This window comes from Physeter macrocephalus, chromosome 2 (assembly GCF_002837175.3).
Source record: "Physeter macrocephalus isolate SW-GA chromosome 2, ASM283717v5, whole genome shotgun sequence".
NCBI classification, from domain to species: domain Eukaryota; kingdom Metazoa; phylum Chordata; class Mammalia; order Artiodactyla; family Physeteridae; genus Physeter; species Physeter macrocephalus.
This window is the reverse complement of record NC_041215.1, coordinates 5,042,962-5,115,050: the sequence shown is the minus strand read 5'-3', so window position 1 is coordinate 5,115,050 and position 72,089 is coordinate 5,042,962. Positions and strand designations below refer to the sequence as shown.

Here is a 72,089-nt window from a genome sequence, read left to right as displayed (position 1 = left end):
ATCTCTTTGAGGAAATGAACTGAACCAAGAACAGGGTGGGGGAAAGGGAAGAGACCAGGTCAAGTGGCTTTACCATGGACCATTTCTAAATCCATACAGCATTTTACAGCAGAGGATCTGGGGCTCCAAAATGTAGAGTGACTTCCCCAAAGTAATAGACAGTGACATACTCTCTTAAACTTCAAGAAATTGGATTATAAATATGTGCAGAAAAGTGCACGAATATCAGTATACATATGGATAGATTTTCACGCAGTGAACACACCCACGTAGTATCCGCTGTGGTTAAGAAATGGTGCACTGCAGAAGCACATCACGTCCTTGCCCAGTCCCAATCCCTTTCCCTTCTTTCCTGATTTCAGACAGCATCAATTAGTTTTGCCCATTGTGTTTGACTTCTTTTACTCTTTATGTCTATGAGATACAAGTTATTGCATAAGTTTATACATCATTTGAATATACTACCATTTATTCATTCATTCCACTGTAGATGGAAATTCGGTTGTTTCCAGTTTAGGGTAATCATCAATCAATAGTGCTGCTGGGAACAACTATATATATATATAGTTGAATATATGTTATAGGATATGTACCTTAGTGTGGAATTGCTTAGGGTATTCATATGTTAGCTTTAGCACCTACTGACAGAGAGGAATCTGAAGTGGTTGTACCAGTTTTCACTCCCACCAGCAAAGTATGAGAATTCGAGTTGCTCCACATGTTCACCACCCTTTGGTGTTGTCAGTCTTTTTCATTTCAGCCATTCTAATGGATGCGTACATTAGGACTCTCCAGAAAAAAACCAATAGGGTGTGTGTGTGTGTGTGTGTGTGTGTGTGTGTGTGTGTGTGTGTAGACAAGTCCACAATCTTCAGGATAGGTCAGCAGGCTGGAGACACAGGAAAGAGTTGATGCTGCAGTTCAAGTCTGAAGGCCTTCTGCTAACAGAATCCACCCTTTTTCAAGAGACATCATTCTTTTTCTGTTTTTTCTATTAAGGCCTTTAACTGAGACCATAATGAGGTCCGTCCACATTATGGAGAGTAATCTGTTTTACTCCAAATCTACTGGTTTAAATGTTAATCTTATCTAAAGAATACCTTCACAGACACACCTAGCATGTTTGACCAAATATCTGGGTACTGTGGCCTAGGCAAGTTGATACATAAAATTAACCATCACAATGTGGTATTACTTTCTTATAATGTGCATTTTCCTGATGATGTGTGAAGCTGAGCTCATTGGCCATTTGGATATTATCTTTTGCATTTTAATCTCTTGCCTATTTCTCTTTGTTTTTTTGGCTGCACTGGGTCTTCGTTGCTGTGCGTGGGCTTTTCTCTAGTTGCGGTGCACGGGCTTCTTATTGCGGTGGCTTCTTTTGTTGCAGAGCATGGACTCTAGGCACACAGGCTTCAGTAGTTGTGGCATGCGGGCTCAGTAGTTGTGGCACTTGGGCTTAGTTGTTCCACGGCATGTGGGATCTTCCCGGACCAGGGCTCGAACCCGTGTCCCCTGAATTGGCAGGTGGATTCTTAACCACTGCACCACCAGGGAAGTCCCTCTTGTCTATTTCTATATGGGGTTCTCATAATGTTCGCATTCATTAAGAGGAGTTCCTTACATATTCTATATATTTGCTATTTGCTAGTTGTATGTATTGCAAATTTTCTTCACCTTTTTATTCTCTTTATAAACTCAATAAATAAAAAAGTTTAACTGTAACATAGTCCAATATATCAATGTTTTTCTTTAGTATTATACTTCTTGTGTTTGGTTAAATAAACCTTTGACTATTCCAAGATATACTCCTCTGTTATCTTCTAGGAGCTTTACTGTTTTATCTGCACATTTAAATACTCAATCCACCTGGAATTGATTTTTATGAATAGTATGATGTAGAGGGACAAGATTAATTATTTGTCCGTATGTATATCCAGTTGATTCAGGCTAAAACTTCCAATATAATATTGAATACAAATGATGATAATGAACATCCTTGTCTTGTTTCTGATATTAAAGGAGAGTTTCAGTGTTTCACTCTTAAGTATAACATTTGCTGTAAGTTTGGTTTTTGTCATATAATTTAACAGGTTAAGGAAGTTCCCTTCTATTTTTAATTTGCCAAGAGTTTTTGGTAATAAATTGGTGTTAAATTTTATCTGATGCTTTTGCTAAAATCTATTGAGACAATTATTTTACTTCTTTATTCTGAAAATGTGATGTATTACATTGATTGATTTCTAATTTTGGAATACGTCCAACTTGTTTGTAACATATCATCAATTAACATCTTTGATATACCTCTAAATTTGATTTGTTCATGTTTTGTTTAGATTTTTTACTTCTATGTTCATGAGAGAGAATGGCTTCTTTCTTACGTATTTCGTAGAATTCATCATTGAAGACATCTAGTCATGGAGTTTTCTTTGTGAGTAAGGTTTCTGGTAATCACAAGATTATTCAGATTTTCTATTTCTTTTTGGGTCAGTTTCAATAAATTGTGTTCTATGAATTTGTTCATTCCTCCTATCCTTTAAAACTTGATGGCAAAAAACATGTTCAAATATGTTTTCATTATCTTCTTAATGTCTTTAGGAGCATTGTGATATTCCCTTTTCATTCCTGATACTGTTAATTTATGCTCTCTTTTTTTAAATTTGATCTTGACAGTAAGTTATCAATTTTATTAATCTTTTCAAGGAATCAACTTTGACTTTGTTGATTCCTTCTATTGTTTTCTAATTATTTTTATAATATCCTGTGATGGACACTTAAATCATTGATGTTAAGCCTTTCTTCTTTTCTAATGCAAGCATGTAACACTATACATTTTCCTCTGAACATAGCTTTAGCTGCATCCCACAAGTTTTGTATGTCATATTTTCATTACTAGTCGGTTCAAAATATTTTATTATAATTTTTTTTTTTTTCCGGTACACGGGACTCTCACTGTTGTGGCCTTTCCCATTGCGGAGCACAGGCTCTGGATGCGCAGGCTCAGCGGCCATGGCTTACGGGCCCAGCCACTCGGCAGCATGTGGGATCTTCCCGGACCGGGGCACGAACCTGTGTCCCCTGCATCGGCAGGCGGACTCTCGACCACTGAGCCACCAGGGAAGTCCTATTATAATTTTTATAAAACCTATGGGTTATGATAAATATATTGTTTCACTTTCAAGCATTTGGGAACTCTCTACTTTTTGTTGTTTATTTTTATCTTAATTCCATAGTGGTTAGTGACCATACTCTGAATGATTTCAGTCCTTTGAAATTTTCTGAGACTTGCTTTAGGAGCCAGCATGTGGTCCACTTTTGGGAAATATCTGTATGCATTTGTTAAGTATGTGTATTCTGTAGTTGTTGTGTCTAGTGTTATATATATACAAAATTAGATCATATTTGTGAAGTGTCTTATCTGGGTTTCCTATTCCAAGTATACTTATTGATCTTTCTTTGATCTATTTGCCCTATCAATAGATCAGATTGTTCTATCAGTTACTGAGAGGGGTATGCTAAAAATTTCCCTCTACGGCTCTGAACTTGTTTGTCATTTTGGTTATATCAATATTTACTTTATATGTCTTTAACTGTTGTTAGGTGCCTACACATTTAGAATCGTTTTGGAAGTTTGACTCTTTTATCTTTAGGAAGTATTTCTTTGTCTCTAACGCTGCTTCTTGTCATATATTCTTGTGGTTAGTGTATCATGGTGTTATCTCTTTCATTCTTTTACTGTCAACCTTTTTTCATTCTTACGTTTATAATGTGTATTGTAAGCAGCATATAGATTTTTTTAAATTCTAGAATATATTTTAAACACCATGAGACATTAAAATTATTGTTGTTTTATATAGTCAATACTCATTTTGATTTTCTGATATATTTACACTTTTCATTGTTTTTTATTCATTCTTACATATCCATTCTTCCAAATGGGGTTATTTTCCCTCTACCTAAAGAACAACCTTTACACATTACACTAGTATAGTTCCACTGGAGATGAAGTCACTTAGTTTTTGTTTACTTGGTATGTCTTTTTTATAACTGTATTTTTTTTTTAAGCGGTACACGGGCCTCTCACAGACGCGCAGGCTCAGCGGCCATGGCTCATGGGCCCAGCCGCTCCGCGGCATGTGGGATCCTCCCGGACGGGGGCACGAACCCGCGTCCCCTGCCTCAGCAGGCGGACTCTCAACCACTGCGCCACCAGGGAAGCCCCTATAACTGTATTTTTAAGAAGTATCATTGCTGGGTATAAAATTCAAGGTTGCCAGCTATTTTTTTTCAGCACTTTGATACATTCTGTCTTATGGCTTCTACTATTTCTATTGAGAAGTCAGCTGTCAGTCATATTACTGCCCCACTTGAAAGTAATACATTCTTTTTCCCTCTGCCTGTTTTTCAGATTTTCTTTTTGTCTTTGCTTTTCAGACATTTTACTATGATACAACTGAGCATGATTTTCTTTGCATCTATCTTGCTTAGACTTCATAGTGCTTCTTGAATATGTGATTTGTTATCATTTATCAGTTTTGGTGAATTCTACTCTAGTCTTTCCCTTCTTTTCTGAGACTCCACTACATGTTAAATCTTTGTACTCAGTTCCATTTATCTCCTTTGCTCTCGTCTGTAGTCTCTGTCCTTGTTTCTCTTGAAGCTTCTGTCTAGTTATTTTCTACTGATCAGTATAGCAGTTCACTAATCCTCTCTTCAGTACCATCTAATCTGCCATTAAACTCCCTTATTGAGTTCTAAATTTCAATTATTATATTTTTCATTTCTAGAATTTCCATTCTGCTGAATTTTCTTCTTCAGAATTTCTTCAGAATATTTTCTAGAAATGTTGATCAGAGTTATTTTCAATACCATTATGATAACTGTAACAACTTTTTTCTCTCTTGTGTTTTGGTTATCTGATTTTTTTTTAATCCTGGTGTGATGGGGAATTTTTTTAACCAAATGCCAGATATTGTATAATTAAAATTGTAGAGTTTATTGGAGGGTTGGGATGATATTATCTTTTACAATTTACTTTTGTTTCTGGCAGGCAGTTAAGGTAGGGGGGGAGTTCATCTTAATCCTATCAGAAACTGAGTTGTTTATAGCCTGGCTTCAGTCTTTACATAGGCGAGTGTATATCTTGTTTGGTCTTACTCTTTAGTGCTTAGCTCTTCAGGTCTCCCAACTTAAAGTCTAGGGCATTTACTAGGACCTTCCTTGGCTGGCCCTGGACTCCAGGGTTTCTTCATTTAGCCCATAAGTCTTCCTGTAGTTCTTCTCAACTTCTCAGACTCTAGGCTGCCACTCATAAACCAGCAATGTCTGGTGGGGGAAAGCTATGCTGAATATTGGGTCATTGCATTGTCCTGGAATGCAAAGCTATGCTGAATATTGAGTCATTTCTTGTCCCTGGAACCTTGGCCCCTCAAGGTCTTACCACCTCAGTAGCTTTCCAATTCTTTTGAACAGATTTTATTTCCTTTTTCATTCAGAATTTGATCTTTTTCTTGGTGGAAGAGTCAACAGATCTGACACAAACTAGTTCCCCCGGCCAGAACAGGGATGGGACAAATGTAGGGAAGTCTGACGCCACTGCCTCGTGAGCCTACTCATGTGGAACCGTCACAGAGCTCACTGTCACTGTCCCTGTCACCTGGGGCCTTCGCAGCACTCCACCTGAGATCAGCATGGATGGATACTGACGGGATGACCAGCAGGATGACAAGAGAGCCTGGTGGGTGAAAGGGGTTCACATAGCCAGAACCTTCTCACTGTTCAGTTCTCAGCCTATAGGCCCCTCCTGAGAGCGCCCACCCTGGGACCCTCTGTCCAAAGCAGCCCCTGTCCCCAGTCCCTCCCTCATACATGGTCTCCACCATGGCCTGAAACTGTCTTTCTCATTTAGTGGTTTACTTGTTTATTGAGTGCCACTCTCTCCCCACAACCCCACAATTGCTACATGAAAGTGAGGACCTTGGCCCTTTTGTTCCCACAGCATGTACCCAGGTGCCTAACACAGTGCCTGACACACACAGGCCTTCCACTTTCATTTGTTGTATTAATAAAGAAGTACAGGCAGACCCCAGAGATATTGTGGGTTCAGTTCCAGACCACCGCAATAAAGCGAATACCGCAATAAAGCAAGTCGCACGAATTTCTTGGTTTCCCAGCTCATATAAAAGTTATATTTACACTATACTGTAGTCCATTAAGTGTGCAATAGCCTTGTGTCTAGAAAATGTACATACTTTAAAAATACTTTATTGGTCAAAATTGCTAATCATCTGAAGCCTTCAGCGAGTTGTAGTAGTAACATCAAAGACCACTGATCCCTATAACAGATATAATAATCATGAAAAAGTTTGAAATATGGTGAGAATTACCAAAATCTGACACAGAGATAGGAAATGAGCAAATGCTGTTGGAAAAAAAGGGAGTGGATGGACTTGTCCAAGTGAGGTTGCCACAAACCTTCAATTTGTAAAAAAAAAAGCAATATCTGTGAAACGTAATGAAATGACGCGCAATAGAATGAGGTCTGCCTGTAACTAAATGAAGGGCCAGACAAATTACAAAAGGGCAAGAGTAGAAGGAATGAAGGGCAAAAATCCCACAAGAACCATCTCTTCCACACAAGACTTTTTGCAAAGAGCAAGTTTCCTCCTTTCCTGGGTCTTGCTCTCTTCCAGCCCCACCCCTCCCTGCATGCAGCCTCCTGCATATCTACCAGAACTCACCTTCTCGCTCAGAAAACTTCACCCTGCCCAGGAGGAGCTTATCCCTTGGTCCCTTCTTGTGTCTTGGAATCCCAAGCAATGCCTTTGGTGTCCTCCAGGCAGGCGGTGGCCTTCTCCGCTCTGTCCTACCTGATGGGGAGGCTGGTGGTCGGACTTGAGTCCTAAGAACGAGGGTGGAAGGGAATGTCCCAATCCCAGTTGGGTCTCTCTGTCAGCACAGCTGTTTCTCTTTATTAAGTCACTTGGCAGAGATAAACATTCATTTTCTGTGGCTACATACAGGTCAAAACTCTACGGAGGAAGAGCTGTTTATTTCCCCTGCTAGCATTAGAGGCCAGATCTCTAATTCTCTCCGGTTCTCCACCTCACCTTGCTGGCGCCATTTCAAAAGAAGCCGCCCCTGTCGTTAAGTGTGTTTCCAAGGGATGGCACCAGCTTCCCCATATCAGCTCCACCAGCTTCCTTTGACTTTAATCTTCTGATAACAGGGGGAGAGAGTGTGCTTGTTCATTCCACCATTCACCTAGCCAACATTTCCTCCTACATAATCAACCTTTTGTACCAGGGTGTCCCACCTCTGCCATTCCACTGACATGACAAGGTCATTCTCCACTTTTGACCTTGCTGTCCCGACTTCACCTCACCATGGCTCCCCGTTGCTCTGAAGACAAAATGCAATCCCCTTCATGGGCCTCGTAGGGCCCTTGCGGAGCTGGCTCCTGCCTGCATCTTCACCCTCATCCCAGCTCTCCCTTGGCCTCCAGCCCTTCCCAACCTCTGTCAGTTCCTCAAAGGCACTGAGTCTGATTTCACTATGAGCCACTGCAAACAGCATTTCAACTCTGCTCGAACCCTCTTCTCCTTGCCTCAGTTGGCTACTCCTTCTCATCCTTCGGAACTCAGCTGACAGCCTCCTTCTTCACAAAGCATCCCCCTCCCCAGGTGGGTTAGTTGCTCCTTATGTGCTCCTAGGGCACTGAGGACCATCCTGGAATAAAGTTATTACAAATTATTATCACCCGTTTACAGGTCTAACTCCCCAGCTAGACCCCGGGGCTAAGGACCATGTCTATTTTGCTCTTCGTGTGGTTATTTGCTTGCTTGTGCCTGAATCCCTCCAGAAAATGAACTTGATGAGATCAGGGCAATGTTTCTGCTCACCATCATATCCCCAATGCACCACAGCATGCCGAGCACATAGTAGGTCCAAAGGTGCCCACAGCCTCATGTTTTTCTCCACACCATACCACCAACTAACTTTAACTGAATGCTTTCTGTGCACCAGATCTGTGCTAACCATTTGCATGGAGTGTGTAGTTTATGTCTCACAATCACTCTATGAGATAGGAAGTGTTAGCCCCACTTCACAGATGAGGAAGTAGAGGCACAGAAGAGGTTTAGCAGCTCAGCCAAAGTCACAACAGAAAAGTCTTAGAGCAGGGAATCAAACCTGGGCAGTGTGGCTCCAGCACTCACGCCCTTAACCCCTACTCAAGACTGTCCCTATCACAACATCTATCCCACTGTGAGATGGCCAGCCCTCTCCTCCCCTCCACCGAGCTTCTCCGCATGAAAACAATTGAGAAGAGGGAAGAAATCACTGAAGGGCTGACTCATTAAAGCATGCCGCCCTTTTAGTTGCTCAGTTAGCATCATCCACCAGGTGGCAGTCGCACCTCCCAGATAAAATCATCTCTCCCTTTATTTCCCCCCATTTCCAGAAAGAAAGAACTCAATTTTTATATTTACCAAGGAATGAGTAGTCTGAATTCAAACCTCGACTCTTTTCGGTTGAGCTTTTTGAAAATGGTGCTTGGAGAAAGTGCGTTTCTAATCTCTAGGCGCTGTGGAGTGCGTGGCCCCGGCTGCTCCGCCAGGCTGGTGGAGAAGTTCAGCGCCTGCCTGGGGGGTGGCCTGCATAAAAAGACCGGGAGCAACTGTGCAAGATGTCTTTTCAGCCAGCAAAAGAGATGATTTGCTCCTCCCTCCCCCCACCCCTCATCAAACTGCTGCAGGAGCAGAAAAGCAAAAGATGCATATTCCTAGTCGTGAATTCCATTTGGCCAGCAGCAGGCATGGGGACATACGGCCCCCTGAGGAGATAGCCACAGATGACTGTCAGAAAAGGGCCTTCCCACCTCATCTGCGCCTGAAATGTTGTTCCTTCCTTCTCCGCTGGCTCTGCCACACGCTTCTGGCAGCTTCCACCGTGTTCCTGAGAGTGGAATGGGTTTGGGGGCTGAAATGGTTCTTGCTGCCAAGCCCACCCTGACTTTCCAAAAGCTAACCCCAGGACTTCGAGAAAGAAAGAAGCCCAGGCCAATTCCATAGCAGGAGGAGGGAGGCAAGGGAAAAGGTATACTTTATTTTGAAATGAAGAAATTGTGATATGTTTTAAATGCTTACATCAAACAAATAAATGCTGTTAACCCCCAAAATACAACGTAACAGAATTATGCTCTTCTCCAAGAAATCCCAGGAGTTACTTTTAAGACTGGATTCTTTGTGTTACAAGCAGAGGAATGGCCCTGAGCTTAAAGGTGTGTGATGGCTCGATTCTGTTCTCCTACTTGTCACTGGATCTCTATGGCCATTGTTTAATGTCAACTGTCTCCATTTTTGGCCCTTTGTGAACGAGAGGATCTTGGGTCCCAGGGGACCTAGCCTAACACTGAGTTTGTTGGGACCAAATGGATGGGAGGACTCCACCCTATGGGGAATTGAGAGAGAATCCTCTAGACCTGGTAGCAGGGAAACTCAGCCCTTTCCCCCTCCCCTGCTGCCTCACCACCACTAAAGCAACACACACACACACACACACACACACACACACACACACACACACACACACACACGCCTCAGCTCTTGGTTTTTGAGGCTGATATCTAAGATTAGTTATCTACGTCCTCCATCTATCTTGTCTTCCTTTCATATACCCTCTCCGAATCAGAATAACGCTTAATCAGAATTAGAGCCTGTTCAATGCCACTAAGTGCCACTCGTTACTTGTTAAAGCAGGATCTCTTGTGCCCTTTCATACAAGCCAAGCATTTCAATGAGACTTCAGAGGACAGGGAGGGGACTGGGGTAAAGATTGCCCTTTGTAATCAATACCCTCCTTTCTGAAGCTTCTGTGTATCTGGGTAGGATTAGGACGGGCCTTGTTTCCTTCTGCTTTCACAAAGGCTTTGCCTTTGCCCAAGTGTTCCAAGGGAGTGGGGTTCGTACTGCATGGTAAATTGTATCTCCTCCAAAAACAGTGCAGCATGTGGGATTTTGCCAAAACCCAAGTCATTCTCAGATATCTTCCTCCCTCCCCGCATTTCCTCAAGCCAGTGTCATCCACTGACATTCACCGTCACCCACCACTGTCACTCACAGAGACCACTGCCATCCCCTCCTAAATGGTTCTTCTGGTCCCACTCTCGCTCCCCTACAATCTATTCTCCATGCAGTTGCCAGGGTGATCACTGATCACTTCCCGTCCCTCTGCTGCAGCTACTCTTCAGTGGCTCTCCATCTAATTTAAAATAAAATTCAAAGTTTTTACCCTGGCTAAAAAGGCCCTGCCTTATCTAGCCCCTTGACCTCTCTGAGCTTATCTCATGACCCCTCCCTCTTGTCACAGCCTTGGTATATCAAGCTCAGTCTTGCCTCAGGACCTTTGCATATGCTGTTCCCCTGCCCAGAATACTTTTCCCTCAGATTTTGGCATGGCTAGTTTTTCTCGTATTATTCAGATCTCAGCTTAAATCTCACCTGTCAGAGATGCCTTCTCTAATCTCCCCAGTTCAAGTAGCCCCTTCCCAGTCTCCACCATATTATCCAGTTTTGTTTTCCTCATAACACTGACAGTAATAACATTTTCTTGTTTATATATGTGCTTACTTGGCGATTGTCTGATTTCCTCTTCTGAATATAAATGCCAACAAGATAGGGACTTTCATGGCTTTGCCCGCATAATATCGCCAGAGTATAGAACAGGGCAAAACAGGGCAAACACTTGGATGAATGATTGAATGAATAAGAAAACTCCTTGATACGATTCTCCTTTGCAGATTGCCACCTTTGGCTAACAGAGAGCAAGTTCAAAATTCAGATTAGTGGTTCTGTGAATAATTATAATATCTTATCTTTGTAAGGCATTATCTCCTGAGATCCACCCAACAACACCCAGTGCTGGGTGTGGGCATCACATTTCACTAGGGCTCAGATTACTGAAATGACTCACCAAAATCACACACACACACACACACAGAGCTTAGGGCTCAAATCCACGTCTTTGTCCCCAGAATGTAAATGCCAAGAGGACAGAGACGTTATGTGTCTCATCCCCACAGTATCCTCAGAATAATGTGCAAATATTTGTTGACGAAATGAATGAATAAATGAATGAGCAAACTCCTGGACAGAATTCTCTCTCTGGGACTAAGGCAAATTCTAAAACATAGCAGCTCCCAGCCTCTCTGGCTGGTCTGTTCTAGCCTCAGGAGAGACCAGCTCTTTGCTCCTCCCCCTACCTCCACCCGGGGGCCTGGGTCCCCCAGTCTCCAGTCCAGAAGCTGCATCCATAACCCAGCCAGACTCTCTTCTCTCAGCAACCCACACTATCCCTGTCCTTGTTACTCCAAGACTTCCACAGGGACTTGCTTCTTGCTCCAGCCTCCAGCGTGGTCTGAGAGGCTTGTTAGAAGTGCAGAGTCTCAGGCTCCCAGGGGAGCTGAACCAGAACCCACATTTGAGCAATATCCCCAGGTGAACTTCGCGCCCATTAGCATTTGAGGACTCTGAGCTGCCTTTATCGAGCATTCCAATCTCTGTTTTGCTTGGGAAATACCTTAGGCTTGGGGCCCCGTTGCAGCACAGCCATCCTCTTGGTGGCAGTTTTGAGAGCCGGCCTGGGAAAGAGAACTAACGTCAGGATCCTGTGCGTCACCCACTCAGCAAACATTTATTAAGCACTTATGGTGTGCAAGGCGCGTGACAAGTCCTAAGGACACAATATGATTAAGACAGCATCTGTTTCCCCTACCCAAAAACGCAGCTACACAAATTATGTAGCGTGATAATTAGTATAATAAATGTTACTCAGAAGGAGCGCTTGTGATAACATAACAAACCAAGTGTGATGATGGTGAGTCGGGGCGGGGGGGAATCTTTAGAAAGAGTGATTCAGGAAGTTCTCTCGGAGGTGATGTTTAATCTAAGTCCCAAAGGGTGAAGGAGGAGCCTGGTCTGTTCTGAGTTGAGTTGAAGCGCGGGAGAAGGCAGAGCAGGGCAGGTGGATAATTTCTCACAGGAGGAAAAAAACGAGCGCGAAGACCCTGCCCGAGGAAAGGGGGCGTGCGCTGGAGGAAGGAGAGAGGTTCATCCGCTGCGTGGCTGGAGGGCATGACGGAGACGGAGAGAAAAAGGAGAGGAGGTTGAGGTGGGAGCCGGGGCTAGATCACGCTAGGTGCCCGGGCCTGGGAAAGAGTGCGGATTTTATCTCCAGGGCCAAGGGAAGCTGTTTGGAGGGTTTTAGCAAAGCCTGGCAAAGCCAGATTTCTGTTCCACTCCAGCTGCAGGGGGAGAATTGCAGCAGGGTGAGTGTGGCAGCGGGGAGGGGCCGCCAGGAGGCGCTGCTGCAGCCCGCGGGGCACTGGGCGTTCACATCACTTGATCCTCACCATCCCCTCGGTGCAGAGATGGGTGGAGTCGGGTGTAATATCGCAGAGGGGAAGGGACTTTCCCGAGGTAGGTGCTGCCGGTAATGGCCAGATCTGGGGCAATAATGGTGACGATAATGAGAGTCTCTAATGTTTATAGTTGGGGTGTGTGTGTGTGTGTGTGTGTGTGTGTGTGTGTGTGTGTTTATGACTGCCTCATTTAGTCCTCACCTCAACCCGATGATGGAGGTATTATTATTTGCCCCTTCTGATGAATGAGACCACAGATACTCAGAGGTTACCTACTGTGGCCAACGTCACTCAGCCAGCGGTGGCAAAGGGACAGAAATCCTGGGCGTCTCACCCCAGAGCCACGTCCTTAACCCTGGTGGTTCCTGTCTTTGGGGTTTGAGCCCAGCTTTGCCTGACTTCAAAACCCATGTGGTCTCTACTATCCCACTCTGTGCCTGGGTCACTTTACCTACAGTTTGCCGTTCATTAGGGCAAAGGGGAAATAATCGAGGAACTGAAAATCGTATTTTCTCAAAAGCAGTATAATGGAGCTGTCAGCTGAGAGACCCAAGGCCTACTTTCCAGCTCCCACTCCTCTTTTCCTGCTTCTTTCCCTAAAGAGAAAGATTCCAGACAGCCAGGCTCCCAAGACATAGCCCCTTGGAGTTCACGCTCATGTTGGTAGCACAGACTCAGCCCCTCTGTTGCAGAGTGTGGTCGCCCCATGGGAGGATCCCTGTTCCTAAGATGGGAAGGAAGATAGCAGGAACTGAGCACTGCAGCACTGGGCACTGGGCCTGGAGTCTCTGCTTTCTCCGTCACCATGGCAACTCTGCCAGGCTGGATCTGGTTGAACCGTGAGAATAAGCAGGAGGTGGGAAAGCAGCGTCAGAGGGTTCCGCCTGCTGCCAGTGACCCTGCCGCCCACTCCTGCCCCCCACCTAGTACAGGGACTGGCAATTCGTAAGGGTGGAGAGAATAATAATAGCACAACAACTGTCATTATGATGCTACTAATAACAGGTAAACATATTGAGTACTTACTCTGCGATAACACGGCACTAACTCCTATCAAAAAAAGACACGGCTAAAGCCCAACTTTCGAGAATTATGGAGCTCCACCCTTCATATGTAATTCAGAAAATAAACTATTATGATATAAAACAAGTGTAAGGAAAGCCAAGAAAGATTCCAATTTCCCCCCTTTATGGGGGACTACAGCGTCACTACAAAATTGCCTCGCCCTGGGAGAGAGAGAGATGAGATTGCGATCAGGAGTGTGGGACGCTGTGTCCTGGTAATGGGGTGTATGGGGGTGGAGGGAGGTGCCAGTGGCTTCTGGACACTAAATTGCACCTGACAGTTGCATTCCACTGCCCTTCTCCTCCCATCCTTCCCATTCCCTCCGCGCCCCGCTTCACCTACCCTCCTCCCCGCCACCTTCTGACACCCCTCGAGGGGGGCTGCTGATCCTGATTTAGGCCGGACTCTTTGGGGCACTAAATCTGAGTCCCCACTTGCATCCCTTCCGATTTTAGAATTTTGCATTTGGTCCTTGATTTGAATTCTTTGGGTGGCAAATAAAAAGGAAGTTACTGATGACTGTATTTGGCTATGGCCTTAGTATCTCCCTCAGAAGAACCGTTGTGCTGCAAATCTATGTTCCAGAATTCTAAGTTGGTTCTTCCAGGCTCCACAGCGTCACATCTGTTCAGGAACAGCTGTTCAGGCTGCAGCAATGATCAAAGCTCTACATTCCAGAGCTCCGGTGCTCTAAAAATGGCAAAGACGACTTCCTTCTTTCTACATATATATAAAAATCAGTAACATAAATTCTCTGTAGAAATCTATTTTAACGATTCTGACATCTCAGCCCAGAAGCAAAATATTCAAGTGCTGCTCTGAAATTCAACAGGGCACACCAGTAAGAAAGCCTCTCCCCCGCTCCTTTGGATTTTCAGGACTATTTTTGTTCTGATTACAGAGATGGTGCAGAGTCTCAAAGGATGAGATTCATGAGGAGGCTTGATTTCTATACAGAACGTGTTGTTCAGTTATAGTTCTATGGAAGGAAGTAAAACCCTTTCTCTTTGGTGGGATTTTCCTTGAATCTAAAAGAAAATCTGATGTATAGTCGTATACATGTATACCTTATCTGTATCTGTCTGTCTGCCTACTCACCTACCTACCTATCCACGTAACCATCCATTCTCCATCCTTTCATCCAACCATCTGCCCATCCATCCATCCAGCTGACTAGAGATCCTTCCTTGGCACCCATGTGATGATGACTGGTTGGACCACTTCTTCGTCACCTGACAATTTAGCGGACAACATAACAACCACAAAGAATAGCCATCACCTTATCGTTAAAGACATTCTTGTCAAACAAAATAAAGGAAAATAATCTTTTGATGGGTTTCTAAAATGGTATGTATCCTTTCGGTATAACGTCTTGGTGACTTCTTAGTCAATGCGGGGCGGGGCATAAAATTTTACTAAAATTTCTTTCTTGTGGGAAACTTACAAGGGGTGAGGAGAAAGAGAACCTGGGTGTGAACCCTGATTTTGAAAACGGGTTAACCTTTCTAAATCTTGACGGTGTTTAAAAGGAGCATATGCTAACAGTACCTGCCTCATAGGACTGTGGGCAGAGCCAGAGAGGCACGATGCCTGCTCCTGGTAAGCACTCCATCTATGCTAGTAGATGTTATCATTACCATGATTACTATTCTCACTCCCAGAGCTGCTTGTGTTTCTGGGATCTGGGGGTTCACAGTACTAGAGAAAAGGCCCTTCCTTTTTCCTTGTTTCCTGCCCCCCAAGCTGATACGTGTCTTTTCCTGGTGGTGAAGTCAAAGAGAAAGGATATGCACTAAGGAGCCTGTAGTCCCGTGAAGTGAATAGAAATGACACTTCAACTCCCTTGCCCCTACTGCTGGGAATGTATACCCCAGTCTGGCTGCTGAATCACATACACACATTTAAGGGAGGCCAGTGGGGCAGACAAGAGTTGTAGAGGCAAATGGGAGCCCCCCTTGGCCTCACAGATGGAAGAGCTTTGGCCTCCTTACCTGGCCTCCCCTACTCACCTATATGACCTTGAGCAAAACCCTTTAACCAAGAACCAGTTCTTGGGGAGCAAGTGACCTCATGTGTGGACTCCAATCAAAACTCACCTTCTCTCTAGTGAATTGCTTCATCACCCTCTCTCCATACTTTCCAATACGAGAGCTTGCACCCGGATTAGGTTTAGGAATGACAGTTTTTGTTTTGAAAACAAACCTAACTTAAAAAAAAAAAAAATCCTGTCCATTGCTATTCCAGGGGCAGTGAGGTTTATAGGGGAAGAAGGGATGTGGTAGGTGGGGATTGGAGTCCAGGCTTCACCGCATACTAGCTGTGTAAGCTTCCAGGTCACCCAACCGCTCTGGGACAGGACACAGTTCTGTATTCTGTTCAGTGCCCCACGGGGGGAGGGGGGGAAATGGGGGTTAACCTGCCGAAGTACTTAAGTGCCTGATGCACCACAGTCGATCAGCAGTCGCTAGCTTCCTCTTCCAGAACCGAACCATCAATCGTCCTCGCGGTCATGAAGCCAGTCCACATCCCCTCCCCCACCCCACGCAGTTAAACACACAAGGGGCCACTTGTCTTTTCCTCCAATATGAGAGGTGAATTATGCCTCCCCATTCGTTCAAATAAGGAGGCTCAAGGCTCAGGTCTTTCCTGGATTCTGTCTAAAACCTTTTATGGTTTCACAGACTTACGTTACTGCCACTTCCCTTCCTGCTAACAAGTTTTAAATGCCCTCTTGTGTTTAGTGGGGATCCTTCCTGGATATGTTTGGTTCTTCTCTCTTTTGGTGTTGGGAGTAGGGTCGGAGAAGCGTTGAAAATAGTCTCTTTAAAAATGGTGACATCTGCTTTGATCGCAGTGACATTTTGATGGTGTCAAAGCCCTGCTTACTGAAATAGAACTGCAACGAAAGGGATGAAGAAAGCGCAGGCTGAGCTTCTGGCATTGTATTCACTGATTCACCACCCTCCGCCTCCCACCTACCCACAAGCAGGTTTTTACCGACGCTTAATCAGATTATCCGCAATAGAAAACACTGCGGGTTCGGGCACACATTGGATTTTGACGCTGCTGTTCATTTTTAACTTCCTTGAAACAAACTGTACTTTGCCAACTCTGGTCACCACAGTGAATCACAATAAGACAAAACAATGACACCCAGTTTGACTAGAAAAAGATTCCAAGTTAAAATACACCAACAAGACTCAGGCAAGCCAAAACAAAACGTTCTCTAATAAAAGAGACCGAATGGGTACTGCTAGATAAGGGGCTCATAGTAGGGTAGAAATATTCGTTTTCTAAATTCTTAGTTTATTTGAAGCCTGTGGTCCCTATTCTCAGAGCATGGCGTGTGGGGTGTGTGTTGGGGGAAGTTGGCAAAGGAAATTTTTGAAGGAAGGAAATGATATGCGTTATCAGAAAGGTAGACAGTGCACCACAGAAGGCAGATTCTGAGCACAGGTTGCTTGGGTGACGTGGTATTTGTGGCACTCGTGAGAAATAAGGGCCGATCTGAGTCAGAGAGGAGCATAATCAAAATAGCATTGCAAGGTGATAGTTTCTGCTGCAGAGTAAACTCTTCTTCTCCTGGGGTGGGAGCAGACAGGAGGGAAGAAAGAAGATGAACTGGAAATGGGACAGGGGTTAGAGGCTAGGCAAGTACGTCGAACCCAAGTTCAATGCAGACCATGGCAACAGCCCAGGATATGACTCAGGTGGGGCAGGAACAGGAGCCCTTGAAGAATACAGTCCAAAGTGGGGTTCTAAGGCTGACACCAGCAAACGTACTAACAAGTAGAGCAGTGCACCCCAAAGTATGTGCCATGGGATCCTGCATTACCTGGAAACAGTTTACGGTCAAAAGCAACTCGGGGGGAAAACACTTGAAACAAAGCAAATAGGTTTCTTCACTGTAGAACTTCTCAAAGCCTTAATAAGCCAATTGCCTATTTTCCAAGAAACAGGATGCTTTATTATCCATGCTAATTTAATGACAGAACTTTTTATTTATTTTTTTGTCCTTTTCTCGTGGTAAGGACTATCTTAGTGCTCTGAAGATGAGAATCTGGGAAACAAATATTAAGAGTTTCTTGTTTATTATTCTGTCATTACATACTTCAGAAAAATCATTACCCTTTCAATGTGTTTAACTCACTTCATTGACACCTTCAATGTTCCTTAATTTTTCAAATCAGGAACTTATTTTCCCAATGACTTTCTTTCTCTCTGACTTTTAAGTATTTCTCAAACTTAAAAAAAAATTATTTTCCTTCTGAACTGTGTATGAATACAAACCCATTACCAAAAGAAGTTATGAAATAACTTCATTGTTAAGGACCTTTAAGAATGGAGTAAAGAGCTTTCCTTGTTGGGTGGGTTTAGGTAAGCTACCAGTGAATAAAATAAGACAATGCAGCCCTTATAACCTCACACAACCTTTCCAGGTTCACCATTCCATGACTTAAGACACCAAGTACTGCACCTACATATTATTTCAAGATACCATTGTTACATCACTTATAGTTGATATATCACTTGCCTAAAATAAATATTTCCTCAAATAAAGAAACTAAATCTACTCATGTTTTTTTTTTCCCCCCTCTCCTATAGTGCTGAAACCATGCCAGCATGCCCAGGGATACAGCAGAGGTGGCAACCAAATGTCACCCACATCTCCTATGTCCTTGGGGCTTTCTCAGCGGCCCTTCACTGAACTCTGAACTTAAGTTTGGGCTACTGCCAGCCAAAGCTTCTGTGACCTAGTATTCCTGGGGGGTCTTATGCACTGCTGGTTCAGCCTGAACTCTCAGAAACCCCTACAGTTGGAAGAGTTGTATATTGGGAATATTTAGACAACTTAGAAGCAAAAGACCTCCAGAGTCTGTTTGTCTCAGGACAAGAACTGCTTCTTCTAGTCTTAGGAATACTATACCCAAGGTAAGAAAGAGCAGAAATTAAATTTGACAAAACAGGATATATTCAGTGTTATGTTTTATGCTATAATAAACCCTTAAAAGCTTGAAAATGCACTCTAAAATACAAATAACACATCACAGTATTCAGTAGTACACATGATTTATGGACCAACCCAAAGATAATACTTTCAATTCACATGCTCTACTGATTATAATCCCAGAGGCCACATCCTGTGATGTTAGGATTTAGGGAGGAACTGGGTGGTTAAAATTCCAGAGAGACTTGTTAACAACCCAGATCCTCTTGTTAGAGTGGCCAGAAATCAAGGTTCTTCACTGACAAAGACCCAAAACTAAACCTCTCAAATGCTGACCTTCCCTATTAAGTAAACATGTGTTCCCTTACTTTCATTGGACATTTGGCCTTAAAGCAGATGACTGAACGCTGGGATCCTGGGCTTAGGCCTCACACACATGCCGAAGGCTACAAATGAAAAGACCTCTGCAGGGCAGCGTGTGAACTAACAGTACAGGCCAAAGACGACCACCACTGACATTTATGGGTTTACATAAGCAGGGAACACTTGCCAGGAGTACTTATATGACCGGACATCTTTTCATTTCAGTTTCTTCTGCTTTGGCCAAAGAATACATTCCTCCTATTTTTTAAATGTTATATCCCCAACCATGGAAGCATAATCTACTTATGTTGAAAATAAATAAGTATATTAAAAGAAAGCTGAGTTAAAAGTTTTATTCATTCAACATCTCACATTACAAATATTTAAAAATTATATGCATACTGGTATAAATAGTCATTTGCAAACTATTTAATAACATTAATTTTCCACTAGCACTTCAACAAATGAACTCTTTTAAAAAAGGAACTGTGTTATATAACTTAAGAGTAGAACATACAAAAATAGGAACTTAACGTGAAAATGACTTTAATAAAAAATGAATTACCCTTATTTAAAATGCTATAATAAATACTACAACCTCCCCATACACAGTAAAAACTATATGGAAATTCAGCCAAGTAGTACAATTAACTGACATACTTAAATAACTTTTCCTTCTGATAATATGAGCAATACACTGGAAAAAAAAAATTAGGGATTAGTAAAAACTAGACACCCACTTGCTAAAAGTTTCACTTCCAAAAAATATAACAAAAATCTGATGAAAATTATAAAAACTAATTATACTTTAAATTTTAAAAATATAAAAAATAAAACAGTTGAATACAATATTGTCCCAATTCTTACAATGCTATCAATCACAGTAGCTTTAAAATAAGATAATAAAATAAAGCAAATGACCAAAACCTCTTTTATTCCATTTTTAAAAATAATCTCAAATTTACATTAGTAGAAAGATTGAGTTCTGATTCTTTTCTTTAGAAACACCAGCAAGAAAGAGGATTACTCTTAACAGTAGAAAATGACATTTTTAAATGTCTGTAATTAAAAACAAAGAATTACACTGCAAAGATCTTTCAAAAGTTTGAAATAAGTATTGCACATAACTTGAAGTTAACTTGCCACAATTCATCACATTCAAGTTTTAAATCACCTTTTAACAGAAGATTCAACTCTTCAAAACAAAAAGGGTGAATTATCAAGTCTTTCCAACAGCACTCTCATAAAATGCTAAATTCATTCACTGCAAGTTTTATTTTGCATTCTGCAGAGGTCTGTGTATGGAGAAGTATATATATTTTACCGAAGCTTGGGGACCAGAAGGGGAAGGGAGAGGGTTCCTTTACATAGAAAATAATCAGAAACACTTTATTTTACATTGCAAAAATAACCATGTAATTACTCTGTAACTACATTGTAAGTACATGGCTGGTGCCATGCTAGTGCGCTAGAACTACATGCTTGGTACATTGAAGTGATACCCTAAAATCTGTAAACTAATTACATGTTAATTATGTTTTGAGTTACATGGTAACTCCCAACTACAATCCCATGTAATCTGAAGGACACGTAATCAATAAAGTCCAGAGTAATAGATAATAATTGTTTATGCCCTGTAAATTGAAGTGTAACCAAATAATCTGTAAACACGCTTGTCACACAATCACAAGTAAATATTAGTAGAATAACAATTTCTTACATTAGTCATGCATACTAACATTACACACCTGTCCCACGGCAGGCTATTTTTTTTTCATTATATATAATTTAAAAGAGCAGACATCTCTGAATCAAACACTTAACACCAATTTATTAATATTAAAAATGGCTAAACATTCACCAAAAATGTCTGCGTTATGAATAATTTTAAAAACTTAGTAAGAAGCTGTAGACAATTTTGTTATTTTAAATTTCTACCCTATGCTTATGCATTTAATTTTTTCTTTTTTTTTTTTAGGAACTACAGTGTTATCTGTCATTTTCATGCGAATTTTTTTTCATTAATTTGTGACTTTACATAGACTATTTCTTAAATTATAGGTACACCAATAGCTGGTGCTGGGGAAGGATGTTTAAGCAACATGCTTTCTCTTCTCTGCAGACTCTAAAATAGCATTGCCAGTGCACAACATTCATAATTTAAAATGTATGCAGAGCACTGAAATGTATAAAAAGCAGAATATAAGAAAATAAAATTTATTAAAATTATTTATATTAAAAAATGAAGTATATGAAGATCTCTCAGTAATAAAAGTACAAAAAGCTACTCTTTGCAATATGAAAAATTGAGGTATTGCATAAAGAGATATCCCGTCAGTGAAAAGTGTGCCTAAAAATGTTCACTGTTGGAAAAACAAGATATACAAAAGTAGTGCATAACAAATATACATTATGTGCATGACAAAATAAGTTAGCTACAAAAACACTGTACCGAAATTCAGCAGGTCATGTACAAAGGGAAAAATTATTATTCAAAGCTAGTTCTTATTTCGTTAGCTCATCACACCTGTTTACTGAGTAGGAACAGCACGATAGCACACCCCAAGCCACCTACAAGCACTGAAAAGAATAAAAAGAGGCAAATGAACATTCCAATTAGAATTATGCCGTTCAGGAGAAAAGAAAATAAAGTCCCTGACCAGCTACGCAAGAGCACCCTCCATTCACATGACCGCTTTCAATATTTGCAGGGGATTCTTTAAAAGCAGCTCCCTTTCTGTATCTATTAGACAGCAAATGCCTCCATTTTGACCTTTGGAACTTAACAGGTATATAGTTCATTAAAGCCTGGATTGAAAATAAAGGACTGCTTTTCCTAAAGGTGATCAGTAGGGGTCATCAGCCAGGTGGTTCCACCGCACTCCTGGGGCAAGTCTTTGGTTTTGAAGGATCCAAGATGGTACTGTTAGGTAGCACAACTAGCAAGATTGCCACTAGATTTTTTTTTTTTTTAATGTTTTGCACACTGATGATAATCCTTCTCATGGTGGATAGGGCATTTCATAAGAGAATGTCCATTAAAATAAAAGTTACTTCCATGACCAGGGCTTCAAGAGACTATTTTCAATTTACCCCTGAAGCATACTGTTCAACACATCATTAACGCCTTTCAAAAGCTACTTTTATTTATAATAAAGCATGCATTACTTGATGAAGTTGGCACTTCAAACACTGACTATGTCCCATGCTAAGTTCTGAAACTGTAATGTTATTTTATTTTATAGGAAGAGTAAGATAAACATACGTACCTTTGCACAGATTTACACAGTTACTTAGTTCAACGGTGCAAAACACTTTGCAACTACTTAACTTTTTTTTAACTTTTTTTTTTTCATTTTCTATGTTACAACTAAATTACAGGATACCCAAAGTAACTTTAGATCTAAAAGTAAGCCAATCAGCAGCCAATTTGAATATTGGTTTTGTCTTCCAGTTTTGGCTACACATGGTAGTCTAACACAAAATCAAAAATGATATCCTTGAGGTATCTCTAGATCTGTTTGTTTTTTTTTAACGTCAAAATGGAGAGCAAAGGCTGACACCTGATGAGTGTTAGTAAATTAGGATATAGAGTTTATATATAACATCAAAAATAAAATTTATATATTTGTTCTTTAGGAGAGGAAATGCTAGTTTTCCCACCAGTTGTCATTAACTCTAGCTTTGGTAGGTTTCCTGGGGCTGTGACCAGATAAGTAAAAGTTTAAAAATAAATAAGTGCACTCCCCTCAGAAGTAAATGTACCCAATTTTTATACTCTAAATTTAAAAACCTGTTTAAAAGAAAATAAACCTAGCTCTGCCTACTTTACTATTTTTTTTTTCTGATGTGGTAGTAACTTTGCGGCATAATGAAATTACACTCCGCCTCTAAACCCTTAAAATTAGTTATAATGCTGCTTCAATCTTGCTCATGCATTTGTGTTTGCTTTAACACGCTCTTTCCTGTTAATTATTGTTAACTTCTTCCACTGCTGTTAAAAGAATAAAAAGGGGACGGAAAAAAAGAGAGAGGCAAAAAAATATGAAAGAAAAGAAAGAGAAAGGCAAAAGCACTTCCCTGGGGGAAACCCCGCGTCAGGAGAGATTGATAGTGTTATTGTTATGTGGTTATTTTAATAAAAGTATTCTTATCTGTTACATTATTAACAATAATTTAATTAAAAACCCAAAATACTCTATTGTTTCATTTCTCTTTTAATATTTCTCTCTCTCCTCTAAGAAAATGTTGCGGGAAGTTTGGATCCTCTTGGTCTCCAGCAAAACAAGAGAATGAAACTTCCATGCAACATGATGGCAATACGAAAAAGGAGTTCATACATATTGTTTTCAGTGACACAAGAATCTACAAAACACCTATATTATAGGTCATTCTTTCCGTTAGACTTATTGTTAAGTTACAGACTGCACAAAAGGACATGCCAGAATGAAGAGGTTGAGGAAGGGGGCAGAATTAACAGAAGAGTGCACTTATTCTGAGGCCTGAAAATGAGCACTGTAGTTATCCTTTAGTTCCAGCGGAATGAAATATGTCGAGGACGGTCACCGCCTTCCTTCACCAGGGGCTTGTGGAATTCCCTGCCAGCGCGAGAATGAATAGCAGCCCAGCAATATTCACAGTAATACTGCAGACAGGTAACATTAGCACAGAAAAATGGAGCAAATTTTCCCCCACAACGGGCCCCCTGACATTCATCACACAGCTGATCGTCCAAGACATATGGCTTAACTTCCACCTGCAATCAAAAATAAAACAAGGGTGTTTACATTTCTTAGTGAATGGACCAGGCAACACTTATACCATGTATGTACATTTCCATCCACTGTCTGAATGAGCCTGTGTCAAGGTACCCCAAAGGAAGGGTCAATAACTCTTTTACTGAAATTCGCTATCATCTTTTAAGAAACTGGTAAGGCTTTTATGCCCATCGTTTTACATTTTTGTCTTATTAAATAAACAGTTTTCGAATGAAAAGCAAGATCCCAGCAGAAAGTTAAGAGTGATGCCAACTTAACGTTTAAGAACATTATGAGGTTAAACCCACAGGAGCGTTTTCCTAGACACAAACCGTCACTTTAATTAGTGGATCTGGATTCTTGTCATATGTGGAATTATAATTTACACAGACCAACTAAGAGATTCCCAGTGCCACAAAATAGCACTTCAATGTACAAATCAGAGGGAAGCTGCCTGACTTCTGCATCACAAGCCTCTGAGCTGTAATAAGGTTTGGGTCATGGTTTCTATTTACAGTGTACACATCTTGGGTTATAATCACAAACCTCGAACTCCAGGAAAACAAGATGCAGCCATAGTACTCATAATCTAAAACCTTGCTTTGTTCTTTGTCAGGAAGAATGGTTTACTTCAGTCTAAAAGTCAGAGCTGAATTTATATAACTGGGTCTGTTCCAGTGTTCAATAGGCCAATGTCATTTGAGCCTCTCAAGCATTAAAAATAACCTGGCTATTAATTCTCCACTGAGAAAAGAGTTGGTTATTTTTAGTCTTGGAGAGACTCATGATTGAAACTCCCTTACACCAGGCTATGACTACCACTGGTGCCATCCACTTCTGACAAGGAATCCTGAACAAAGGTTAGCTGTGAACAAAAAGAGAAGAGTGATACGGAAGGCAGGAAGAGCAGACGTAATCAGAGGATTAGGCTTCTGGCCCCGAGGCCATTCCATAACATCTACAGAACGGCAGGAACACCGGTCAAAGAATTGGATCATAGAGGAAAACAAATTAAGTCTGAATTTCTAATGGCTAACCTTACAACTCTGAAACCGATGATGGAATGAAGCAATGAGGCGGGAGTGTCCGTTTACTCAGATGTACATATTTTTTAGTGTGAATAAAAAACAAGGAGGCATGTTAACATATACTGCAACTAATCCTGCCCCCTTCCTCCATGTTTACAGTAGAATCTATACCTTTCTCCTTAATATATTCACAGTATGATGACCACTACCATGGGAAATTTTCAGCTGCCACCGATGTGGAATATACATGAAATGGAACATAAGCAGTAAGTGTAAACCACTAGTGACTTGATAGTTTCTATGTACTGAATTGAGGAAGGCACAATACAGTCAATCAACAAAGACTTTTCTGAGCACAATGCCTTGGAGTGTTGGATATCTAAGTCAGCCCTAATGAAAGTGCCAGTCTGCCATGAAATGAGGAGCTGACACCAGAATGTAAATCAACACATTGCTTTCTTCATCAAGAAGGTCTTTCTATGAAAAAATCTCAGCTGAACTATAAACACTGTGCTTATTAATGCAGCAGATTCACATTCTGGTGTCAATTCCTATCTCACCACAAACTCCTAACAAACCATTTACCAACTGGCAGTCGGTTCACAAGCCACATTTTGAGCAGTACTGGTGTAGGATAGAGTTCCATCCACCGGAACATAAATCCATGAGGACAGGGACTTCTTGCCCTAGGCACTAAAATGTTTGTTGAATGTATGAAACACAAAGATAAGAAATTCATGAATGCAAAGAAAAAAGACATATAATGGAACACACAGTCTCAAATACAATACATTAAAAAACAGAAGGGTTAACTTTGAGGACTTTTTTCCAGCCTTTTGATTCAGAGGATAAACACAACAAAGAGGAATATAAAGTGTGAAAATAATGCTAATGAACTACTACCTAATTTCAGGCAGTAAAACAGATTACAGATGAAAGGATTCTGAGCTCTTCTACTTAATCTGTTAACAATGAAATATTTCTTAGATATGCCATCCTAGAAATGAATTTACTCAGTCATTTGTTACATAGGAAAATAGGGCTTGCGGAGGTATTTTTGATATCCCAGGTTTTAAAAAAAACCGTGAGGAGATCTCAAGGGTGTTCATGTTTGTATAGTTGATATAACATAGTACAAAGGATTCGGTAAATATGCACTGAATGACTAACTGAATAAGTGAATGGATGGAGGTGATACCTTAGGAAAGATTAAATGGACTCAAGCAAAGTGACTGTAATGCTCTGGTTAGGTTATTCAGAAAACTAAGAGACAGAAGAAATTCATATGAAACTCTTGGATGTATTCTAGAGCATGCATCTAATGGGTCCTACAGGAATAACTATCAGATGTCAATTTATTGTCACATAAAATTCCCCCACTCCAAGCTTGGTGATGACATAGACGGCCATTTCTAGAACTTCCCAGAATATAGTCCAGGACTTACCCGTTTATCTATCTCTCCATGCTGCAGCTGCACGAAGCGGGCACTGATAGCAGCTATGTAACTCTGTTGATTAGAGAATGCGACTCGCCCAGCTCCTTTTGGGTATTTCAGCTCCGGGTCGGTATCGATCCCAGCATAGCACACGCCTCCATACAGCCGGTCCATTATCATGGCAAGCTCCACTACATATGGAAGGGGCAAACAGGACATTTGAAATCAGGAAAATTCATCTGGCTCTTACATCAAAAGCAGTTCATCTGTCTGTCATTACAATAATTATTAAAATGAAACTAGTTATTATAACCAGTTGTCCATGTGTTCATCTTTAACCTACTGTAACTAAGGGCAAGGACTCTGCTGAGTATTTCACATACGTTCACTTTTAATCTACACAACAACCCTATGAAGTAGGTAGTAATTTTCTGGGGAAACTGAGGCACAAAGAGGATGATTAATCTGTGCAAGGTCATGGGTAGTTAAGTGATTGCGCTGCACTTGGCACCCTGGTCTATCTGCTCTACGCCACGATGCACCATATATTTACCAGTTAACAATGCACTGCTTAATATAAATAATCATTTGAACACTAGAAAGCTGATTGGCAGGCTCTTTGGGGGTCCTTCGAGCATATTTCCAACAAAACCCTTTTTACCTTTCCTTACCGTGTAGCTATTTGCCAATTTTTCACATAGAAGCTTGAAGTAGGGCTTCCCTGGCGGCGCAGTGGTTAACAATCTGCCTGCCAATGCAGGGGACACGGGTTCGAGCCCTGGTCCTGGAAGATCCCACATGCCGTGGAGCAACTAAGCCCGTGCACCACAACTACTGAGCCCGCGCTCTAGAGCCCGCAAGCCACAACTACCAAGCCTGCGTACCACAACTACTGAAGCCCGTGCACCTAGAGCCTGTGCTCCACAACAAGAAAAGCCACCGCAGTGAGAAGTCCATGCACCACAGCGAACAGTAGCCCCCCTCGCTGCAACTAGAGAAAGCCCGCACATAGCAACAAAGACCCAACGCGGTCAAAAATAAATAAAAAATAAATCAATTTAAAAAAAAAAAAAGAAACTTGAAGTAATAAATGCATCTTCTTCTCCATGAAATGTTACAATTTTGAAACTGCATTCATGTTCACTTTATGTTCTTTATCTCACTTATACTATTAAACTTCAAATTACTTGAAGTTGGGGATGAAATTTCTTCTGTAAGCACTGCTCTGAAAACACAATGCACTGCTGAGAACCCTGCTGTATTTCAGAGCTCAGTAAGCAGCTGTTGAGCACATGGGGATGTGGAAAACAAACAGCGAACATCTCGATACCTAACCCATCCCTGAAGGGTTTTTTTCTCTCAGATGATGATGATGAGAGTGATGAGCTTTAGCATTACGAGACCAGACCGTGCACTAAGCACTAGGCATCCACAATCTCATTCAATCCTCAAAACAACTCTCCAGGGCTTCCCTGGGGGCGCAGTGGTTGAGAGTCCACCTGCCGATGCAGGGGACACGGGTTCGTGCCCCGGTCTAGGAAGATCCCACATGCCGCGGAGCGGCTGGGCCCGTGAGCCATGGCCGCTGGGCTTACGCGTCCAGAGCCTGTGCTCGGCAACGGGAGAGGCCACAACAGTGAGAGGCCCGCGTACCGCAAAGAAAAAAAAAAAAAAAAAACTCTCCATAAAGGACATACTTATAACTCCACTTGACAGATGAGGAAATTGAGAATTAGAGAAATTAATTTGAGCAGGGTCATTCAGCTATTAACTGGAAGCAGAGCACATGAATTCAAGCCCAGACACTTGGATTCCAGAACTCTCACTCCTAGACATGAACTCAAATGCTTATGGAGAATTTATCCTGAAAAATCTGTATATTTCTTATGCTAACGGATAAATAGGGTTTTTTTGTTTGTTTGTTTCTTTGTTTAATCATACCAGCTCGCAATGGTCGGGGAACACCACCAACAAATATAGTTTTTCGTGGGTCAAGAGGCTGTGAACCATCCATCACAAAGTCACTGTCACTGAGATTCCAAGGCCGAATCTGTACCTAGAGAGTGTGCAAACCAAAATGTCTCATTCTCAACACAGACAATTTATGGAGAAAGGAAGTTTAAAATTATTGCCGAGTATTTTGCTTTTAAAAGCAATAATCCATGTCATTACAAATCAATAAAACTGGAAAACTAGAAAAGACTTACAAGTAGCATATTCCAACCTTTCATTTCACATTTAAGAGTAAACTAACCAAGGTGGAAAGTTCAATTTAATTGCCTATTATAACCCAAATCACTTAACACTAACATGCCCTTAATTATCTATAAGTTAATTAACTATTTTACAACTTATTTGGGGCTCTCTCCTGCGCAACACCCCTGTAGCCATATAATTTAAATTTAGTACAGTATTGGATGTTGATAAGTATTCAGTGCTATGTGAACTAGGACTGTGTGTCCAATCCTATGTCCAGGAAATGCAAACTACTCCTGATACTAACAAATCTGTTATATTGTTTCAAAAAGCATTTCAAAATAAAAATATTGATGATATCTGCAGTAAGCTTTTTATGATAAAACACTTCAGTGTGTCCATTACAACAACCAAGGATCAAGTACCTCAATTCAATTGTTTGCGTGTATAAACTGTTACCAATGCCCACACCAAAGGCTAAGGGGTTGATAGTTGGGTATTCCCAACAGGTGCACCAAACTAAGTCCCAAGGCCAGAAGATCCCAAATTTAAATACCTAAATTTAGGGATTGGCAGGGAACAAGCAAGTCAAATAGAGTCTAGCCACATAAGAATTCTGGGACAACCCTAAGACACTAAGAGGAGCTCCGCAAATCACTGTTTGAGCTGAGCCCACTGGCGCCTCCATTCTGAACTGGACCCCATCACTAGGTACTGGCTGAGCAATAACAAGATTGTTGGTTTGCCAGATTTGTCAAAACAGGCTAGGTGCTACTATTCCTAAAGACTAAATTTTATAATAAAGAAAAACTTCTTCAAAAAGAAACAATATGCAATGTACATTTATGTATATACATAATTCATTTTACTTGGCGAGTACCATATGCAAAAAGTTAAGGATAGTATTGGGTAAAATCTTGATCAAAGAGAGGAAGGAGAAAGACAGGTCTATTTGTGATTTGAGTTCTATCATTCAGAGGAAATTCAGCTACTTTATATTTATCAAATGCATTACCAGGTGAAGTCTTTTAATAGAAAGATTCACCAATATTTTAACTAACCAAAAATTCAAAGTCAAAATAATGTGCACAAATATACAGAATGTCAATGTTAGGAACCTGACAAAAACAAAACGTTTTCATTTCGATTCTACTCACAAACGTGTCAATTAACAGATACATTAAGCTGTCTGTGGGTTTTTCAGAGCTAACAAATAGAGGCAAAAATGAGAAGCTATTTTCATGCTAGACTGCACTTACTGGCTTGTCTTTGATAGTGGGACTTGATACACACAGGTAGAGTTTTCCATCTTCTTCAATACATGCATCAATGAGAGCCTGAACAGAGCTTTCATCTTGAAATAGCAGGAATGCATAGCCTAATAAAAAAATTTTTGAAAGGCTTATATTTTTCCTATTTTTAAAATAATTCTTCAAGGGAAAGGAAGCATAAAACTAAGGAAGGGAAAAGGTGTAGAAAAAAATGAAAACAAACAAACAGAAACCCCTAAAACTTAAATCTCACCCTAAATCTGATAATATCAACATTAAGTTCAGTTTGGTATTATCTTGAAACCTCTTTTAGAGTAAAATTAAATCTGAACTGAAAGCACATACTAAATACAAATTTTAAAGACATATTTGGGAAAATGTAAGTTTAACAATGAAAAATTGTACAGTGAAGGTAAACATTTATGAAAAGAACATAAGGATAAACTATGCATGTATATTGAATATTGAAAATTACCTTTAGGAGGAAAATAGGATTTGCTCTCTGCTTTATGAGGCCAATCCACAATCAAAGGGCCAAAGCGACGAAAACTAGCCGTGATCTCATCTAATGAACAACAAACCAAAAAAGTAGATTTAAATATTTTTATGTTCATTTTTGGGAAATAGTTTAGAAAAAAGTTTCCAATCTACTATTTACAAGAATAGTACACCAAGACCTCCCACATCTCCTTCATCTGGATTCCCCTTACTGTTAACATTTTGTGCGTTTGTCTTCCACTTCTTCCCCTTCTATCTATGCATGAATCTATTTATCTATCTATGTATCTATCTATCATCTTTTTCTGACATGACACTCTATTACCCCCAAACACAACTACTGGTACCTGCTCAAAGCAAGGTCACTCCCTTATGTACCACCAAACAACGCCGCTTCCAACCAGGAAATCAACATTGATACAACACTCTTTCCCAATTCACAGACTCCATCCCAATTTTAAACTATCACGATATATCTCTTTTTTCCTTTCTGATCCAGAATCCTATCCAGAACCATGCTACATTTAGATGCCATGTCCCAGGTCATCAGTCTTTTTCAGTTTACAATAGTTCCTCATTCTTTCCTGTCTTTTACATGCTTAGTAGCTTTAAAATATACAGACCATTCATTCTGCAGGATGGCTCTCAACCTGGGTCGGTACTGTTTCCTCATGACCTATGCATTCCAAACAGGAAAACCACCATAACGATGCTATGTCACCCTGTCCTTTCACTAGGTATGTTAATCTTGATCAGCTAGTCAAATTGATACCTGCCTGGTTTCTCCACCAAAAAGAAACCATTTTCCCCTTTGAATTTGATTAGTATTTTGTGGGGGAATATTGTGTTATCCATCAATATCCTGTTCCCTCATTAGACTTGGCATCCATTGAAGACTCCTACCTATATCAACTACCACAATGATTACTGCCAAATGCTGATTATCTATTTCTATCAATCCTTCTACATTTACTAGTTAGTATTATACAGGAAGGAAGAGTTTTCCCTTCTCCCTCATTTATTTAGTCATGTATTTATTTATATCAGTATGGACTTATTTTATTCAATGGGTTGTAATTTGATTCTCTCCTCATTTATTTTGATGTTCAGTTTGTCCTCAAAATTGTCCCTGATTTGGCCAGTGGGGGTGCCTATGTCCTTTTGACCTATCCCCCCATCATCCTTCAAGGGCTTTCCATACTTCCCGGCCCAAGAAGATACTCCAGGCTTTCATCTTGCTCTTTCTCTGCCCTACGCTTGGAATTAGCCATTTCTCCCCCCACCTCGCAAGAAATCCTCCTTCCTTTCAGTGACAAAAGATATTTAGAAACTGAGATTTGGGTATTCCATATAGTCATTGCTAGTGGATATTTATTATTTCTAAGTCTTCTCAGAGGACAAAGCTAGGAAATATATGAATATACACACAGATATATTTACAACTGTTTCTATATCTGTGTACATTTATAAAAATGAGTTCATACTGGTAATTGCAAGTCCACTCCAACATCCCATGTTTTTCTCTAGCCTTCCCCCCGCCTTCCCATGTTTATAAATTCCCTTCTCGCTATGAGAAACCAAGTTCTCATTATACTCAATATGTTGGCTTCCTTGCTCAACGTAACCCATCTTTCAGCTAGCTGCCCTGGCAGTATCCTCTACCTTTCACCTCTGCACCCTAGCCCTTATCGCCCTGATTTACTGGGCACTATGCACACTGCTGCCGAGGCCTCTGGGCAGGCCCCCCATGTGTATACCTACACACGCCCTCCACCTGGCGCCCTCTTCCCCCTCACCAACCATCTTCCTTGGACACCGATATCTCTGAGCCTTATGAAGAAGGTAAAGGAAGGGCACGTGGGATGGACAAGGAAGACTTGATCATATTTTCCTATTAATGTAAACGATACCAGTTATGCTATATTATATAGCTGGAGAACTAATGAGTAGACTATAGTTAAATAAATTTCCAGGGAACTTCTAGAAAGAGTAGGTAAGCATATGTAGATAAGACCTGGGAGTAGGGCAGCAACAGAAAAGAGAGATGAGAAACATGTTCAAATTTCAGTCTGGTAGGACTGTTCTCATCTCCTCCAGATTGTGAAACAGTAGTCTGTTCGAACAGCTATGGTGCCTGTTGCTACGGTACCGTTTAGCTCGTGTGAGATCGATAAATAGGGGAATGATGTCAGTGTAACCTAGACATTATACTGGTTCACAAATGACTTTTCCTAAGCCAGGTGAGCTAGCATAGTGGGAGAACCATAACCTTCAGCAGGACAGGAAAAAGCCCCCAGCTTGTGTGATGTGCAGGCAGGAGCCCCCTCGGCTCTGTTATAAGAAAATTAAAAATGAGCACAGCAACCAAGCCTCTCTGGTCAGAGGGGTGTCCCCCCAACCTTGCAGGGCTCTTATCTCCTGAGAGTTTGCATTCCTCAGCTGCTCAGAGGTCCACTTTCATCTGCATTGCCTCCAAGCTAGAAAGCCAGAATTTCTGCTCTATTGGTTTTGTGCATTTTCAATATTCCTTGAGGCAGCCTCTAACCATACTGAGCTGCTTGCCTGAATTGTCCAAGTTATTTCCAAGGCACTAATTCTCTTTTTGTTAGTGCTTCTGGTACAAAATTCATTAGGTTCTAAGTGATCTGCCTCTACCCCTTTTGCCCCATAAACTCTGTGATTCTTAGTGCACAATTCTGCAGAACACAGTATTCTTCAGGAATACATATTTCACATGTTAATAGAAAGGGCTGCCTGCCTAAACTGCTACCGACTTATCAACATACATGGTCTTGAGGATAAAGCAAGATGACTAACACAGTTCCCATTAATTTTGCTCAGTTTAAACCACCTCCTTTGCCAAATTGGTCAAATTTACCTGTGCCTCTAAGAATTTTAGGAACGATACATTTAAGATTGCTTAGTAATTTTCCTAAAAGACACAAACTAACTAGGCCAGGAAAGGAGCTTATCCCAAGCAAGGTCAGATAAAATTCAGTCTTCTCTTTCTATATATAAGCATATAATTTCCTCACTGAAGTCCATCCAGGGCTCAGGAGTGTTAAAGATTTGACCTCTAACGGCTCATAAAACCTAGAACCCATAATGCTAAGGAAAGTGAGGATTCCAGCTAGAGAAAAGAAAAGGTCACACCCAGGAGCTTACTGGAGTGAACAACATCATGATGAGGTGTTCAGCCCAGGATGAACACCTTGAACAGAAGTTATGCCTTCTGACGACAGAACAGAGATTGAGCCAGTCTGCCCTGAAATTTCAGCACAGCTTCCTCCGGGACATTTTATCATAGACACACAAAAAAGAAAACCCTGTGTTTATTTCAGTCTTTGGCTGTTTTGAAGCCATTTTTGTCTCAACCTTCCAAAAGACTGATCATCTTAAGGAAAATGTAGTGGCTCAGTAAGTTTAATCTCAATCTAAACGGGAAGTTATTAAACCTCATTATTAGACCTTATAGATTTTTAGAGAAAACTCTTCTATCCTCCGTAACATTTCTTTCCATTTCCATTCAGGAAACCAAGACAAAATAGATTAGGAAAAAAAAGCAAGCAAGGATATATGGTTGCTATATGGTCGCTACTTTGATTTTTGTCAGGGTCACTTAGACCCACAGGTGAATAAAATACTTCTGGACAATAGTCCTCTGTGTCTTTCTGCATGACTGGCTCCTTATTCAGGTCTCGGCTCAAATATCATGTCCTCAAAGAGGATTTCTTTAACCACCTAATCTCACAAGTCTCCCTTCTGAGACTTCGCTATATCACATCAACCTGTTTTCTTTTCAGTACTTATTCTCTAATATTTTCACACATTTTTTAACTCCTTTCCCCCACTAGAATATCAACTCTATGCAAGCAGGGGCTTTCTATCTTGTTTACTACTCTAAACAATCCTAAGAACGGTGCATAACATTCAGAAAGCATGTAAATATTTGACAAGTGAAAAAATACTCATAAAATGATACAACTCTTAAGATTCCCTACGACTCCAGGCTCTATTTTTCAAAAGTTCAGGCTTATTCTAAGATTTTAAACTTTTAAACAATTAACTGTACATTTCTAGAGCACTCATAAAAGGTAGAAAATAGGAAAATGAATAACTGAATTTGGCCAAGGAAGGACACACAGACAAAAATGCAGTTAGCATCTGTGTTTGCCCACAACAGAATCCTTGAGAGGTTTTCCCAATGATGTTTACTGTTTCTGATTTAGTCCAGCCACTTGCTTCAGCTGGTTCCCAAAGTCCTGCTCCCTTTCCTTCCGTGAACTAACCTTACATGTTGTGTTAGGAAGACAGGACAAGAGAACAATGCAATCACAACTGAACACCTGGAGCCAGATAAGACTGTTACTATAATAACAGCAACCATTACCTATGCATTACCTATGATGCGCCACAGTCTGGGCACCATGCTATAGATGGCTCTTTCTAAATATACCTTCATCGATGTCAGGAGGTAAGCCGCCCACAAACACCTTGCGAGAATATCGTTCTACTCTTTCTCCATTCTGGTGAGTGAAGCAGTGAGGTGAACCCAGGCCACTATGAAGAGGTTGATCGCCACGGCCATCATCCAAGAATCCATCTTCCATCGGAAACAGTGAAGACTGACCTGGAACAGAAAGCAGGAAAAAAAAAGCTAACAGAAAATGTTCCTCGCCACTGATTATCTTACACAAGAAACAAGGAAAACAGCAGATCCAATAAAACTGCTGCTTTTATTTTTCTCACTGAAGAACAAATCACTTAGATATGCTCTTGAATTTCCATCACCTTAAGGTCCCAATCGAGTCAGGGAGAAAGTACATGGTTCAATAGAGGGCTGCTCAACCATCCCACTGGGATCCGGAAACTTGAGCGAGGTGAAAGTACAATAGGAGAGCGCACTCTTTTGAAAGCAGCTGGCAGCAGACTGTACCACCTTGGCAGGGCCCCATGGCCACTGGCAACCTACACATGTACACTAAGTATTAAATTTGACTATCAGATGCTAGATCACTTAAATTTCTTTAAAACATCATACATACAATATAGCCTGCCCAATTTCCTCTCAGAATGTCCCTAAAATGAACAAGTTGATTTTTAAAGTGAGCACTCAGTTTACCTTAACTAATGGGATGCCATCAAAATCCACTTGATGCTATTATCCAATTTTGTTAGCTAGTCTTACAGAATTTAAGATTTTTAGTCATGCTGAAGATAAATTTTCTTTTAGTTGAGTAATTATCAGCTGGTACAGGTAGTGTCTAATTCCAAAAACTAGTCATTACGTTTGCTGTTAGAAAATCCTATCATTCAGAATATAAAAACAGAAAAGACCAGAGATGCCAATGTGGTTAATATTCTTCCCATACTTACCTGCCAGTAAAATATGAACGTATAAATCATAAACAAAGCAAAGAGCTACAAAGAACTGTAGAATCTCTCAAGCACTGTTTTGTCACTTTTCAGGCTGCCAATTTACTTCTAGGTACTACATAAGGAATTCATTAATGGATTCTGCAGAAATGTATCTTAAGTGCTCTTCCTTTACTGAAACATTCCAATATCCTTTTGTCACCACACTTGTCTTCCTTTCAACTTTCATTATTAAACACAATTGACAGTATATTTGTTCTGAATTTACCCTATAAAACCACAGTTCAAAAGAGTTATATAATGAAGATAAAAAAGGACTCTAAAATTGGAGGTTATTTCTGGATCTTCAAAAGTCACTTATATTTTAAAGCTATGTTATTTAACTGTCTAACTTACTTTCTTATAAAAAGGCAAAACTATAGTACAGGAGGCAAAAATAAGGTTTATTCAGGCAGGCACTCTAGGAAATGATTCTTTGAAATTCTCTAAAATGTGTAGAGCTTTCCCCCACCCGCGGCCAATGTTGAAATTTATAGGATTAGTCATCTGTTTAGCCTCATTTTAAACAAAATGCAGTATTATGCTCAGTAATAGACAAATAAATAAAAATTTTTGAAAGTAGATTTAAGCTATTCAAGCATAACTGAACCTCCAATATAATCAGGTATTTTGGAACCAGTCATACTATATTTTCCTTTTTAAACAGTCTTAATTTTGTTCTCCTAAGAAATTCCTTTCACAAAGGAAAAAAAGGAAACAAATCTTCAGATATAAATAAGGTGAGTTTGAAATTATTTCAATTCAAATCCAAATCCTACCATTCTGACCCCTTCAAATTAGAATGTCTATAATGTTAACTATAACACATAAAGTATGTACTGATCACAGCTATGTTTCATTCCCCCTACCCGCTTCCCAACAAGGGTTAGAAATTGAGCAAACTTGGGTCCTCTCCAAATACAACTGATACATTCAAAAGTTAGAAACAATAATGTTACCTCTCCTTCGCCCATATGTCCTTGCTGCATGTCAAATGAGAAAACAAAAAAACAAAAAAACAACCTTTCAAACATTGTCAAAAGAATCAACTGTGATTTCATCTACCAGCTTTAGAAACTGAAAAAAATTGGCTGTATTCCTCATTTCCTGGTAAGCATCTCAAAAAAATATGGAATTTGGATGGTGAGAGGTCAATTTAATGCATTCTTTTTTTTTTTTTAAGTTCTTCAAGGACACTGTAAAAAGTGTATTGAGCCTTACTTGTTTTAAGGGAAGCTTTCTGCTCTGTCACGCAAGGTCCAAACTAGTATGAAACTAAGGGATATATAACATGATCTAAACCAACTCCTACCATATTGATCTTAATTTCTCCAAGAATTCTCTGCTAACTAGCCATTCAGTAGATATTTCAATATTTAATTCATGACTTTTTCGCCACTACAGGATAAACAGCAGTTTTATACTATTTCTCAATTATTCCCTAATAAAGAAACTCATAACAAATGAAAGTCTTTAGGAAACTTCCTTTTAGCCAGTTTCTTGTCCCTAATCAAATCTTCCACCATGGCCCAAGTGTTGAAAAGTAAAAAGTTTGGCATGTTATCACAAAGTAGGTTCCAACCAAGAAGAGAAGAAAAAGAATATAATATAATATAGTATAATACAATATAATATAGACTTATAATTATTATATGTATGTACCTGAATACTCAGAAAATGGCGGTATAAATTTCAAATCAGGAAACTTTTGAGAAAATGTCTTCCCTCAAACAAACTGGAACTTGTATGTGCAGTTTGTCCAAATACCCTAATTCTATTCAACAAACATTTCTTGAATGCATGCCTGATCTTGCTAAGCACTATGGATGAATTGCACATGGGTCTGACTACATGGAACTTAAAGGCCAGGTGGCCACATAAGCAAATAACGGTAATGTAACCATTAGAGCAATAGGCATGTTAAGTGTTAGGTGCAACAGAAGCAGAGGAGGAGGAGAAACTCGTTCTGATTAGACAGAGAGGGGAGGGTGTGGCTCTGAGATGGACCTTAAAGAGAAAACAGAGAAAGGGCATTGCAAGACCTGGCAATGGCATGAATAGGGGTGCTGTAATGCTCAAGGAAAGATGCTGAGAACAGCAGCATATGCAACAAGTGAGGTCTCTTGACTGGAAAGGAAGTTTAAATAGGAAGCTGGGATAGGTTTTCCAGTTAGAAATTATAGCACATTTTAAGAGATCACTACACGAACTGGTCAGGGTTTTCATTCTTAGCCCTCTCGATAAATGCTAAGTAAGTACAGCTCAGTTATAACTGAGTTACAAATATAACTTAGAAGTACCATGTACCTATTTTCCAAAATGAAATTATGTCCCACACCAAAATAATTTCTATCACTACTAGATAACATTGAATTTCACCAAAGTACTTAGGCAAATGGATTAAAACCAGTAAAATCTCCCTCAGCTGTCAGATTTTCACTTTAGTAGTTCCTAAATTTGGGGTGGGGGTGGACGTATTTTCTCACTTAGTGAACCTGACAGAGGTTAGAAAGACAAAGATATCACAGAAGTAGTTGTTTAAGAACATTCTATTCATACAACTGCTTCAAAGACAAGGGAGTCTGGGGAAATTAATGATTTGAATATCTTGGTTCTGTCAATCTTAAAAAGTTGATTGATGCTGCTTGGATTTCTGAGAAAACAGATATTTGAAAAGAGTGGGCTTTTAAAAGCTACAAAATTGGGTTTCCCTGGTGGCGCAGTGGTTGAGAGTCCGCCTGCCGATGCAGGGGACACGGGTTCGTGCCCCGGTCCGCGAGGATCCCATAGAAGCGGCTGGGCCTGTGACCCATGGCCGCTGAGCCTGCACGTCCGGAGCCTGTGCTCTGCAGCGGGAGAGGCCACACCAGTGAGCGGCCCGCGTACCGCAAAAAAAAAAAAAAAAAAAAAAAAAAAAAAGCTACAAAATTAACATTAAAAAATCTCATAGCTTCCGCTATTTCAAAAATAAGTACAGTTTCAGGAACAGTAAAGGCTATAGATCAAAAGCAAAAATCAAATACTCTCAAAGTCTTCAAACGTGTACTTTCAAACTTTGATTCTGTACCACAAAATTAAGCTGGTTAATATAAAAGAATTCATGATTAAATCCCACGATTAAATTCTAAAAACTATATTTAGAAACATTTTCCCACATTTAGGGAAAACAGGTTACAGGTGTACAATGCTTACAGCTACAAAAACTGCCTAATCAAATAGGCAAATTAATATAAAGTAGTATCAAAAAATAAAAACAATGACATTCTGGAGCACAGAAAATGAGAATGTTTAAATTTTTTATTTCCACTTATTATAATGCTATACATTATTTTAATGTAGATTTTGACATATGACATATATACAGGAAAGTAGACAAATCATAAGTGTACAGTACAATGAACTTTCCATAACATGAACACACCTATGTAACCAGAACCCAGATATTAACAGAATGGTAAGTGGTGCCACTTCATCTATGTACGAAAGAGGTACTTAAGCACAATTCTCTCACCTATTTCAAATTATACTTGGTGAAACATATTATGATGAAATACTTATAACACAGAGCTTCACCACTTTCCTGAGGAAAATGTCAGATTTCCAATATCATGATTATCAAGTGTTGCACATTATCTGATGTTTTTCAAATACTGGAGGAAGCGGCAGTTAAAAAAAAATCACTTTAAATACGTTTAAAGCAATCTATACTTTGAAAAACTTCTGGCTAAGTCAGCTAAAATAAACCCTGCTTAGAATTTTCCTTGAATTACCAAAGAGTATACACTGTTAAAAGTTTTCAAAAATGCATACTATTATTGAATAAAAATCTTCTAGTTCCCATCAGAGTTAAGATTAATATTATTTATATGTTTATCTTTTATATTTATTACTTAGTTTTGATTTATATAATTTAATGTTCAGTATTAAAATGATTCAAGAATTTTTTTAAATGGGCTGGAAACATTATGGCTATAAATTTTTATAACTTCTGGATGCATGTTGTTATTAGATCTATGATAAATACTTTATTTCCAAAGTGTCTTTACAAGATTGCTTAAAAATGCCCTATATTCATCAGTAAATTCCCTCTAGTAAAATTCCAGTAGTCTGGCATTCTAGACTTGCAAAAAGGTACAGAAAGACTTACCGGTTCCTTTTTTTTTTTTTTTTTTTTTTTTTTGCGTTATGCGGGCCTCTCACTGCCAGCCGCTCCGCGGCATGTGGGATCCTCCCGGACCGGGGCACGAACCCATGTCCCCTGCATCAGCAGGCGGGCTCTCAACCACCGCGCCACCATGGAAGCCCCTTTACCGGGTCTTTTTCAATACACATTATATATATATATTTCATTATAAAAATGAAAATATCATTTATTTATCTCTTTTAAAGTATATTTTTCTCATGTTATAACATTTGTTAGTCACAAAAGGAACAAATTATCCATAATGGTGATATATTCATAACAAAAAATGCAGCCATTTAAAAAATATGGTACATATTCATGTGTTCATATTAAAGCTCTCTAAAATGTAGTTTGCATGAGGTGTCTAAGTGTGTATTGTATGATTCTTATTATGTGAACTTAAAAATAAAGGAAATACAAATAAGTATGTGGGAATATACACAAATGTTTTTTTCTAGAAACAACCACAAGAACCTTTGAGGATAGGGATTGGGATGGGGAAAGAAGGAATGATTCCACTTCTTGTTTTATCCTTTTCTGCACCATTTAAATTTATTACTACTGTGTACACTATATTACTATATTTGCTAATGGACCCTTTTGGGTTTTCTTCTTGGTACTTACATTAAAAACAAACAAATGATATATTAAAGAAAAGCATCCTTTCCTACACGAGGGCATCCAATCAACTCTGTAAATAATAGGACTTTAGGCCATAAGGAGTAACATATGACTAGCTTTTAGTGGGCAATGAAAGACTGATCCTATTCACACTACCTCTGGCCTACCTCAGGATCTCCATCTACCTCTCACTGCCCCCATGTTGAGAAGGCAGATAGCAATGCTACTTGGAAAAACAAGGGGAGAGGGCTCAGATTAAAAGATGTTATCAAATAACTGATTTTTCCAGTAGGACCAAAAAAAAAAAGTATGTGGGGGAATCAAATTAGTAAGTCAGTTATAAAGATATAAATCAAAGGCTGGAAGCTAAAAGGAGTTGATCTGTTAACAAAAGAATAAAGGTGGTAGAACCCAAAAGCAGACAATCATCACAAAGACCAAAGCATACAATTCACCAAAGATGCGAAGAATCATTTTAAATGATTTTATAAATCACCTCCTAATTTATTAATGGGCTCATTGTCACAACATTACTTTAGATATATGCTTAAGAGAATTTCCTATGTCACATTGGCTTCTGTTTGTACTAGCCTGCTGGCATTAACAATATTCAAAGAATGTTGATAAGGTATAATAAAGATAAGAGAGGATTATTTATAAAGAGCTATTTTACAGAAGGGCAGAGTATGAATGTAATTCTAGTTTCTGTATATCCCTAATCCTCAGTTTCTTACTTATAAAACTGGAGAAATGAAGAGAGAATCACAAAAGATACCACATGTATATATGATGGTCAGTCAGACAGACGCTCAGTAAATAATAATTTTCGTCCTCAAAAGTAAACTCATATGTATAAATTCTTAGATTGGTGTTCAACAGTTACTTTCAGCTTCCCATTACTGTTCCAAGGCTAACAACTGTAGAGCACTTTAGAGTTTACAGTATGCTTTCATATTGTCTTTTGCAAGAAGGGATCTCTCAACATGCTCCTTACTGTAGCAACTAGAACCATATTATATACATTTTCAGCACGTGACTATAATCTACATTTCTCCTGGGTAAATTTTCCCCTCCCTTTTCACAGATTTCTGCCCCCTCCCGCCGTCCCCTTTAAGCAAACAATCTTCTCCCTTTCCTTCCAAAGAACTATAATTAAGAGGTGTTGTTCTATGCTAACCTTTAAAAGATCTCTTACTAATTTCTCTTCTGGGACGAGCAAATATTTTTGCTGATGCTTCTAAGGGAGAGACATCCACAGAGGCTAGGAAATACATACATACATGCATCTGTTCAAAACTAATTTACTGGATTGGCCAAAAAGTTCATTCAGTTTTAAGTAAAAATGAAAGATGCATTTTTCATTTTCACGAAGAACTTTATTGAACAACGTGTTCACTGACTGAATGAACTTTTTGGCCAACCCAATATTTTGCTGTTCTTTAACTTTCCCTGCCACAAGGTTCATTTTTGAAGCAGCTAATCCTAAGGGTTTAGGATTAGCTGAAATGGGAGGTTAGGGAAAAAAGTACTTTTATACAGAGGTAGTAGTGGTTAAATATTAGTTTTCTTGGACAAAATAAAGCTTCTAGTTGGGTAAAAAGAATATTAATCATTTAATCTGATATCTATCTCAGAGCTAAACCAAGACACACCAGAGGAATATAAGGTGAGTCTGGCCTATGCTTAGCACTCCTTTCAGACTTAGCTGAGAAACTGAGTAAGTTTCAGTCTTGCTTATCATAACATAAAATGGATATTCTAACTATCTTCCTACTATGTATACGATTAACTAGGAAACAGCATCTGTTACGGGATGAATAGTGTTCCCTCCTCAAAACTCATATGCCGAAGTCCTGACCCCCAGAACCTCAGAATGTGACTGTATTTAAAACAGGGCCTTTAAAGAGGTGGTTACGGTTAAATGAGGTCACTGGGGTTGGCCCTGATCCAATATGACGGGTGTCCTTACAAGAGATTAGGACACAGACTTGCACACAGGGGAAAATCATGTAAAGACAAGGAAAAGGCAGCTATCCTACAAGCCAAGGAGAGAGGCCTCAGAAGAAATCAACCTTGCTGACACTTTGATCTCAGACTTCCGGCCTCCAAGACTGGAAATAAATTTCTGTCTAAGCCACTCAGTCTGTAGTACTTGTTAACGGTAGTCCTAGCAAACAAATACCATATCCAAAAAGTAGCTAGAAAATTGTTCTTTTTTTAATACATTTAAAATCCAAGGATTTTCCCCAAGAATGCCCCTCAAAAATATCTCTATGACTAATAACAACAATAATTCCCTAGAACACGCAATTATTATTTGTTGAATTATACTGGCAGTGTCTTTTAAAAGTCATGAGTGGTAATATGAAGGTAACCGCATAATCTGAAAACTGATGACTGAGCATAGCCAAGGGGAAAAAAGAAAGCAATCTGAATCTGACCCACTGGATAAGTAAGCTCTTTTTATCTTTGTACATGCAAATTCCAATATTATTCCAATATAAACTGCTGAAGCTAGTAGACTAACTACTCTGAATCTTTTTTTCTTTTTATTTATTTAGGATTTAAACCGCACTTCTTTCCAAAACGCTTTGTGATTGTTTGAAAATTTCAAAACAAGTTATACAATAAAAATCATGTCAAAATTCAAATGTGCATGTGAGAAAGAGAAGAAGCAGCTCTTTCACATTTTTATTCAAACAAAGCAAGAAATGGTTCTCAACTCAACAGAGGCTTGGAAGAAAAAGCTCTGAAAGTTATAGTTGAAGCAAAGTAGAGTATAGCTATATAATCACCTTTCTAAAGGTTTTTAAAAGCCTGAGTAGACTATTTAGGTAGACAGGAAAGAACAGCTCCTGATGGTTCCTTAAAGTCTTAAAATTGACTAATGAATATAAAGCAACACAACATATTAGGCTTTTATTTTCAGTTTTAAGAAAAAGCTGAATGGATGTAAGATGCAAAGGGACTGTATTTAAAAGTAAATAAAGTTTCAGGTTATTGCTCTTAATAATAGACAAAGAAAGCATGTTCATTCATAGACAATCATAATCCCTTGTTTTGTGTTTTTTTCCCTTATAAATCTTTAGCACTAATATTCCCAATCCCCCCAGAATGACATTCTAATTATTTAATTTGACTACATGCCAGGTGCTATGCTAAATGACTGTACATGCACTTAAATCTCCACCACAGTCCTATGAAATGGGTAGCATTTGTGATTTTTGAGTTTATCTTCATTAAACACAATTAATGGATTACACTAGATTTTCAATATGGGGACCCCCAAAATCTGAACTATACTGAGAACAAAGCTACTAAGAATCAACATATGAATGAGATCAATTTATCTACAGAAGCAATCCACCATAGAAGATGGTTCATAAATTTGACTGAAGAGAATGGGCAATGCTAAGCCTAAATCAAGGTGACTAAAGAATTGTCTTAACATCCCTCCACCCCCACCTTGCTTTAATTTCAAGATTTTTAAGCAGTCTTCCAAAAACTGGACTTTGCTATCAGAGAATGGGTCTATCAGTAAATTCTAGCATCTGGTCTACCCAGAAGTTGTACTCCTCATTATGAATGCATAAATTGGCATCCGGTCCTAGTTGGCTTGTTATTAAGAACTAGCACTTGATCAAATCTGACAAAATCAAGTTCCAGGACCTTGCAAAGCTGAATACTGGATCTGAGAGCATGGCAGCCATAACCCCATATTCTGGGTCTTGTCTGAGGAGCCAGCAAGTTTCCCCTCTTTGACATCTTTGTTCTTTATCATCCTATCTTTCAGTCTGAGGTAATGTTAACCTCAGTCAGTATACTTCTATAACAAAATTTCCATGTCTACAACAGTAAAAACCATCTAGTCTCCTTCTAGAATCTATGGGCCAATAAAAATTCAAAACATAAACATTCGGAGGGGAAAGTTACCTTTCTTTTTTCTTTGCCAAGTAAGGGTTGTTAAAAGAAAAGATATTAACGGGGCGGGGGGAGGGGAGGTAAAAGGAAAGAATCTCATAAAAGACTCAAAAAAAATTAAGTGAATTGGGCTTTAAGGAAAACCCACTAGAGTGTTTCTTTTTCTCATCTCAACTAAGATGAGCCCAGGGCACTTTGCCTAAGATCACACAACAGTATCTCAAATCTTGGTTCCCTGCAATTTCCAGCACTTGACTCTGGGACTCGTTCCACAGGAAAAGATGAAACCATGCTACAATGGCAAGCCTTATATTACTCCCCCTTATCCTGATGCCACCGTCACCACTGTGTTTGGTTTTTGGTCTACACACATTTACGCTGAAATATTATATTTTGGCATTATTTCTGGCAAATGTAGCTTTTACAAACCATATAGTCTCCAGAGGATCTAATGCACACAGCAACTCTCATAAATCAAATCTCATTCTAACATTTCTTGGCTCAACAATCTTACATTCTACAGAACACTGATTTTAAACACTAACCAAAAAGAAATCCAGTCATAAAAGCAATTTTTAATTCCTCATTCATACTATAGCATGGACAAGGAGTAGGATTTTTTGGTTTTGCTTTGTTTTGGGAATGAGCAGAATATAGTTATTTGGTCAAGAATAATTCATAGAAGTGGTGGGACTTAAAATGAGTTTTGGCAAAGGGAAGGCATTTATGAACACACAAATTTGAAATCCATATTCAACAGTAAAAGAGTGGAAAAGAAGTAAACAAGACTTCTGTATTCCACCCAATTATTTTAAACTATAGTACTACAAAAAAGACAATTTTTAATTCTTTAATTCCTTCTGTGAGTAGATGGTCCCTCCATCCGTGTGAAATTTAGTTTGCTTCAGAATACGCACATAAAAAGAGAACTCAACAGCGCAGTGGTAATATTTAGAATAGGCAAGGAGAATTTACTGAAGGCACTGCAAAGGCTAATAAAACTTCATTTTTCTTGTTGTCATTAGACAGCAAACAGTGAATGACCTTGTCCTTTGCAGTATCAAGCCCTGTGGTCTCAGGCTGTTTTGTCTGACTTTCGATCTCTGATTACCTTCCCTTTCTCCTGGAACGCTTTTCCAACTACATGGAAATGGTTTTTATGTTGACATTTCAAAGGTCACTCTACAGAAGCTAACATCAGATTAAGCCATTCTTTATGTGTCATTATGGGAGTCTCATTTATTCTCATTGTCACCAGTTTCAAGAGAGCAAATTAGCTGGCTCTCAAAGTTTAAAAAAAGTTCCTGCTCTAATTTGGAGGAATAATAATTATCCATAAAATAGGTGATAGATTAATAGCAACTTGCATATTCATTACAGAGCAAACTGGTGTCATTTCTCCACCTGCTGAAGCTTAACTACTGTATTTTCTACCCAGTACTAACTTGTTACAGTTCTATGAACTTCACTAAGGTGAATCAATTATCACTTACCATTAATAAGCAGAGAGCTATCGGATCCTGGATATGAATAGTTTAGACGACCTGAGGGTAAAAGAAGGCCGTTACTAAATTTATTTTTTTTCATAGATGGTTTAAATGTATTCAACAACAAAGCTGAATTAATTGCTTAATAGGTATTTAAAAAGCCATATTATGAGATAAAACTTAGCTGTGCTAATAAACACAAAGAGTCAGTTGACATATCAAACAGCATGTTCACAAACATTCAAAAAGGGAAAGTTTCAAAGTGGGAAAATAAAATATCCCTTATATTTAACTATTCGGTTACTCTCATTTCCAAATCCCCATCCAAAGGACATTTTTTATACCATTATGTTCCAATACCAACTCATAATAGCAATCTTCATATTTTTTCCCCATAAACGTGCAATTTTTCTTTCATGTGTAGTTTTTCTTAGCTTTTTTTTTTTTTTTTTTTTTTGTGGTACGCGGGCCTCTCACTGTTGTGGCCTCTCCCGTTGCGGAGCACAGGCTCCGGACGCGCAGGCTCAGCGGCCATGGCTCACGGGCCCAGCCACTCCGCGGCATGTGGGATCTTCCCGGACCGGGGCACGAACCCGTGTCCCCTGCATCGGCAGGCGGACTCTCAACCACTGCGCCACCAGGGAAGCCCTTTCTTAGCTTTTTAAAAGTATGTAGTTAGCAGTAGCATTTTTTTATATAATTCATAACAGAAGTACCAGTCTTATGCCTACATGTACAGACACACTAATGGTTAAAGTTTAAATTCAAATTTCGGGGATTAAGTAAAGAGACACATTTCATTGTACTTACACATGAAGAAAATATCAAAGCACATAGCACAATGCCCAGAGGCACAGTAGCATTCAATAAATGCTGGGTTAATTTCCTTCGAATTTTGAACCTAAAATGGGCACCCAAGATACCCTCGAGAAAAGGGTTTGTGAAAGTCTAAAATTTGGGGAGGATGCTCCATCTTCCAAATTGGTAGCCACAAATAAAGGGGGTAAATGCATTTCTGTTTTGGAAGACTTTCTACATGCAAGTTGAGGTAGCTAGACCACACACCATGTAACTAGTTTTATGCTATAAGTCACAAAACTCACTACGACAACATTTTCGTGTCTCCATATTCCCCACACCCTTCATAAGAATGGTGGAGAACCCTCAAGTCTTATTCCTCTAAGGAATGGACAGGGGAACTTCACTGTTAATTACCCACCACTGTCTAGCACTCTATACATCAGGAGTAGTGTGAGAATTTAAAATTGACTCAGAATTACAAACATTCCAATTAGGAAACAGCAGTCTAAACTCTGACCCCACAGAACCACAACAGACTCTCTATAAGACAATGAAAAGGTGGGTAAGCAGAGGCTCTCCCAGGCCTGGAGGCTGGGGCAAGCCTTTCAAGATGCCAGGAAGACTCCACCTAGTTCCAGTGAACACTGCGGGAGCCAGAGCTAATACGTGGTCCTATCAATCCACCAGCCACACATTTACAACTCTTTAAAAAGGAACTTTAGACCACAACTATCCTTCAGTCTCTCGAAATCCTACTTCTTTGAAATACTCTCCACAGAAATAAACTCATGCCATGAAAAGAGAAAACTGTTCTCTGTTGCTAACAGCTTTAATTAATCCACACGCAAACCTTGGAGTCTCATGTGAAACAAAATCTGAACTTAATTTTTCTACCATTTAACACCATATACAAGGATTTTTAAAATTAAGTTGTTAATTGCTCCACTTAAAATTTCAGCATGTTCCTATTTAGGGAGGAGAGGTAGGGATGAAGACGGGCAAGGAGGAGGTGAAAATTAATTTTGATATTTCAATTTCTTCCTAAAAATTGGCTTCATTATTTAATGCTCATATACACACAGTCAAGTATCCAAATCCAGTGAATTCCAGCTGAACTGCTTTAACTACGAGCCCGGATCATATGACCTGTCACAAGTATTATCTTTAAAAAAGTATAGACTTGAGATGCTGGAACAAGAACATGACCTTAACTGTTAAAAACTTGGGAGGGAGGGAGGGAGTGCTGTTTCTGAATCACTTAACTCAAAGTAGCAGCTGATTTTCCATGATGGAACATTTGCATTAATTTTGTAGCTGTAAAACCCTGGTAAATGAGTTAACAGCTATCACTCATACCATTTTTATTTATCATAAAACATTTTTTAAAAAGACCATATAAATCAACACAGAAACAAAAATATTTAACAATATTAACTGAAGTTAAGAAAATGTTTCGCTATTTCTAAGAAGATACTCTAATTGAGTATCTAATTGAAGATACTCTAACATTCCAATTGAAACCAGGGCTGTTCCATACGAACTATAATGCTTCTTACTTGATACTAAGGAAGGATAATTAACGATGAGGATCCAAAAAAACAAATTCCCAAACTAGCTGGCCCAGTTTAACAAATCAAGATCCACCTTATCAGAAACTCACCTTTGGGGGGTACCTTTTAAGGAGAGAGAGATAAGAATATTTCAATTTGACAGGCACAAAAATATCCCTTAACTCAGTTCTCTCAGAGTCTGCCTCAACACACACCTCCTTAAAGAGATGCCACCCTCCACCCCCAAGGTAGGTAACCTTTGAGACTTTTTCTGATCCTTAGATTTCTAAATGCAGTAGTTCTAACCTTCACCTAAGACAATAGAGCACTGAAGAATCAGTGGCAAAATTCACAGTTTAACTCTCAAAGTGATACTTGTTTTTATTTTTTGACCTGTTCTTATGAGTCCTGTCAGGCTGGAATCAGTTCTGGCCTCTGAGTAGTAAAGATACCTGTAATATTTTGTTAAACCAGCAGCAATGTCTTCTACTTCAATTTTAAAATATTAGCAGTGACATTAAAAAACCTTTGAAAAAAACTTTCATAATGCTTCCCTATCCTACCTGCCCTTTCCTTTTATAAATTTTTTCTGTAATTAAAATATCTAGAGTCATCCACTCATGACATCTATTATGGAGAACATATATCACTTCCTTTCTGGAAATTCTCTGAAAGCTCCCATTATAAGTGCCATGGGACAAGTGCCTTGTCTTCTACAAGCCTTTCACCTTCTCCTTGTACCCCTTTTTTTTCTGCTCTAATATTCTCTCTGCTCTACGGATGCTAATTTTCACCGGCATTTTTACATTTTCTATTCCATGGCTAGATTACTGACAATCCCCTCCCTCCCTCTGAGACGGTGGCCCTCTTTCTTTGTTTCCAATGGAGGATATTTTCAAATCTTTGTCTGTTTGCTTGTTTTTTTTCAAATTTTTTTCCAGGGCGCCTTTCCCAAAAAGGAAACCCCCTTGTCATATTAACTCTCCAGATTTTATTTCTATCTATATTGCAACAGCCAACCTTCTCACATAATCATTTCAGCTACTGGCTAACTTTCTTATCTCTTTTAAGTAACAGCCCCCTTTAGGAACTAGAACTTTTTTTTTTTTTTTTTTTTTTTCCGGCCACGCAGCTTGCGGGATCTCAGTTCCCCAACCAGGGACTGAACCTGGGCCACGGCAGTGAAAGCCCAGAATCCTAACCACTAGGCCACCAGGGAGCTCCCAAGAGCTTTTTTTTTTTTTAAACGTAGGTACCTCGAGTTTCCTGTTTGGGCACCAGGTAAGCATTCAATTAATTCATTCCACTGAACTTAAAAAACACCAGCACTTCACAAATGAATAAAGTGAAGTAAAATAAAAATCCCTGAGATATCTAAATATGAATATAACCCAGTGTTTGTGGGTTTTGTCTCATTGGTTTTCTTGATAACTCATCTATCTATAAACATAACTCAGGTTTGGGCACATTTAGAATTGAATTCCTCAAGGGAGAAGGAAGGCATTAGGATTTCAGGCCATTAAACCTATTTAGTGGATAAAATTCAATCTTTGGAGGCTCTTGGTATTGATTGTGTTATAAATGCAAAGAAATACTGCCAGATCAGCAGTCCTAACCTTAAGGGACGCAATGACAGGAAAAGCAGTCATCTCTGGAGGCCAGCTGTGACATTTGGAGCCAGAAGCCTGGCATACATCATGCAGAAGGCACAGACTATATTTGGTGACATGACTCAACCTAGCCAAATATAGGCAACTGATACAGTGTGACTCTGGGGAACTACACTACCAAATTCTACAGCCTAGAAAAGGTTCAGACTCGAACTAGGCAATTCTATGCCAAGCATTTGCGAGTTGGAAAGAACCAATATTTATCAACCAGAATGACTAAGAATTGCTGGGGGGAGGAGGTGCTCAAAAGAACAGTGTGTATTATCATGTTCTTTTAAGACACTAACTAAAGTAACCGAGTTAATGAGATGAAAGGCGAAAAGACTAGAAGGAAATACTCTAAAATGTTTCCACTATTTTCAAAATTAGGTAAAGTAAGTTGTTTTCTAAAAATTAACCCAGATACTACTGCTACTGATGATTCAGCAGGAAACGATACAATAAATGTTGCCATTTCAAACACACAAGCAACGAAAAATATCAAATGGTCTATAGCACTATTAGATTTCATGCTTCGGCCTTCTCTTTTTCAGTCATGCCAGCATTGTTGGGGTCATGGTACAGGCCAAGGAATGATAACCGGGGATAACTCTGCAAGGTTGTCTAAAGTATAGCCATGCAGTCCAAAGAAGTGACAAGAAGCATGAAATTCTGGGTTAGTATTTTTATTGACTCACAGTATAAAAACCTAGATACTCCAATGAAAAAGGAGAGGTTTTCAGTGGACATCGTTAAAAATTTCTCATAGGGAAAGGACAGGCATGGACTTAGGTCCATTTCTAAAATAGATTAAAAGGTTTATGCACACGACACAACACACACACCACACATAAATACATACACACATATACATTATTTGTTATTGTTTAACTAGAGATGCTTCTCCTGATTCTGCTCCTGCTAATTTTATTTAGCTCATATCTAAGTAAGCCAAAGCTATACTGCCATAAATAATTTTTTAAAGGAGGTGCTGTAACCGCCTTTCTGCATCTGCTGTTTTTACCAACACTGCCTGAGACTTGCAGCAAGATGGCGCTGTGGGGGCCTGGATGACGCAAGCAAGGTCCAAGAAATGTGGAATAAATTCAATTTCTGAATACCAGCTTTATACTTACACAAACACAGAACACATATCAATATGAACCAATAAAAATGTGTTCATTATGTTCTATCATTTAATGATACAAGGATAATCATTTTTAATAATTTCTTCCAATGACCTAAAAGTAACTCCCCAAATCATAATCAGTAAACTTATTCTACCCCCTGACCTATCTGTGATACAACCGACTTCCAGTAAAGACGTTTCCACTCAAAATTACAAAGGAGACCCTGGCTGGGACTGACATCAACTGGATGGAGAGTCTTGCCCCCTCCAAAAGAGCCATTTAAATTACACACACAGTTTAGGCTACACAAAACCCCTCTCCAGGACAGATCTGACTTTCAGTTTAAAGACCCGGGCTTGTAAAAAATACTTGAATTCTCTTGCCTGCCTCTCTAGGTTCATCTCTCACACTGCCATTTCCCTTCCCACATGAGGTACTCTGCACGTTCAGAACTACTAGCCCATTAACTTTTACTTCTGGGTCCCTCCCTCTGTCTGGAATGCCTTCCTTTCTCTCTGCCCCCGGTGTTTCACCACTCAAGCCTCCGCCGTTCTGTCCAGGTAGCTTCTTTCTTAGGCCTCACATCCTACGGAAAGTCCCTGCCTCAAGCCACCTGCTCCCCGGTTCAGACAGCTTTATGGGTTCCATACAACACACTTTACACTTATTATACTATATTTAAATCACCTATCTCTAAACTCTCTTCCTAGTCTAGGGCAACAAAATCTTTGAGGATAGATTTTGCGTCTTGCATCCCAGAGCTTAGAGCAGAGAAAGGTACTCAATAAATAGCTGTCGAATAAGTGAATAAAACAAAGCTAGCAGCTGGTGGTCTCTCTGCCATGAAACACCCAGTGAAAAGTGTAGAGTTGGACCAATCCCATCTTGTGAGCTAGGTCAAATTACTCAGTTTCTCTGAAGTAAAACACAGATATTTCTATTTACATGTGACAAATTCATAAGATAATTTTTGCAGGAAGCCCAGAAAACTCTCCCAGTATAGAGTATGTGCTCAATTAATATTAATTCCTTTTCCCTCACTAATTTATAAGCCAAAGATAACCAACAGTTTTCTACTTGTGAGAGAAAGAAAGAGGAAGGATTCCTCTTAGCCAGATAAGACCCAAACTGGAACCTTGGAGAAGGGAGTGGCTATCTGCAGGATTTTTGGCTTCAGAGAAATGAGAGTTTGCTAATGATCTGAGTTACAAACAAGGATATCACTCTTCTCTGGGGGAGAGAAGAGAAAAAACCTAACTCTTTACTTTTATGATAGCCAAACAGGCAAAGTAGCTGAAGTATTTTAGGAAATGAAAACTTTGAAAATTCAAAGGAACTTAAAAATGTTCCTTTTAACAAAAGCCAAGGAGGATCTCTCTTCTGTACCAATAGCTCAGATCTAATTTTTCAATTGTGATATGACAGCTGAAAACCAGAATGTATAGTGGCCAAAAAAAAAGAAAAGAACTTCTATCTTTAAGGTAAGTAAAGTCAATGGGATATGTTTCGACAGATTGAGGAAGGGTTCGTAATAAAAGAAGGTTTCATAACAAAACAAGGTTTGCTTTGACTATAACTCAGGGCAGGTGCAAAGATGGAAGATCTAAAAGCATCTAAGAATTTCAGGCAGAAGGGAATGTCTAGCGAGACACTAGCAAAGAGCTGACCCAATTAAGGAATTTGAAAGATTTCCTACTGCCAGTAAATCTAACAACAAACCAGCCAGCAGGAAGGCTATTTTTATCCCTGCCAGAGGCCTTCTGACTCTGGATGCTACATTTAGAGGACAGAGCAACAAGATAACTTGCCTTAAGAGGATGTTATGATACCAGTGATTAATGGCAATATTTTAAGCTTTAAAAAATTAGGCATAGTTTTTATCCACAGTAAACGCAGCCAAAGCCAGTTAAAAAAAAGAAAGATAATATAATGGAAAGAAAAGTGGAAAAACAGATCAATGGATAGTAGAAAAGCTGTAAGTAATCCAGAAACAAAGCCAAGGCAGTAAATTAAAATTCTACCTTGCAAAAAGGTTGATTAAAAGAAGCATGTGTTATGAGACATATTTTAAAAGAACCAGTGAATAAAAATAAATAATTGTAGAACTGGCCAGAAGGTAAAGATGATGTTGAGCAATGGCTCTCTGTACTGACATGAAGAAGACCAAGACAAACTTACGAAATCCCTAGGTACTATAAACTAAGTTGCTTACAAATGATTGAGAACTTTAGAGATGAGATAAGCCATTCTTAACACTGGTTACTTAAGTCCAAACCCCACAAAGCAATCAGCAAAGTCAGTAGTTGGCTTTCTGCATACATACCTATCATCAACCCTAATCACTTACTTAATATAAATTCTGATGACTTTATTGAACCTTCATGAAGAATGCACTTGGATTTCATTACCTAATCTGATTTCATCTTTTGTTGTCTCAAAAGGCCAGTTCTTATTTTCCTTTATCAATACTAAAGGCACTGAGTCTTCCTCGTATTAATTAGCCCTCAAAACTAAAAAACAGGCTGTTCAAAGATATCTGCAAATTATTTGGAGAGTAAGCTGCATGAGGCCAAGAGTCTTAGTTTTTATTTCCTGATATATCCCAACAGCCTAAAACAGTGCTTGATATTTATTTGTTTTAAGAACAGCCTCCCACAGCTTCAGACTTTACATATATATCTAAAGTGGTTCTCAAAGTAGAGTGAGGCTGGGGGTGAGGAGGGAAAGAGTCTATCTGAATCACTTCCAGAATACATATGCTTAAGTCTCATGACAGACCTGGTGAATCAGAATCGGAGAAAAGAATAAGCCAGCTTGGAAAAGTTCCCTCAGTGATTCTACTTTGACCTCCACCCTCCAAAAGGCACCCTTCAATAAGAAATCAGCAGGTGTGAGATCTGACTCTTTTACAGAAGATTATGGTAAAATACAGATTTTAAACTCTGTCCCCAGTCTCCTACAGAGAAAGTAAGAAACCTGAATGGCTGCTCTCTGTCTAAAGTATACTAAGACAAACTTTTTAAATGTTTGTTTCCCTCACAAATGCTACACAATAAATACCTAAGCTATTGAACCAGAAGCCAGAGGCTACGTGTTCCTATCTTGATTCTCTAGGCACCAGTTAGTCGAGTGACTTTACAAAAGCGGTTGTATCTCTCTGAACTGCAGTTTCTGCAACCGTAAATTGGAGATCACAAAACTCACATGGAAGGTTATTATAAGGATTTAAATGAGATAATTCTCAGAAGGGGCAAAGAATAAAAGCCAGAGAAATGGTGTCAGAAGTAACTGTCCAAAAAAAAAACAAAAAGAAAAAAAAGAAGTAACTGCCCTTCCACTTGAAACTGGTTGTTAACACTGCTTCCTATACAGAATGTCCAGGTCCACCTCAAAAAAGAAATATGTAGCTCAGCATCAAATGTGTCCTGTGGTCTACTACTACTCGGGACATGGAATACACTCAAATGTGTGTGGAGCTGGAATATAAGCAGAAGCTAAAATGTAAGGTACTTCCAAACCATGTGCCTTGAAGAAAGCCATCTCCCCCTCCTAACAAGGGCTACCATGTTACCCCACTCCAGGGTGCACCCCTCCTGTCACAGGGCTCCCCCTGCCCCCTGGCACTGTGCCCGATGTAGCCTGACAAGTCCACACTCCTAGACATGCTTCAAAAGGCAATAAGATGGCTTCAGATGCCAGAGACAACATTCCAAAATGCTATGTGGTGGAGATGATAATCTAGGATAGGGTAAGCGACTCCTCACTCCTCTTTGTCCTCGTCCTCACTATTTCCTCTATTAAATTCCTATTTCTGTCATGTTCTTTTTTGGTAATGGGGAACATTCTAATGGTAGGAGTTTAAAGTGGAACAATTAGAGAAGTTCTCTACAGCAGTGTTTCATAACCTTCCGTGATTATTAAGCCCTACTTCAATCAAAATATTTCAGAGAGGCTCCCCACCATAACACCTGAAGCCCTCAAGCCCCACGCCAGTGGATACTACAAGTAAAACCACCACAACGAAAACCCTTAATAATAAAAGGCTACTATGAATTCAGCAACACCTTTAAATATATTTTCATTGTATTACATCAGCATCCACGTGCTTTTGGAAGATAATCAGGTAACACATACATGACAAATCTATCATCTAACTAGAATGCTTGGTTCTAATAGGTTCCTAGACCCCATCAAATAATTCCCATGGCTGAAGAGGCCCGTGGTCCACAAATTGAGAACAGAAACATTACATCAAGCCAAGTTTAAACAACTGCTTCCTTGACATAGTATTTTTAGGCCTATCTCAAAAAGAAAAAATGCAGTCTAGAAACAAAGCCTTCACTCAACTGAATAAACGTGATTGATTTCTGGTTATATCCCTTCTTACAAGCTACTCAATATTAAATGCTGCCACACCCCAACTCACGTGAAATCCATATGTTACTTTCAGTCATTCAACTGTAAAAACCTTCAACTTTGTCACTGAGAAATACCATGCCAGAGAGACTGCGTGGAATTGCTGATAGCAACTTAAAGATCACTAAGTTCAAACCCTCCATTTCCTCCTGCAGGTAGAGAAACCAGGATCTAGAGGGAAGTGACTGACTTAAGCCATGTAACTGTTAATGGCAAAACCAGGTCTTAATACCCTCCTAAATGCTTCTCTTTATTTCTAACAATTTGGGAAAGTCTATTATAAGCTAACAACTTCTGATCTTTTACAATAAAGAGATCAAGTGGCCGATTTAAATATCTCCATTTAATTAACCATGCCAGACATTTATTATTTGGAATACTATAGCCAGTAGAAGTTAGATTTTTTTTTCTTTTTTAGATTCTTTATACTAATTAACACTAATTAATCATGGCTGCTCTTCAGAATGAAGATCTGCACTTTAGTGCTGGTTTCTCAAGAATTAAAAAAGGGTCCTCTAATTGGTTGATTCCTCCTTCTCTTCCCAATGTATAACAACTGGCTTCAGCCCAATTGGATTCCAAAGAGATTATGGAACTGCTTTCCCTTCGGAGTTCCACTAATGTTCTTAATTGACTGGTTACCAGGTAATACCCAGAATAAAACAAAGCCTTGCTTTTAGAACAGAGTGTGCTAGTCTGGGACTGAATTCAGACTCAGTCTATCAGACAAGATAATGAAGCCCAGAGGCAGCCTAGCCATCTCCATATCTGATTCGAAAAGTAGTAACTAGTTTAAAACTAGCTAAATGGTATTCCTTTTGCAAATTTTTACTGCTGAACAGCAACAAATTCATCAAGTTTTTTCTCTTTTCCCTCCTGTAACTTAGGTAATGGAGGATAGTGGCAACATGAGGGGAAAAACTAAGGAGTAGTGAATAAAGAAATTCACAAATCAGGTATACACAGCTGCTAAGTGAATCAACTGCCTACGATATTCAGGTAGAAATTCCATGCCTGTCAGGAAGAAATAATTCTGTGGCACAATTGTGCAACTATTCTGCTTCCTGTTGTTAAATTGAATGCAAAGAGAATCTTGCATATTTTTATGACAGCTATGAATCAGGTGGCATTGCTTCCACTCCCTTAAAGTCAGCAAGTAACATATTCCAGGATTACATAACAGGATTAAAGAAAGTCTTAAGACCTTCACAGACAACTCACCATTGTATTACTCTGTAATCAAAAGGGCTTTCATTATGCAGATTATTAGCATATAGGGCTGTTCTAGTAGCTGTCAGGAAATGAAACAGCAAGTCACCTCTCTACAGAATTTTATAATATAGAAGGAAAAAACAGAAAAATAATAAGTGACACTATCAAAAGGTACAATATATTATTAATTTGGACATGGTGCATGAACAAAACGGATCTCTATAAATGTTCTGGACCTCCTTCTACTTTTTTACACAGTAGGGAGGTCCCTAATATTTGACACTGACAAACTGCTGACAAAATCTGAAAACCTTGCTACTTAAATTTATTCAGATTTCATTTCTGAATGGAAAATAATATTGTCTGTCCACATGGTAATATCTATACTTACTAAGTTGTACACAGTACTTAGTGTGAAAATGTACAAGATTACAGAAAAGCACTCACTAATTTGCTACCTGACTGCTGCTTGTTTTTTGATTTGGTATTTCTAAGTGTTAACTGTCACATACAGTTTATTCCTTTACCAATCCCTGCCCTGAATGTGAGTCTAACAAAATCAAGTTACAACAGCCATAAAGTACGTGAGCCTTAATACAGTTGTAAAGAAAAAAAAAAAAAAAAAAAGTTAATGAGTTAAAAGCATCTTTGAAAGAAATCCTTAGGCTCTTCAACCTTCTAATAACATAAAAAGTTTACTGTCACTTTCCCCTTTGCCCCCCTTTACCCTCATCTCTCACCCAGGTAAAAGCAGAGTTGCAACAATGTTTTAAGATGCCTACTCAGTTTTCCTGGGCTCAAGACTCTTTGTGCTCAATGTTCAGGATTAAGATAAGGGACTGCTTCAGTAATTATGGGCCCACATCACGGATGACATAAGACAAATTCCCCCTTTGTGACAACCGCTCGTATGATTTTCGGAACAAATAAGAACAAGGGTCAATATTCTGTCACAAACACATGGAGGGCAGAGGACAGAGGATCACTACTTTGTACTTACCAGTACATATTATATAAAAAATCAGGCAGATGAGGATCTGGCCAAGGCACAGGAGCATTTAGTATGAACCAAGTTGGTTTCACTTCAGAGCCTAGAGTAAGGAAGACTTCAATCCAAGGCTACGAGCACATCCGTGTTCACAAACATCACATTTTGTCCTCCCAGGCATTTCCCTTTCCCCTCCTCCCCTTGAAAAATTTAAAACAAAATAAAACAAAACCAAAAACAACAGCAATCCTCAACGTGGGAAAGTATAGTCACACAGTTTGAAACCGACACCTTTGTAAACTCTGCCTACACTGTGCTGTGAGGAATCAGAAAAATCCTGACCAACAGTAAACCAGAAAGGAGACAGTGGGTCCGAATTACGAATACACCCTGCACCAGTAATACACAGAAAATCATGCCCCACCACTTTGCCCCCTTCTTCCTCACAAAGGAAGTTACCTCAACACAGAAGACCAGGTCCCATCCTACAGCACAACTAATCCAAGCAAAAGAGAAAGAATGTTTAGGATGTTCCATTTCAGCAGTCAGGAAAGGGAGAGTGTGGAAGGAGAGGAAACCACTTCACTTCTAATAGCCACAGGCGAAGTTCAACTGTAGCCAAATTTATGAACTGTATTCTTTGCTGTGTGCCTTACTCCATTACTCATGAAGCTTCTAGGAGTAAGGCAATTTTCTGCTCCCCAGGGACCTCAGCCACTCCCCTGCTATGCGGCTTTGAATTACTTGGTATCATCCAAGCAGAGCAAGAAAGAACCAGCCGAGTTCAGGAAGGCTCCAGCCAGGTTTGCAGGGCAGCTGCCTGGAAGACTCTGAATCTTCAACACTTGCAATATTTAAAGATCCCCCAATTCACCAGAAGACATTCGATACCACATAATGGTAATTTGCTAGGAAGGAGAAATTTGATTATGAATCCAAGTAAAATTTAGCCGTTTTGCTTTATCCGTGTCTTCTTTATGGTACTTTGTATCATGGCCCATTAAATATCCCTTGAAGAAAAACGTCCATCTAATCCTTTAGAAAGGTGACTGGGGAGTGGGGTGCAGAGCAGTGCATAGTTGTCTTTCCTCAAATTGCCACAGGCAAACTGATTTAAATAGAAAAAGGTTAAATACTGTAAGAGATTACATCTCCCCACAACTACTTCAAATAAATCATTTAAATAGTATTATAGCAACAGAACTTAATCGGTAAAAGTCCCTTTCATTTTTTAGAACTGTATTTACTCTGAAACTCAGATTTATAACTGAATGATATTAAATTTAGTCCTATTGTCAGCAACTCTCATGGAAGGTTCCCAGAGCTATCTCGGTGTACACAAAGTCAGTATACAATATCTGTTCAAAACATCTGTATCGGTATACAACATCTGTTCTCGAAAATACTGAGCTAAGTGACTGCAATTTGGAGTATAGGAATATTAAAAGAATTGCGGATCGAAGGAAAATTTAAGGTTTTCTGGTTATTATTTATAATATCTTTTTAAAGCAGCACTAACTTTATTCCTTCCCCTACTGTAAAGATACAGAATTTAAATAATTATCCCAACAGTCACTCTCTCCCACAGTGACATAAAAAATCTTATAGAAAATTAACAAAACTGGCTTTGTGTACTAAACTTTCAACTGAGTTTCATGATTTTCTTCTAGAGAGATTATTATAAATGGTTCTGCTTAGCAGCAAAGAAAAGAGGCACAGATGGAATCATCACTTGCCCACTCATTGAAGCATTTGTTTCAAACAAATTCACAGCCATGAAAAATAGTTTGGGGAGGGCCCCTAATTTAATGTGTAGATAAGGAAAAAAAAAATCTCAGAAGTATTTTTAAATGCAAGGTCACAGTACCTTCAGCAGTCTGGAATTAAATGCATAGCATTTTTGGAGTAGGTCCAGCTCTTAAAATAAGTTCTTATTAAATTAATGTAAGAGGCAAGTGAGGCAGTAAGGTCTAACACACTCCCACTACTTACTTGACTGACATATGCAATAGGTTTCTCGGGCACAACGGGAATATGTAAAAGACTGGCACTTTAAACAACTTGCATTTCTGAATGCAATCATCATTGCCCACATGCAAATTAAGTATTTAAAATGCCTGAAACTCAGAGGGATTGGGGTAGATATGCTGAGCCTCCCCTTCCAAACACTGGAGGCAAGATACTTCCTATAACAATATGAAGAGTGGAAGACTAATTTCACAGTATTCTGAGGAAAAATAAAATGATATTCTGATTCATAATTTACTTAATTAATATCTGAAGATCAACTATATAATGTTTTGGCAATTTACAGACTGCCTTTGTTCTCAATAATTTTGCTGTCTCATTTGGCTTTCTAGTGAAATGAAGCAAACTGGATATTAAATTGTTTTCATATATATGATTTAAAACACTCAACCACTACTATATGAAACTGTGAATTGTTCTACTCTGACATCTGATAATTTTCAAATACTAGTTTTTATCTCTTTATTCCAGTGCTGTCTCCCTCTGCTTCCATTCCACGAACTACTGCTTCTTGGTTTATACATATATTCCTTTATTCCCTTCACATACAGGAAAGAAAATTTTAAAAGTCTCCTTAATTTTTAGAGGTTTCTCCTACTGTACACTGAATGTAATACCACTTCATGAATCTTTATTTCACTGTGTCCAAACTATGCTTCATATGGGCTGAAAACAGATGCACTCGCACGTGTTTTTAATCTATTTCATGCTGCTCCATTTCTAAACAATAAGTACCAATGTCACAGGCAGGAAAAAACATAAATAACAGTAAGATACAATACTTCCCAAATAATCATCTCAGCATCTACAACAGTAAAAGATTTTCCTGTACAGGTGAAGAAAATACTTGATAAGCCTAATAATTATAGTAGCAAGGCACAAGCTGCCGTCTCAGAGATCAAAATTCAAAAATTGGTCTACGGAGCAGGCTCTTAGCTTGTAAGACTGGGTGTGCAGTGAGGAAAATGAAATCGTTCTCTGGGGAAGAAGTGCTACAGGCTGTCACTGGTGTTAGTTATGGAGAAGGCAATACATAATTTTGTGGATAAAAATACTACATACAGACATGCCAGCTGATCAGTGAAAGGACATGGAGATAAGGCAGAGGGAGGACCCTTTTCTTCTCAAAGAGGTAAACCTCTGTACATGGAGAAAATGACACTAGCTTTAAAATTCTTAGAAAAACTATTTTTAAATGAACTGTAAAAAATATATATATAAATTATGAAATGAAGGCTATTCTGTTTGCACATTTCTTTAAAAATAAAAAAAGGTTGCTAAACAAGCCAACTGGAATCAACAGCACATTCATAAAAAATAAACTCAAAAATTATATTTGAAAGTTCCTAGGCATATTAACATCTTGTCTGTTGATGGCAAAAATAAAATAAAATTTTAAACCCAATTCATTAAGGGAGATTTTTTTTTTTTCTTCCCAAAAGGAAAAGGCAAATTCAATTTGGGTTTTTTTTTTTAATTTAAATAAATAATACAGCCTTAACGACTTCATTCAATTGACAGGTCTTGTATCAATTTTAGGCTTCATTATTTAAACACATACACACAAACCACATATCTAAGAGGAATTGCAAATGAAAATAAAAAAAGTCATTCATAATATATTTTATAAAGTTATTTTTAAGATAAAATTAACCCAAATATAAAATCTGCCTCCATATGATCGTTTTTTAAAAACAATTTTCAAATTAATTTTTTGAAAGGCATATTATTCTATACTAGTCTCAGAGAAATAATGCCCATTTTCTGTTTTATCTGTTTCTAAGGAAGCAGAGCACATGAAGAGGCTATTTATTCATTTTCAAAATGGACAGGCAGTTTTATATACTTACTTTAAAAGGACAATGTGTTAGATTTTTAAAAGATATTCAGCTTTTATTATCACCTTTAAACAAAATTTCAAAATAGAACCACTGTTAAAATCAAACATAGTTTTCCTAAAATAGCTATCTAAATCAGAGGAGAGTTTGACAAGAAATAAAGTATTCCCCTGAGCACAACTGCATTGCGATAGACTACAATGGTATAAAGTTCATCATCTTGGTTTAAAAAAAAAAAAATCAAGCATAACTGCAGTCTGGCATTTTAGGACCATGAACTCATCTGTGAATTCCTTACTTCTCTTAGAAGGAAAAAATACACAAAGTTCATTTAATATGCTTAAGTCACCTTGGCACTCATATTGAAACCGGTTTTCTCATTTGATAAGCATGAAAACAGACTTCATAGATGTTTAGTAATACTCGATATCATTTATTGAGTGTCTTCTCAATGAACTGGCAGTATGCTGGATTTTATAGACACATGATATCATTTAATCCTCATAACTACCACAAAACTGTAGTGGCAGAATGGCAATTTAAATCCAGGTCTTTGTGACTCCAAAACCCATGGTCTTTGCATCCTGCCACACTTCCTCTTATATGTCACAATTTCACAAAACGTTTGTGTTCCCACGTTAGGTCAATCAGAGTTAATTTTTTCTGTCACCAGACTTAACGTTTAATTATCTCTACAGAATCAGCCTAAAGAAACCTAATTTAGGTAAAAATTGGTAAGAAGAAATTTAAAAGGGAATATAGAATAAAGGCAGAAGTTTACACAGTGAGCCACTTAGCAAACTAGAAGAGAAAAAATAAACCTGAGTTGTCCTCACTGTATCTGATAAACCAAGGAAATGTTGTTAATCCTATTGGAATAATGTGTGCAAACTCTTACATAAATACTAGTTAGAAGCTTACTTCTTAGAAGCATCACATAATAAAGTGTTTATACTGCTGCCATTTGTAAACTGTTTTCTCTGATAAAAGACATAGGCACTTACCATGAAAATGAGTTCTAATTATTATTCTAATTATTCTAATTATTATTATCTAGTACACAAGAGAAGAGGCTCTCAAAAAAAATAAAAAAAGTTGCTGAGGAAATCAATTAAGGAAAAAAAGTGTCCTTTAGAAACTTTTTCTGTACTTAACTTTTAATTCTGAAACAATCATAGATTCACATCAAGTTACAAAGAGTAGTACAAAGAGATTCTGTGTACCCTTTTTCCAGTGTCCCCAACTGTGAACATCTTATATAACTATAGTACAAAACCAGGAAAGTGAGACTGTATAATTCAGACTATCCAGATTTCTCCTTTAGCTACTTTATTTTAAAGTGTGCAGTTTTTCTGGTGCTAGAAAGGGCCTTAGACTCTCCTAATTTTTCTGATGGGAAAACAAAGGTTTGAAGAGGCTGAAGGACTAGCCAACGTCAGAGTGCTAAGAAGTGACCAAAAAAAAAAAGCCAATTCTGAGAGATCCTCTTTCCTCAGAAACAAAGTATGCAATCAGATTAGAGGCCATCAGAATTCCCTGAGGAATTCAGTAAAGACCTTCAAAATAATCCCACTTCAAAGTTAGTTCATCAGATGGACACATATTTTTTCACATATTATTTTTCATCTCTCCAGACCTCAAAAAAATTCCTCATAAAAAAATTTATTGTTATAGGTTTGCTGAAAAATAGTTTTACTGCATCAGTAATATGATAAACCAAACTCAAAGGAAAACTAGGCCAAGCTGGTTACCACTTGAAGTGACAGGCTCTTTGCCACCTTCGATCCCAGCGCAAAGCTGTGTTGGCACAAAGCAGGCTCAGAAACTTTGGATGAATGAATGAATGAATGAATGAGCAAACGAACAAACAACTTGTGACAGGACCAAATATACCAAACAACCCAAATATCTTTAAAAAAACAAACAAACAAACAAACTCTTCAGTCTAGTAAAACGAGATTTTTTGCAGAAAAATATTTTATTTTGTGGGGTAGTTTTCACAAAATCAGAGCTAGAATGGCCCTTAGAGAACATCTAATCTGTTCATTCTCAACTCTGGCTACACATGAACATCACGTGAGACACTAAAAAATATCATAAGCCCCACCCCACCCCTGGGATGGGGCCCAGGCACCTGTATTTTTAAAGCTCCCCATTATTAAGTCCCTTATCATAAGAGTGGTTCTAAGTCCCCTATTAAAGATGAAGAAATTGAGGCCTAGTCAAACTGCAATATCTTATTCAGGGTAAAAGAATTGAGACCAGAATCCAAGTGGGAATAGCACTATTTTTTTTAACATAATACAGAAAAAGTATTTCAAGAACTACAAAGCTTCATTTTAACTTTGAAACTGTTGGCCATTTAAAAAAACATGAAACTAGGCCAAAAAACCTATCAACATTTGAACTCTTCCTAGTGTATAGGCACTGTCATTGGTGAACAGACATAAAGGTTTTGCGGCACTGAGCAGGTTTTGCCTGAGAGATTAAAAAAAAAAAATTAGGAGTATGGTTCCCATCTTTCCAGTTAACTGCCCTCCCTTAGCAATTGGTAACTCTTGTAGGTAGTTCCCTTAATTGGTATTGTGAAGGGCTTACAGTGGATGTGCATAAAATATGTTTGTTTTTGAACAAAAAGAGGCACATGTATAAAATTGATGGAACTGACTGGATATAAAATATGAATTATAATATTTGCCATATTGCTCATCATGTTACACAGATAATACACATTTTAAAATATTTACTAAAATCAAATAGTTACATTTGGAAAATTACCTTTAATCGAATCATTTTCAGCTCTCATTATGTCAATGAGTGAACTCTCCAGTGAGTGCATGTCAAAAGTCCTGGGGCGATCCTGTAAACACAAACAGCCACAAACCACTTTTAAAACAGCATTTAATTATAAAAGAGGATAATAAGCTGTATTTGATGGGACACATCAAAAAGTGGCAATTTTCCTCCCTCTCTGTATAAGGCACATTATTACTACATTTTATTTTTAATACTTCCAAAACACCAAAACCACAGAAGTTAGGTACCCAGGGCTCAGCAAAGATTGATTTGATTTCTAATAATAATTTCAATAGAAGTATAACTTTCATGAACAAAGCAAAAACAAACTAATTTTCATATGGTTAAGAATATTAAATAAATGTAAAAATAGAATTCATAATCTTTCTCTGTCACTTAAGATTGCAGTCATGTGGCAAAGCTTCCCAAACTTGTTCCAGCAGTAATCTACTAAGGTGGCATCTACATGTGCTATTCAGAATAGCTATATTTACTTATAAGCCAAGATCTGAAAATAATCATCAAATGTCTGTAAGACCACTAAGTGGCAAAGTATTCTTGATTTTTCTGCCATTAAAGGAAAGACAGGGTGTGGAGAACACTGCTGGGCTAAACCCCGGCTTAACGAAATGCACTTCATGAGTGGGTGAGGAATCTGAAAATATACAACCACCCCAACTGCTGGGGCATTCTTCAGGATAAAAAAGTACTAGAGATAACTAAAATTAAAGTTCAGCTTGATAGTGAAAAGTAGACGAAAAAGTTTTCAAATTAAATACTGAAGGGGAAGAAGTAATACATGTTTCTGACCCACCTTAAGAATAAACAAACACATAACACATATAAAGACCACAGCAAGGGTATTAAAGAAAAGGGGGCTTCCAAAGCCCTCTTTATTATATTTTCTCTCTCATTACTTTTTAACTCAAAGCTTTGGCTTTGTAAAAGGATTCGCCTCATTTTACCCCTTATTTTTTGTTTTCCACACTTGTTGGGATCTCACTTTTCTGCCTTCCAGCTTCTCTAGAACTTTAAGGTTGATAGGGCATGTCTTCTATCTTTTGATCATCCTGACATTTCTCCTTTGTCCTTCCATAACACTACTCACCCTGTACTATTATTATCCTTCCATGAAATAGGGACCACTCCTCCTGACCCCACCCACCACACAGATATCCAGTAATATTCACTGAATTGTTTCAGGATACAAACTTTTTCTTAGTTCTGCAAGCTGAGGGGTTCAAGGGCAGTTACACTGGGATATAATCCAAATTTAAAGTAGAGAGTATTACAGGCTTTTTCCCCCGGGGTGGTGGGGGATGAAGATGCGAGGGGAGTAGATGCCTTAACATGCTCTTCGGCTCCAAACTGGTATGGCTCTTCCAGAATATCTTTCCCACTTTTCCTCCTGATCCTTTCCTCATTGTCTCCATCTGCTCAATACGGTCCATAGAGAGGCAGGAGGACAGGCGGTCAGAAGGAGGATTTCTAAGGTTAGTGTTCACAAAAAGGAAAAACTCGTCTGTTTTTATCCCTCCTCATCTCAAGCCCTGAATTAAATCAAAACTTCATTGTACATTCTTTCGGAAGCCAAGTGGATTTGAGGCATAACCGGAGAAACAAGTTAAGACAAAATTCCGCTATCTCATTCTGCAGTAGCTGGATCTGTCCTCCCTCCAACAATCTATGCACCACACTCAAAATCAGGCCAGCCACTATCTCTTCTCCACAACAAAACCAGTCTTGGAGACACTAATGCTCAGTGTCTGTTCCCTTGCCTATGTTCTCTGTCAGTTTCCCAAGGGGAGGAAGTATGTCTTACATCAAAAGTTCCCAATGTCTGTATCTCCCAAAGGGTGATGGTGTGCCAAGATATCATCTCCTCAACCCACAGGACTGCCCAGAGGGCCTGATGTGGCAGGAACTCCCTGGCAGATGATTTCTATTTCTATATTATCATTTTCTATGCGTGCCATGATGTGAAACAGGTTGAGAAGCCTTGTTCCACATATCTGTATCACTGTGCCTCACACAGGGCCTGGCAGCTTAGAAAGCCTGCATATGTTTCCTCAATTGAGGAATGAATGAATTCCTTCAAGTAGTTTATTTTAAATGTTGAAAATATTTCTTTTCTCCTATTTCCTTACCTTGAGGATTGTTTTTATACATCCCCTTTCCGGCTATAGAGTTGTAGGGGGTTTTGGGGGTCAAAATAACTGTAATGGTGGTGGGGAGAGATGGAAGAGGAGACTTCAGCCTTTTTTTTTTTTTTAATGCATCTAAAGTAGTAAGCAACCTGTGAACTTCCAGAACTTGCATTTTGCCAATCACTGAATGACAAGAGCACCCAAGAGAATCAGTCGATAAAGAATATTATACAGTGTTTCTGTTTGTTTTATGACAGCTGTTTCCAGTAAGTAAAGAAGCCTCCTTTTCACCTATAACTTAGCGAAGGCACTTCATACCGCCCCCCCCACAGCCTATTGCCTAGAATATAAAGATTTTTGCTAAAATAACCACTGACTTCTAATTGGTACAGTACATTAAAACTAAAATCCTAAATGAATATTTAAATTTTCAGTAATGCTTTGTGGGATTAAAAAACAAACAAACAAAAAACCCTCTAACCCTTTTACACTTATACTAGCTTTCCTTTCATTTGTCACGATTTAATACAAGGATGATAAATAAAAACCAATATACAAACTCTGATCAACTGGTACTGACTCTCAGATGCAATGTGTTGAGAAGAATTTTCAGGCTCTGAATGGAATTAGAAGAAAACAAGTGTCTCAACAGACACTTGTAAGTGCAAGATACAGACCCAATGGCACAAGCACCACATTTTTGCCGACCCTGGTCTAATATGTACTCCTCCCCACGATCCAACCTTATTCACAATTACAATTATTATAAACTACTTTACATTTGTATAACACTTTGTTTCTTATGATGCTATGGTAATTCAGAGTTCCAAGCCACATATTTTGTCAAGTAAACATTCTGTTCTCAGAGAGGGTCCAAAGTTTACCATTCTTGATTACTCCCTCACTGACTTTTTTCTGTCTATTTTAAGTATCTAATTTTACAAAAAGGACCAAAATGTAAATGTCTGTGTCATTAAGAAGTAGGTAGAGGGGTACAGACACAAATAAACCCAAGGAATAAGAACAGCACAAACAATGTTGGTTTTCCTGCCCAAGAACCAAAGTGACAAGTCAAGAGTGCTTTGATTTCTATATTTCATTCTTCGATTTTTCCTTTTTGGCTTGCTAATTGGGCCAAATATCATAACCACTTACCTATTTTCTAGAATCCATTTCCCAGAAAGTAAACTAACTAGAAAATAGAAACCTTGTTAAGTGACAGCTCTTCTTGATTGAACTTGAGCTGATGATCAAAATATGAACATCAGCCTAAATCAGTGGAACCTAGCATTAGGCACTAGGAAGCCTGGAGTGTCATGTGAGCTTGGCATTTTCATCCTCTAGACCGTTTTCCTGATCCGAAAAAGGAAAGAGTTTGCTTAGATCTCTAATATTCCTTTCCCAGAAACAAAATACACTTGTATTCTAGCTTTCCGATATCCTAAGATAGTCTGTGCTCTTTCAAGATCTGCAGTTTAAATTATGATGAGTATGGAAGGAATCAAAGATGTGAACAAGAATGACTGATCAAAGTTTATCACTTCTTGCCCACAAAAAGGTGGGGGGTCAATGACTGATTAATAAGAAAATGAACTCTTATAGAGTCTTAAAAGGACAGTCACTGCGCTTTCATTATGCTAAACATAATGCAAAATAACAAGCATTTTCCAAAAAACTTACTTAAAACAATTTGTTGAAGGGGGATGTCCTGACTTCCAATAAAAGTTCAAAGACTCTATTGTAAAACAAAAAAACACTCTATCTGCTTCAACCCACTGCTGCCAGTTTCTCTTGGCAGACTACAGAGATAAAAAGCAGAAAAGCAGAGCTACCCTTTATTGAGCATCTACTGAGTACCTGACATTATTCTAGGTACTTTTTAAATACTGTCTTAATTAATGTTCAAACCTCCTTCTAAGTTAGACTGTATTATTCTCATTTTAATGACAAAAACTAAGACTAGAGAAAATCCACAGTTTACTGCACAGACAGGTTACTGCCTAGTTCAGCAGCTTAGTCAGGATGCAAGCCCAAGTTTCACTCCAAAGCAAATGGGCTGCCTTGGGTAAAGTAATGGTCATGGCAGTCAAAAGACCACACTAATTAAGATATATATTAGAATAAATGAGATACTCTGTCTGCCATAAGGGTCCTAGGGGCAGGAATGTGCTGGCTAGTACCTGGCAAACAGTAGGCACTCAAATATGACTCAATAAATGAAAGAAAGAACATAATGTATGTATAAGAGTAATACAGGATAATATCGGAGATACTAAAAACAGAAGAAGAGATAAAGAAGCCTTATCTTCTTTCTTCCTGTAGAGATGACAGATAGATGTGGTCCACAAATTAAAGACCTAACACAAATGCCATCTCTAGGTTAACTATGGCCAACCACAGGAGCAGAAGTGGTAGTAACAGCAATAATAGTACCAGCAGCTAACGTTTAACAAGCTCTAATGCTTTACATGCATAATCTCATTTATTCCTCACAAAAATCCTATACAATTAAGTGTTATTATTCCATTTCACAGATGAAAAAAGTGAAGCTTAGCATGATTAAGTAACTTTACCAACGTCAGGTAATGGAGAAGGCAGAATTTGAACCCAGGCCTTCTGACTCTAGAACATGTGAGCTTAATAATCATGAATGAAAATAAAAGACCACCAATTATTTTCAAGGCTCAGCAAAGCAAACTTGATTACAATGTATAGACCTCATTTTATTTTGTAAAAATTAATTGTATTTAATATATTGAGTTATAACTTGTTGGTTTCAGTTTCTGTCATCTCTACTTCACAGGACAATTTCTAAAGGAAAAACCACACAAGCCACTATGAAAATCAAAGTTGATAAAAATAACCTTCTGACAAAACAAATTAGTATTTCGAAGAGCAGGACCTGTCATTTTAATATACACCTGAATAATCTTGACTGCCACAGCAAAATAGGAAGACCTACATCAGCAAAGAACTGATGACACGTCTTTTTATAACATCCCAGAGTAGCCACAAGAAGCACGTGAACCTGTTGGGTCTATTACAATCAGGATGAACAACCAGATTGCAATTATGCCACAAACCAAAATTATCATTTTGTAGCTTTTTTAAAAAAATCCAGATGGATAATGTAAGCCAGTGTTTCTCATACTTAAGAGTATATCAGAATCATCTGGAGGTCCCGTCAAAACATAGACTACTGGGTCAACCCGCCAAGTTTCTCATTCAGTAGGTCTGGGTAGGGTCCAAGAATTCACATTTCTAACAAGTTTCCAAGTGAAGACAGGGACCACACTTCAAGAACCACTGAGTTGAGCAATTCCATTCCACAGGTTAACTTCATTAGATAATTGGGGGTGTGAGTTGTAGCTTACATCCTGTTGACAGCTGTGATGCAGTCCAGCTTAAATATTCTACATCAACCATTTTTAGGTTTCCTTATGAAGAGAAGGGCTTTGCTCTCAAAACCCAAATCAAAGCCCTCTCTTCCAAGCTCTAAGATGCATAAGTCGGAAAAAAGATTACAATTCAGTTCAATTTCAACAGAACAACCACCTTGACGACTCCATTAATTGTTCCTGTCTTCTTATACTTGAGTTAGTATGTTTTAACATCACTAGACCTGGTCTAAAACACAAAATGTACTTAATTGAACACGCCCACATTATTAAGAACCAAAGCCAAAATTCAGCTACTCCCTTTACTCATTGCCTTCCTATAAAGACATACATTACTGTGAGCATCACTTCTCAGACTGCTAGGTATCTGTATCAGCTTATGGAAGTTTCTCTTTCCAGCTTAAACTTTCCCTGGTGAAGAAGGGAAAGGAAAATATTTTGGTTTGAAAGGCAAAGTCTATGCCAGTGTATCAGCTGCCAAAATAAATAGGAAGTTTGAGATGCCAGCAGAGCCCATAATTAATCAAAGGTAACTCTGGGAGTTTTAATCCAAAATTTGCCAAAATGTAAATATTTTTCTTAGATTAAGTATTTAAGGCCACAGATATCAAAAGTTGGCAATATAGTCAGCTTTCAAGATTCCACTACCAGATGACCCTTCCATCCCTGTGCAGGCACAAGTCCCTTTTTCCCCATATCCCCCTAGCACACTGACAGCACACATGATATTGACAAGTTCTGTTACAGCTACCCACCCCCTCTGCCACTGGACTGAGAGCTCCACTCATCTCCACAGCCACAGACTGCAGCAACTGTGCAGCGTACAGTAAGCCCCTCATCATCGTTACCATCATCATTAAAGTGGCTAACATCTCCCTCCTGGCTCTGTGTTGTGTCTCAGATGAATGACGTATGATTTATGTACATGAGTTCCTCACAACCATCAAGTAAAGTGGATACAATTATCACCCCCATTTTAGGCAAATGAGTTCTGAGAAGTTAACTACTTGCCCTCAAAAGTCACAAACTAAGTGGTGGAGTCTGACTTCAGAGCAGAAGCTCAGAAAAGTGGTCCATTTAAATGAGTTTTGTCATGACCTAGAAATTCCAATCCATCAACACCTGCAAGGTATGAAATCCTTCACTGTATACAGGGTCTGAATGCAGAGAACAAGTGTCAGAGGTTAAAGTGAAAGAGGTAATTACCTGAAGTAGGAGAAACCACATTTAATAGCATCTCATATTTCTTAGCAGGATCCCTCTTCAGTCAGTGCTTTCTCATTATGACCGCTTTATAATGAGGCAAAGAGTCTTCCAGATCTTGGGCTACCAAGTGCTTCCTAATAGAATAATAAACTATAACAAAATGAATCAATGTCTTTGGGGTATTACCCTGACTGGATCAATAGCTCCATTTTCTTCCACATGAACTGATGAATCTGATCTCTCCAGAAAGCCTTTGAGAAAATTTTCTTTTATCCTACCTTCACTAAATAAACCACACTCATGTTCACTATTAGAAATCCTTAAAGTGGTAAATATTTCTTGTCACCACTTGACTGTATTAAAAACACAACTTGGCATTCTAGACTTGATTAGTCAGTTCCGAAATCAATAGACCCCTTCCTCTTGTTAACTATTTGTTCATTTTCACCTTGCCTGGCAGAGGGAAATAATTAAAATCTAGTCCAAGACCTGCGTTTAAATCACCACTTAAAAGACAACTGATCTTGACGCTGCATTGTCTCTGAACCTTGATTTCATCATGGAAATAAGGATCGCACCTCCCTTAAAAAACTGGGGTGCGGGGAAATGAGACAAGGTCCGCACCACACCCTCCAGTTGGGAGATCCTCTCAATAAACATTCTCTCTGCCCCTTCTCTCTCTGGTGAAATGGCAAAAGAGCCCGAAACTAAAATATTAAATTAGGTATTGTTTGTATCTGAATAATTCAGCTGTTCTGTGCTATTTCCTGTAGCTCATTATCATAGAGAAACAAAAAAGGGGAAAAAAAAGATATTTCCTACCTAATAAGCTATTCGGGGCAAGAGGTCATTAGTTCAGGAAAGTGGGAAGAGCTACTAAAACTAGGCCCTAAGGAATGAAGTCATTTAGACCCTCTGGCCATTCCTCTATCTTTGGCTGCTTACGGGCAGTCAGCAGTCCTCTGCTATACATCTGCTGGGCCTGATCAGGGTCCGGAGTCAGCAGAGAGAACGCTCACCCAAATACACAATCTTTATTCTTAAACTGAGGCTTGTATCCTGTAACCCATAACATCCATAATGTCTCTTCTCTTTCATGAGCCTTGACAGCAACGTCAAAAGGCAGCCTGTGCCCAGTGTCGGCCTCTGGGCCCTCACAGCTCCCCACCGCCACATCCTTAGCTCTCCAGAGTCTCCGGAGCTGAAGGCACTTCTCAACACGCAGGCACAGAGCAAGAGGTCACCGGACTGTAGAGTTCACGAGGAGGAGCATGCCTGCCTTGGTCATGTACTCCTAGCACACAGTCCATTGAAAGCATCAAA

The 72,089-nt window shown here is 38.9% G+C and overlaps 1 protein-coding gene across 6 annotated transcripts; it reads right to left on the bottom strand.

Moving 5' to 3' along the window:
- Positions 1-19,132: 19,132 nt before the first annotated feature.
- On the bottom strand, positions 19,133-64,104 carry CPEB4 (cytoplasmic polyadenylation element binding protein 4). 6 transcript variants are annotated; one of them, XM_028497648.2, is made up of 9 exons: positions 63,998-64,104; positions 45,614-45,664; positions 36,355-36,378; positions 34,437-34,610; positions 29,958-30,047; positions 29,471-29,589; positions 27,957-28,071; positions 26,025-26,206; positions 19,133-23,550 (listed from the first exon to the last, which is right to left on the bottom strand). In XM_028497648.2, the coding sequence occupies exons 1-9, from the start codon at positions 64,056-64,058 to the stop codon at positions 23,323-23,325; spliced, it is 1,044 nt and encodes a 347-aa protein (XP_028353449.1). In that variant the 5' UTR covers positions 64,059-64,104; the 3' UTR covers positions 19,133-23,322. The 6 variants fall into 6 exon arrangements, with proteins under 6 accessions (XP_028353449.1, XP_054935817.1, XP_028353452.1 ...); XM_055079842.1 differs by lacking the exon at positions 63,998-64,104 and adding an exon at positions 57,366-57,438; XM_028497651.2 differs by lacking the exon at positions 36,355-36,378.
- Between the last annotated feature and the right edge of the window lie 7,985 nt (positions 64,105-72,089).

Coding starts and splice junctions, on each gene's coding strand:
- CPEB4 (XM_028497648.2), bottom strand. CDS start 64,058: ATGCACTCACTGGAGAGTTCACTCATTGACATAATGAGAGCTGAAAAT. Junction 34,611..36,354: donor GACATATGGGCGAAGGAGAG/GTAACATTATTG, acceptor TTTCTGTTCCAG/GTCAGTCTTCACTGTTTCCG. Junction 26,207..27,956: donor TCCCCGACCATTGCGAGCTG/GTATGATTAAAC, acceptor TTCCATATGTAG/TGGAGCTTGCCATGATAATG.